The sequence below is a fragment of the Carettochelys insculpta genome, chromosome 2 (genome assembly GCF_033958435.1).
Source record: "Carettochelys insculpta isolate YL-2023 chromosome 2, ASM3395843v1, whole genome shotgun sequence".
NCBI classification, from domain to species: domain Eukaryota; kingdom Metazoa; phylum Chordata; order Testudines; family Carettochelyidae; genus Carettochelys; species Carettochelys insculpta.
In genome coordinates this window covers 118,801,800-118,873,888 of record NC_134138.1, presented here as the reverse complement: position 1 = coordinate 118,873,888, position 72,089 = coordinate 118,801,800, and the positions used below count along the sequence as shown (strand labels likewise).

Sequence of the window (72,089 nt, the reverse complement as noted above, 5' to 3'; positions counted from 1 at the left end):
CGGATTTATTTGCTGCCTGTGTTGAAATCACACTTGGATATTCCTGAGGAAATCTGTGATTTTCTATAGTTTGGTCCAGCAGCTTTCTCAACTAGGAATCATGATCTTTGATTGTAATGGGCTAAGATGGCTAGACTGGCATTTTCAGTGATAATTACTATTTGCTGTCTGGTGTGAATAGCAGATAGATACCATACCTGTGTACCTGCAAGAGCAATTTCCTACCATTACTCTTTGGTGTTAGCATATAGCTATGTTAGATGATGAAGTTATTTTAATCACCCATGTATACAAAAATTGAAATGTGTTAAAATGCTTAAGATTTCACATAAGCTCAAAGTACCTAGAGACTCATATAGAACAAAAATAAATCTTAATTCAAATAAGGTATGTTTCTAATACCAAAACCCTAAAACCACACACAGACACCCCCCCCTCCCATACACACAATAGGGAGACCGAAGAAAATTCAGATGGACAAAGTTCAACTAAAGTAAAAACATCAAGCAACAAAGACTTGCCTACGTTTGCCTTTGCTTTTCGTAAAATAAACCACTCTTGTTTTCACTCTTGCAGTTCCAATGGGGCTAACCATGACGGAAATGCTAGTGGAAACAGGCTGCTGGTGGTCCTCAGTGCTTTAACTATTGTGTCATCTGCTTTCCTCTGAAAAGAGCAGGCAAGCTGTCTATGCTACGACCGTTACCACCATTATGACTGGTGATGCCACCTCACTAGTAGTAGTGCTGGGAAGCTTTAAGAATAGAAGACAGGTTTTTTGCTGTTGCTGCATCCATCCTCCAAGGCAAATTGGCACTGCATTCTGAGTATTTGTATTTGAAGTGAGGTGAGTGAAGTTACCCAAGATCAGGTAGAAAGTGTTCTTTGGGCCAATTTTGAACTAAGTTATATCCCCATCTCACTTGCAATAAATGTATTGATGTAGATCATAATACACTCAGTTTGTGAAAAGGACAATTTACATCAAATGAAAATGTGCTTCTTTGTCTTCCTGTGCCATGACACTGTACAAATAGCAATCGGTTTTCATAAAATACACTCTTTTTTCTTGTTCTTCCTCCAATACTTACATGGTTCCCATCTATAGCATCTAAGCACCCCACAGTCTTCAATATATTTATCCTCACAACATACAATCATGTAAGGTAGGGAGTTCTATTATGCCATTTTACTGGTAAAGAACTGAGGCAAAAGCCACTAAGTAATTTGCCAAAGTTCACACAGGAAGTCTGTGGCAGACTAGGGAATGACCATATGGTCTCCTGAGGCATAAGCTAAGTTCCCTAAGCACTTCATATTCTTCTCTATCATTCTTCCCTTCCATCGAACATTTATGTACACAATGCAGGAAAATAGATATTTTACAGTGAGTGTGCTTGATTCCTTCAGGAAGAAAACCAAATGGTCAAAGAAAATCTATCATGTTTCCCATCCTCACAACATTAGCTGTTCTTAGGATAGAAGAGGAAAGTGTGACTAGCTTGAGGCATGACATTTCCATGTCTTTCAGAACAGCCACTTGCATGGGGATCACTGATGTCTCACTTTTATTCATTTCAGCAGAAAGAAGGTAGTATTTCACCTCATCTTGTTATTCTCTGTGCTTGGACCATGTGGTGATGGGTCATCATCCTGGGTTTGTATTGCTGGTAATTATCTCTTAGATTTTGGGATGCTACAGGTAGTCGAAGAAAGGTTGAATACAGGATTGGGATATCATTGTTGTCACCAGGGTATCTGTTAAGACTGAAACATTATCCAAATATGGTTAGGGACAGTCTGTTTGCCCAGCAGAACGCATGGGATTTGGCACAGACAGAAGTGGGAAGAAACAGAATTTGAGGACTCCATGCACTGTACCTTCATAATACTTATTCCTGTCATGAGTGCAGGAGACTAGATTATTTCAGTGTTTCATAAACTGTGTTCCACAGAACACTGGTGTTCTGTGAACAACTCGCAGGTGTGCCTCAAGCGTTTGGAAAAACAATTCAAATTTTACAATAAATAACCATTTTACAATTATAACAATAATGGAAAATACCAAAACATAATTTATTTCTACATCTTGCGAGAGTGGAAGTAGTCCAGCAACACAGCAAGGTTGACTGTCTTTATGTTGGCCTCCCCTTGCCTCTAATCTTCTTCTCCCATCTATTCGGCAGTGTAGCAGCTAGCAATCACATGCGGCATATGCTGTTTGGGTTTTTTTTTTCCGGTCTGATTTTTTTTTTTTTTAATTTCACAGGTGTTCCACATAAAAATGTTATTGTTTGGTGTTCCATGGTCTCAGAAAGTTTAAGAGATATTGGATGAGATGACCTCTTGAGGTCCCTTTGCCCTGGTCCACAGTAAGGCTACATCTATCCGACAGAGATCTTCCAAAAGAAGTCTTTCAGGAATATCTCCTCCAAAAGAGTGTGTCCACACATAGAAGAGTGGATCAAAGGAGGGATCTGCTCTTTCACTAGAGAACATCCACACAGCCCCTAGTCTCTTGAAAGAACAGGCCAGGGATCAAAGTATAAGGCACCATAAGGACTGACCTTCCAAAAAAAGGGCCCGAGAAGTGTCTACTCATGTTTTCTTTTGAAAGTAGCTCTGAGAAGAAAGCATTCTTTCTGCAGTGGGAGTGGAAGAGTGCTTTTGAAAGGAGCACCACATTCTTTTGATTTAATTTCAAAACAACGCTTTTGCTGTGTCTACACATGCAAAAAACTTCTAAATAAATGGCCCTTTTTCGAAAGAGCAGGAGGAGTGTCCACACATGTAAACCCGTCTTTCGAAAGAAAATCGAAAGAACAGGGCGCAGACTTTGAAATACGAACCCCGATCCCGTATCAGGAAGATTGCTCCCTTTTGAAATAATAAATCAAAAGAGTACACGTGTAGATGCTCCACAGTCCGCTCATTTGAAACACAGCTCTGCCATGGCGCCGATCAGCTGGAGCGTGGGGCCGCTCCAGCCAGCAGCAGCAGGGCTCTATGGTCCCTGCATTTGGCTGTCTTAAAGCTGCATGCACGCAGGAAACCCGTGGCAGGAAGCTGAGAGCATGCTAGGACCAGCCTGCACATGCACTCCAGCCTGACGTTCCAGCAGCCACATGGCAAGCAGCCAGCCCCCCCGCAAGCCCCACACCCCGCCCCCCACCCCGAGCCTCTGCAAGGCTCCCTGGGGGAGAAAAAAGAGGGCTTCCTCCTGGACGGAGTGGGAGCTGCGGGACTCCTCAGCCTCTGGCAGGACGAGGAGGTCCTGCACCACATGGGCGTAAAGCAGTGCAATGCAGCAGCCTTCGGCCGCCTGGCAATGGGCCTCCATGCCAGGGGCCACCCGGAGCGTACAGCGGAGCAGGTACGCTCCAAAGTAAAAGAACTCCGCCAGGGATATGCCTGGGCCAGGGACCAGGCCGGACGCTCTGGGGCAGGACCAGCGACATGCCCCTTCTACAGGGAGCTACAGAGCAATCTGGGGCCCCAGGAGAGTTCACCCACCGTGTCTTTCCTGGACACCTCCGGGGAGGAGCTACAGCTGGAGGAGGAGGAGGAGGAGAAGCCTGGATCGGGGACCCAGGAGGGCGAGGGGACCATGGACTGGTTGAGTGAGGAGGGGGAGCTGACCATTGTGATCCCCTCCCGCTTCTCCAGCCGAGTGACCGAGGGCTGGACGTCTCCGGACGTCGCTGAGGACCCTCAGGTACGTCCAGGGAGGGGTGCACACCTACTCCACAGGGTGGGGGCAACGCAATGGCTAGGTGCCCGCACATGGAACCGGTGGTCCCGGGCCGCACACAGACCAGCCTCCCGAATGCAGTGGCTGTCCTGGTGGGCCTGGCAGAAGGGGGCGGTGCCCGGCTGCTCATAGACAGCACCAGCCGGAGGGCACCCCTGGGGACATAGGCATCCCCCTTTCCCTCCACAATGTTGTGGAGGAAGCAACAGGCACCCACCACCTGGGGCATGTTGGGGACCCTGACCTCCAGCCATGTGAGGAGACACCTCCAGCGCCCCTTTAGACACCTGAAGGCCCACTCCACCACGTTGCGGGCATGGTTGAGGTGCTCATTGAATGCCTCCCAGGTGGGGTCGAGGTGTCCCGTGTAGGGCCTCATGAGCCACGGGTGCAGGGGGTACGCTGCATCTGCCACCATGCAGAGCGGCTTGGTGATGTCCTCTGCCACGGGGCTCTCCCTCTGGGGCACGAAGGTGCTGGCCCCCATGCGGTGGCAGAGGCCGGAGTTCCGGAAGACCTGGGCATCGTGGGTGTGGCTGGCCCAGCCCATGTAGAGGTCGGTGAACCGGCCCCTTGTGTCCACCAGGGCCTACAGCACCACTGAATGGTAGCCCTTCCTATTCACGTACTGGCCAGCACTGTGTGGCGGGGCGTGGATGGGGATGTGCGTGCCATCCAAAGCGCCGATGCAGTTCGGGAAGCCCAGGTCCTGGAAGCCAGTGACCGTGTTGTCCAGATCTCCCAGGTGGATGACCCTATGGAGCAGCATCGCGTTGATGGCCCTGATGACCTGCACAGGGGGAAGGGGGACACGTGCCATAGTGTGGGTGTGGCAGCCGTTGGCCCCTGCCTTCGGCCCATTCTGCCCCCCTCCCATCTGGCCCCTGGCCCGTGCAGCCCCCGCCCCCCTCCTGTCCAGCCCCTGCCCCATCCAGCCCCTTGCAGGGGGAGGGTTCCCCTTGCCCCAGCCTCACTGCCCACCTGGCCCCACCTTACCTCCATAAGTACAGTCCCGATGGTGGCCTTGCCCACCCCGAACTGCTGTCCCACAGAGCGATAGGAGTCCGGCGTGGCCAGCTTCCATATGGCTATCGTGACCTGTTTCTCCAGGATGAGGGCTGGCCGCCTGCAGGTGTCGTGGTGCTGGAATGTGGGGGGGCGAGCCAGTGGCAGATCTCGTTGAAGGTCTGCCTCGACATGCGGAAGTTCTGCAGCCACCTTTCCTCGCCCCATTCCCCTAGCACCAGGCGCTCCTACCAGTCGGTGCTGCTGGGGTGGGTCCAGAGGCATCAGGGCACTCGGGGGGTGGGTGCCCGGCGGTGCCCTGGTGGGGGGAGCCCTGTGACCCCGAGGGGACTGCGCAGCCACCCAATGAGCTCGGGTGCAGCTGTGGCGAGGGTGCACAGCACTGCCAGCAGGGCGTCCATGATGAGGGCGTCCGCCTGCAGAAGCTGTCGCTGGGCCTCCATGTTAGGCACGAGTGGGCTGTGCCAGGCTGGGCAGCACTCAGCTTATGCGGAGGGGAGGGCAGAGTGAGGGGCACTTTAAAGGAGGCGGCTGGCTGCAGCCCCGGAAGGGCTTGTCAGCCATGGGACCCTGTCCACGGCGTTTCCTGCCTCCCTTCTTTCGAAAGAGGGCTTGGAGCCGTCTGGACGCTCTCTTTCGAAAGACCTCGACAGCATTTCGAAAGTGCAGATCGGAACGCCGATCTGAAAAATGGTGGCGGGTGCTCTCTTTCAATGGCTGCTTTCTCGAAAGCTGAACTTCGATTTTCGCCCTTTCGAAGGGGCACTTTCGTGTAGACACAGCTTTTTTGTGTGTGGATGCTCTGCTGAAAATTTTGAAAGAATCTCTTCTTTTGAAAAATATTTTGAATGAACTTGCTAGTGTAGACATGGCCTAAGAGTCTATTTCAAAATAAGGCTCCTTATTTCAAAATAGCAAGCAGAGAGCCCACACTACCATGCCTGTTGTTTCAAAATAATGGGCCTTATTTCAAAACTGGCTCCTAGTTTAGACTAGGGCCATGAGAATTCACACTTATTTTGAGATAGTTATTGCAGTAGTGTAGAGACATTATCTTGATTTGGTTATTTTGGGATTTATTGACTTGATTTCAGTTATTTCAAAATAGTTTGCTAGTGTAGATGTGGCCTTACAGTCCTACGGTTCTAGGATTCATTCTGTGCTGCCTTTCCCTGGACATCTGCACCACGGTGTTCAGTGTGGAGGGGAACAAGGGATCCACAACTACACCAAAACCATAGTCTTTCTCCCTCGTGGAAATGGAGTACAACAGCAGGAGGTCCAGGAATGGATCCTAGAGGCAAAAGCATTTTTGTCCAGAATGTAGGTTTGTCTATTGCGGCTTCTTCTGTTGTTCTTGCTGAATTTCCAACATCATATTTTGAGCCCCTTTAGGATTTCACACTCTAGCTAAGACCTGCGCTTTGCAACATTCTTTTGATCAATAGGAATGTTTAGGTGAAGCATTAAAGCATTGTATTTGCAAAAAGGAGAACAAAAAAGGTCCGACTATTTTTTTTTTCTTGGGTCTGATTGTCTCTGCTTGTTTATGGCTGCAACTAATTTGCTCGTTTGCTTGCTGGAAAATAGCTAATTAAAACCCACTTCAGCTAACAAGCTGACTGGGACCTTGCAAATGTCACTCTCTGCTGTCTGCTATTTCCGTTTATACTTTACATTATTAGTGTTGTTTTTCCTCCCACCATAATAATAAAGGCAGGGATAGATTTAGTGCCCTCTTCACAGGTGTGTGCTTCTATATCAGTGCATCATCCCCAGAAAAGTGCTGCTTTTTTACTGCACTTCAGTACTCTGAGTGTTATTACCCCTGACAGTTAATGGTTTCAGACAACATTGCTTGTTAGCACTAGATTCTGAACTGCTTCATCTATCTTTTTGTTTTTACAGTGACTGGTCACATTAACTATATGTGTCTGAGCTATTAGTCCCGTCTGTTCATTGCATTCATTTCATTTGGTGCATTTTTTTTTACTAAAATTAGTATGTATTGTCATCCATAGACTTCAACACATAGACTTTTGTTATAATTATGCTGTCATCATTGTGCTTCCACACATTTGCTAATTTATTGTAGCTAAATTAGACCTAATATTAGCAATTTTGCAGCTGTTCTCAACGACCATGCGCAGCCATATACTTGTACATTGTTTGGCAATTGGATTTCAAGGCGCAGGAATGGATGACAGCACTCATAGAAATAAGGGAAAGATTTGAGGAAAAGTAGAAGGAATAAAAAAATATGGAGACAAAAAGGGTGTCAGGAGGTTAGCTTCCCGAGCTAGAAGAGATGGGAATGTTTGCTTATTTCCTGGCCAAGTGAAAAAAAGAAAGAGCTAGCCTGTGAGATCTGAGACACCCCCATGAGGCACAGTCTTTCTGGGCAGGGATTTATACTGCCACTTCCCTTGATTAGTCTTGATGGTTGGCACTCAGTAGCTGAACAAGGCAAAAGCTATGTCTACAATAGGCAAAGTAAGTCGACCACAGACACGCAATTCTAGCTATGGCAATTACATAGCTAAAATTGACATATCTGCACTTGGCTAACTTGGCTGTCCATACTGGGAAAGGTTGGTGAGGAGAGTTTCTCCCTTCGACCTATCTTACTTCTTGCACCTCGTGACGAGTACAGGGGTTGACTGTGACTCCTGAGAGGTTGATTTTGCACCCCCATAGTAGCCATGTGAAATCAAAACCCAGACGATCGACCCTGAGCAGGCTGATCTTTTTGGGAAGTGTAGATGCCGCCAAAGTTCCTGGAAGTGATGGAGGTTCCTTCGGAAAATGATTTTTACTGTGATGCATTACAACGTCCCTAGAAAAAGTTCTCAGCATAAAGTGGGGGACAACATTCCAAATGTTTGATTTTTTTTTTCGGGAATGAATTTTGTGTGTGTGTGTGTGTGTGTGTGTGAGAGAGAGGAGAAAGGAAATTTTTGTTGAACTTTGTTTAAGCACTCTCTCTTTTTCTCTCTGCCTCTGTCTCATCATCTCCTCCAGTGATTGCCAGGACTCAAAGCTTACTCATCTCAGGCCAAGAACAAGAGGGCTGGCTTTCAAAATGAGCTGTTGAAATAAGGCAGGCAGAACAAACTAGCATTCTTGAGAAACAACCCTATCCAGTGGCACCCTGTTCCTTGCTTAAGCTAGGCCACATGTATTTTTAGCTCTGGGTTCAGACATTGATGAGAGCATTTCTTCAACGAAAGAAATGTTGAAAGCCCTTCCTTGAATTTCCCATGTCTGTTCTTTGAACAACCTTGTGATACAATGGAAGAAGAGTCAACAGAGTACCATAAATCAGTCATTTTAATTTCTGAAACAATGGAAGAAGAAATAAATAATGTAAAAAGTTTTAAGTAATTGCATATCCTTAATCAAAACAAAGGTGTATATGCCATGCTTACTGTCTATCCACCAGCATCTGATGAAGTGAGTCTTTGCTCCCAAAAGCTCATGCTCAAAACTTTTCTGTTAGTCTATAAGGTGCCACAGGACCCTTCATTCTGTTACAGATCCAGACTAACATGGCTACCCCTCTGACACAGCTTCATAAGGACCTTATAAAAAGATACTAACTTTGTTGACACAGGTATCTGAATTAAAAAATAACAAAAAGAATATTTTTCAGCTACAATATATAACACAGAGTTCCTTCACAACTGATTGCAAACTGTGGCACTAGGACGCGTTCTGTTCCACTTTCCATAGTCCAATCTTTGATGTCTTTTTAAAAAGGCATATGGGTAACTAACCTGTGGAACAGTAATCTTGCATAGGGCCAATTAATGAGAAGAAAAAAACTAATGGCCTGAGAATGGCGTGTGCAGGAAAGTGTAACTAAGCATTTGGCAATTTAAAATGATTGCAATCATGCAAAATAATTTAAATAATAAACCCAGAACAACCCTTCCCCTGACATACCATGATAAATAACTAAACAGCTACCAGACAACAGTCAACTATACTTGAAGATTTCCCTGAAATCCTGTACATACACATAGGTCTATGTGAGAGCTATTTTAATTTCAAGCCAGTTCTCTGCAACCTACTTAATAACCACAGAGGTGAAGATAACTGGTGCAGAGATCATTCCAAGTTGCAAATGATATGCCTGTGGTGGGAGGGGAAGAGCAGTTTTTCATTGTTTAACTCAGTGTTTCCCAAAGTTATTTGGCCACGGAACCCTTTGAAACTTGAAAGAATTTTGTTGAACCTCTAATAACAGTCATAGATGGAACTGAAAAAGTAGAGCAGAAATAAGGAAGGATAATAATAAACAAATATTGAAGAAGGCCATGAGATGAACATTTAGTTTAATTGCACATATTAAAAAACAAAAACCACATTTAATGTAATAGATTTAAAAGAGTAAGTATGGGGATTTACGATGGTATATAACAGGCGATTGCACCAGTGACTGACTGACTGCGCGTGCAGCACTAAGTAGTGACATCATGGTCCCCACTCTCTGGCGAAGCTGGCATTACACAGGGACACACTGTAGCAACACAAATGAAAATGGTCTTTAACAAAGCTCATAAATGCTTAAATATTAATTATTATTTTTTAAAATCATAAAATGTTATTGTAATGGAATTTTCTTGTGGAACTCTTATTTTCACTTTGTGGGACCCCAGGGTTCTGCAGAACACCATTGGGGAAATACTGGTTTAACCTTCAGCTCAGTTTGTTTTTATTTTTATTTACATCCCCGCCAGGATTTCCCACAATTATGGCCTTCCCTTTCCCTTTGACATGCAGGCCCCATCACTTCAGACCCCTTTTTTTAGACACTATTCTATATTCCCTCATCCACTGCATATCTCTTCTTTTGGTCTGATTTCTCACTGCAATATTTTCCTCATACTAGTTGGCTATGGTTACGCTGACCCAACCTGCTGGGAGCAGTATGCAAATGGGCGGTCTTGAAAATGCAAATGGATGCTCATTTGCATATTTGCTCACTGGCAGACGCTGAGGCGCTGGTTCTGCTGGCAAATACCCACTTCCAAAAAAATCAGGCAGAAAAAGCAGCCGACGGGGGAGGGGGAAGGGGTTTGCTAGCAGAACCATGTTTACACAGTTTTTTTTGTGTGGGCAGCAGCATCTACAGGTAAGTGAATATGCAAATGTGTGGCCACCTGCATTTTCGAGACCTCCCATTGCATATTGCTGCCGGGTCAGTGTAACCACAACCACTGAGATTACCTATCATCAGGCAGAAGACAATGGTGTTAAAGGAACTCCCTTTATTTAGCCAGTTTGCATCATGCTCTACATTCCTCATTCACGCACGATCACACAAAGAGCATCAGCTATATAAATGGCCAGCTGTTAAAAATCCTGTATATTTTAGTCTGAACATCAGAAGATAAGGGAGATTATCCTTTACAACTATGAAAGCTAAGATATTTGTGCATTTTAATTTACTTCCATGGTTTAAGACACCGTCCTTCTATTAAGATACTAGTGACCTGATACATGCCTATGAAAGAAGTTCAGTGGCAGGTCCAGAAGTTTGTCTAAGGGCACACCTACCCACATGTATACTCCTCAGGTAGCTGGCTGGCCAGTTGTTGTGATTCTCTTAGGAGTGGGGATGATAAATGTCGTGCCATGGGCCAATTGGCTGTAATCACAGTTAGCAGATTGAACAGACCTGTGAAGATATTTTCTTTATGTGAAGGGAGACACTGCGCACTTTGCCACAGAAGAAGTTGCTAAAGCTAATTAAAAATGACAAGTCCTTTGGCAGCAAAAGTCACTTCTCATAGACACACTGTCTGTGAAATGGGGGAGAAACAAAAGCAGTTTTCAGACAAATGTCCTCTTCTGTCTCCTGTTGCATCTCTTCCCTCCACCCGGTGACGCCAACTTTGTTGCTGCATTAGTTTCTTTCTGGTCCACCTGTCTTCTTCTGTGCTGCCCCCTGTGCATGGAAAAATCTCCTGAATCAGATAGGTGCTTCTCTCTCTCCTGATTCAAATCCTCCCTAAAGAAAGATCCACCATTCTGCCACTTACGTGCTTTATTTGTAGAGAGTCTTTCACCAGGGTGTTTGGGAACTCATTTCTGGAGATGAGTATGGGATCAGGTCAGTAAAAGAAAAAGAAAACAAATACCCCTCATCTCTTACACTCTCCTCTTAGTGTCCCAAAGCACTGTACACTGGCCCCATCACCATAGCACCAGAGCTCTTCACGGTAGCTAATGAATGTAACGTCTCCACTCGCTTGTGAGGTAAAATATTATTCCCCCCTTTTTACAGCTGGAATGGAGAGACAGAGAGAGTCGGGGCAGATGATGACCACTTATTGCATCAATGAGCAGTTTTGCGCATCAGTAATTCCTCTATCTTTGGTGTGACGACTTGTGTATGTACCAGGTTTGTAATTGCACCATGAGTGATTGCCTATGATCACGCAGGGAGTCTGGGCAGATTTTGCAATCAAACTCAAATCTCCCAAGTCCAGTGTCTTTCTCATGCCACCACCCTTCCTTCCTCTTTGTATATGTGCCTGGTACCATGCTGAATGCGTTGTCAATGCTTAAATAAAATGACACTGTGTAGAATATTCACAAACACCTTCTTTGCCCAAGCAGACATCCTGGGGATGGACCCCTGTGAAATCATCTTTAGCTCACAGGCAATAGGTGAATTGTAGCTTTCCATATTCAAACACAATGTGAGATTGCCAGCGCTGTGTGTGCGACTGGATGCCTCGATGCACTCCTTTAAATACATTGGGTCTGCCTCTCTACTGCCTTGTGGTTCGTGAGAAATGGGTATAAATGTTGCCATTCCTCACTTACCCCTGCGGAATAATTAAAACTTGAGACAAGGACAAAGTGCCTGAAGGTGGTTACAGGATGACCGAAAGAGATGCTGTCGCGGCTCCAGGTTTCTTTCTCTTGACTCTTTCACCTGTATGTTAGCATGGAAAGAATGTTGCAGTGGCACTTTCAGAAGCAAATATAGCATCTACAGCACTGCAAATGCCCTATGTCTAACATGATCTTTGTTTGACAGATCTTAGAGTTCATGTAGCAACAAGTGTGTGGATACGCGCTCTATTTCTTTAAACCTGTAGCAGGAACCCCAGCAGGGGTGTAGGCAGAAGCATTAAAAAGAAGGAAAGACATTAGAGGAAATAGCATACTGCTTATTCTAATAATGTTCCCGGTGCAGTTTTTTAAAGCAAATGACGGTCATTCTTTATCGTTACCACACGGCAGTGGACAACAGTCAAAATATTCATATTCCCATCTCAAGTATGATCTGAAATCAGTTTGGTTGTTCACAAAACAGAGTGCAGACCTGACAAGATATGGTTTTCTCACTCCAGATTTCTATTTTCATCTCAGCTGGAGGTACAGCCCTGAGCCTTGTGCATTCACACTTGTCCAAATGGGTGTGAAACACAACTATTTTGATTTGACAGCATTTTACATGGACACCAGGCCATGGGGAATCCAGCGCTTGGAGAAGAGTCTCTTTTGCGGTTTGCGTTACTGTGTCTAGTCCCTGGCTGACGCTGGGAACGGAAAGCTCAGAGGCAGGGGGGAAAAGCAGGTTAGAGATGATCTGATTCTCATTTGATTCAAATCAGTTTGCCCTGGTTTACTTTCACATCTCTGATTTCCTTCTCATCACTCCTTAAAGAGCATCTAAAAATATTTTCATAGCCCACTGCCTCAAATGGGAAATGATATTTTCAGTGAGGCTGCTGATCCCTTTCGCTCTTCACAGAGATTTACAATCTATACTGCAAGTGAAATACTTTTTGCTGAGCTGCTTTTTTCTTAAAACAGGTGAATATGTCACATGTAGCCCTCGTTAACGGTGGCATTACTGTTCTCCCCACAATATTTAGAAGAGTAACAATTGTATCTTTTAAAACATAAAAATGACATGGATGTGCAACAAGGAATTAAATGTATAATATATTGTTCAGTGATACCAGGGCTGTAACAAGCTAGTTTAAGAACAAAACAATGCCGAACAGTGAGTGACTGAAGCAGTGTAGTTAATTGGAATCGATCTTACTTTTTAACACCAGGAAGTGCATAATGGAAGATAAGATTGATTGTAATGCTGGATCGCTTCATTTAAAGACTGCTAATAGACTAAAATGACAGAGCCAATCTAAAATGATAATTTCAGAATCAATATAATTTTTATAACTTTGTCAAATTTGAAATATTAATCTAAATGCATGCTGTGAAGCCAATGAATCCTTTTTAGCTATATAATGAATTGAACTATCATTTTATCATATTACTTCAGTTGTGCTTTTTTTTTTTTTTTTAAAAGGATTCTTTATGGAATGGGTGGTAAAGTCACTTTTCTAACCAGCTTTTTGGCTATGGAGATCTGTATTCATTTTCTGTTTTGGACACAACAGCAAATGGTTGGTGTACTTCCATTATAGATCCAGATTATCTACATTATGAAATCACCACAATAATAGTACACCAGGCTCTATTTAAAAGCAAGTCCTGGGACCTGAAGGGTACTAATATTTCAGTATGGATCTGAAGTGACTTAATTGGTCTACTAGTCCCTCACTGTCCTAACCAACCTAAACTCACCTCCAAAAACTAAAGAAATGTGCAGTAGTGACAGCTAAAAGGAGAACATTTTCCTTTTCTTACTAAAATTCCACAAGGTCTCAGTGTGGGAGTCAGGTCTTGCTGAGAACTGTATTTCCACTTTAGCTATTGTTATTGAAAGAGAAAGTTGTTTCTTTCAAGGATTTATTTACCCTTTGCTTGGGTACAAAGTCACAGAGCATTTCATTAGAAAAGATCCAACAGAAATGATCCATCTCCTTTTGCCAAGCCAAAGACTGTGCACATCATTAAAGCCTTTGGATTATGCTCATTGTAGGCGACTGGGCCAGTACTGGGCTAGCCCATCTGGCACCCTAAACAGGAGCACTTTGCCCTCCCAACAGATAATAAACAGTGAATAGGGTGCCTCTTTTAGGTGCTCAAGGCTCTAAGCACTTGTTTAATATGCTTATGCCTAGTGCTGGCTCTAGTTCCCACTACAAAGAATCATGAAATACCAGCCATGGTTCAGCAGGGTCAGAAAAGTTCTCTCCCCTGCCATGGGATGACTTCTAATAAATTAACCCGCCTCAATTCGGATTACTGTCTGATTGCAACATTCTGTGTGTGCTTTCAGCTAGTCTCAGCATTCTTTGTAGTAACTGAGGTCCTCCTCTCTTTTGCTGTTAGCATTGCGTCACCTAGGGGCAAGGTCACTTTTTTAATGGCAATCAATCTGCAAAGTCTTCCTTGCACTCAGCTAAGAGGTTAGAGACTTGTCTGATGTCAATGTTTCCTTCTCACAGCACAAATAGCAGTGAACTGCGCCTCCCCTTTGGTGAAAAACAAGGGTGTAATCTTGGCCCCACTGAAGTCAAAGGGAATCTTGCCCTGAGAGGTCTTGTTAGAGGGTGGACTAAGAGGTGTACATCAAAGTTATCCTGAATGCCTCAATTATTATGGCACTCCTGCAAAGCAGAGTGAGCCTAAAAGCAGACAAAACACTGCTTCATATGAAGTGGTGAGCAAGGTACAGTTTTGCTAGCAAAAGAGCTGTGGCAGTATAAGAATCTTTGTGAATTTATTGTGTTGTGATATCACTGTGAACATGAGTTAGCTGGGGTTATTTTTTGCTGCATGTGTGTGAGCTGACCCTAGGGCTGGACTAATTACTGTGAGAGAACACGAGAGAACCCATGAACAGCAAGACCAAAGAGCACTTTGGAGTGCTTTGCATTTCCCAGAGATTTCGTGCATTGTAATGTGATTTGACACCGGTTGGTTGGGGAATAAAAGAGAAATGCAGTAAGATGAATGATCTGAGGTGCAAGGGGAAGTGGTAAGCAAATAGAACTTTTAAGTGCAGCATTTTTTTCCCTTTCGCACAAGATCTGACTTGGTCCAGGCAGAGCAAGAGAGAGTCGTCTTTGAGTTAACACAAAAGTAAAGCAAGGACTGTCACTCTCATGTGGGTCTTTATAGTCACAATAGACACTGTAAATGAAGTCCTCAATTGAAACTTTAAAGGGCGCGATCCATAGTCTATGCAGACTGAAGGATGCCTACTACTACTACTACTACTACTACTACTAAAGCAGAACTTTAAAGGGGTTTTGGTTGTTCCTTGGATTCTCTGTTTGTTTTGTAGTATCTCTGAGGCCTGTCAGGCAAAGAACAGACAAAGACATTAGATTCTGAGTCTTTAGTAAAGTTCAGTGACTTGAGACTTAAAAATAATTAAAAAATAACACAAAGAAAAAAGTTAATGGCCTTATCAGGAGTGCTTGTTTCCACAGGCACAACTGAGAAACATTAGTCAAACATCAGCCAGAGAAACAAGCTCCTACCTCCACTGCTACAAGCTCGCAGTCTGTGCAGATGGTCGCGTTATCTGATCCACCAGCCCAACATACCCTAACTTGCCCTTTGAATTGCATTAGTTGGATCTGAAGACAAAGCTAGTAGTGAGGAAACCCCACACCAAAATTTAGCAACAACCATTCTTGCTGCTCACACTGAACAAGAAAGATGTCCATGGTCTTCTATCGGCTGGATGAATTTGACAGTTTGTTTGTTTTTTTAAACAGAACTCTGCTTAATGGCCAGCTAGATTTCCTAGCCTTATGCAGGTCTCCATTACCATGTTCTTGATGTGGCCATTAGAGAAGATGGACCCCCCGGGTGATATGGGCATTACTATATGAAGAAGGCTACACCTGACGTGTGTTAGACAGAAACTACTTTGGCTCCATAAATTGGATTAGGCCCTATAGGTAACTATCCCTAAGGGTGTGCAAACCTCCTTGGGCTCAGCATCACATACGTCTAGGAATACACCTTGAAGCTCACCAAATTCAGCCTCCAACAGAGGCACGACATCCCAGAAGTGCTTAGATACGAATGATGGGTGACTTGAAAATATCAAAAGTAAAGAGACTCCATTACATGGAAGGACACAAACCCTCCATTGAGAATGCTGCCTGGGTTTTGGCACCGGGAAACAATGAGAATATGGAAGCTGTAACAGAACATAAAGAACATGGCAATCCCTCAGAGAATTGGGTCCCAGACTATTTAGGGCTTTGGGGACCTTAGAGAACAAATAGCAGCCAGTACAGAGCTCACAAGTTTATGCTGCTGTGTGCTGCACCATCTGAAGCTATTAAATTCTCTGTGAAGGCAGCCTTGAGGAGAGTGCATTGCAAAATAAAGTCCAGTGATACAAAGGCATTGGTCATTTTGTGGACGTTCACATTACTGAGGAAAAAATTGCAGCCTTTAGACTACCCAGTTGGGAAAAATATATTGCACGCTCAGGCCTGCCAATGGGGGCAAAGGGGGTATTTGCCAAAGGCCCCTTTGAGATTCCACTGCTCCATGGGTGGCTCTGAGGGAGCATGGGGGCAGGGGTGACTGACCTAAGCCCCATCACTTTCCCTCTTGCTCTGTCCCTTCTGAGAGTGGGGAGCCTTCCCCCTCCCACCTTGCCCACAGTGACTGTCGGCTCCACTGACCAGGCTACACCTGTGAAATACAACCACAAGACACCACACAATATAAGAAAAGCACCAATAGAAACTGCGGTCCCATGACTCTAAAACAGGAGATCTCAACCTTTTCCAAACACCAGCCCCATGTTGCGACAAAAGTTTCAGGATGCTGCCTCCATTTCGAGCCATGAAGGAAGGCTGTGGTCAGGACATGTGTGTGATGACCCATGAGAGTATGATTAGACAAACACCTGTCAGGGGTGATTTAGCTGGTGCTTGGTCCTGATATGAGCACAGGGGATTGGACTCGATGACTTCTTGAAGCCCCTTTGGGTATGTCTATACAGCAGCATTATTCCAAAATCAGCTATTCCAGAAGAGATACAGTAGTCCCTGGAGTTATGGGAGAGTTCTGTTCTCAGGCACCCTCACATAACTTGCATTTCATGTAAGTTGGTGGGGGGGACATCTTTTTTCCCCTGGCAGAATGCACATTCTGCAGCTAGGGAAGCAGCAGGAGCCACTGGAGCTCCTTTTGGAAGGTAAGTCCTGGGGTGGGAGGGGGCTGTTGGGGAGGGTGAAGCCTGGCAGTAGGTTGGGGCTGTGGGAGGGAGGCAGAGGTGTTACGCCTGGGGTGGGTTAGTGTGGAGTTGAGCTGGGGCTGTGCAGCCCTGTTGGGGGTTGAGCCAGAGGTGCATGGGGGGGTGAGCTGGAGCTGGGCACGGGGGGGGGGTGGAGAGTCAGGGCCACGCAGGGTAGGGGGGTAAGCCACAGCTGCATGTGTGGGGTGCGGGGGTGAGTCAGAGCTGCGCGGGGGTAGAGGCCGGAGGGGAAGTTGAACCAGGGATGGGGGAAGTGGGATTTTGAGTTGCGCTTAACTTGCAATAATGCGAATTAAGTGCCAGTCAAAAACACACATTTCATGAGATTACTGTATTCTGGAATAGTTTATTTCGAAATAACACAGCTACACACAAAATGCATTTTGAAATAGCACTTAGCTATTTTGAAACACAGTGTCTACACACAACGGAGCCTCTTTTGAAATAAAGCCATCAGACACACTATGGCTTTTTTCAGAATAGGCACTGTTCCTCTTAGACTTAGGTTTACCTATTTTGAAATAAGCCAACTGCTATTTTGAAATTATTTTGAAATAGCATTTGTTTTGTGTAGACGCTAGGAAAGTTATTTCAAAATAATGACTATTATTTCAAAATAAGTTTGCTGTGTAGACCGACCCTTCCAGTTCTATGATTCTATGAAGCCCTAAAATCTGTTTGTTGACCCTCTAGGCTCAAAACCTCTGTTTTAAATGTTTTCTCCCAATGAAAAGAAAATAACAAGAATCAATGCCTGGAAAATAAAGCCAAACAAATTCAAGTCAGAAATAAGATGCTCTTTCATAATGGTAAGTGGAAGTAACTATCAGAACAAATTGCCACAGGAAGTGATGAATTCTCTTTCACATGGGCTATGTCCACACTGCAGAGTTTTGTCGACAAAACTGGAGTTTTGATGACAAAACTTGCACAGTGGCTACACACTTCTCCCAACAGCGTTTTTCCTCTCTGTGATGAGGAATAACACCTTTGTAGACAATTTCTATTAACTAAAAAGTCATGAAGACACTCTGGGGAGCCCTCTGTTGACAGACAGGGCTTCCAGTTCACTGGGCAGCCCTGTTTGCTGAGCTTCTGGTTGGTTGTTCTGTTGAGATACAGGCTGGGCAGTCTGGCCACTTTCTGTTGACAGGCTGGATTGCTCTTTTGACAGATCACTGTTGTGTAGACAAAGCCTTGATGTCCTCAGATCAAGACTAGATGCCTCTCTGGAAGACATGCACTAGCCAAACATGTTCTTGGGCTTAATACAGAGGAAACTGGTGGAATAATTTATCCTGTGATACACAGGAGATCAGACTAGATGGTCCCTTCTGTGTTCAAACACTACAAATCTGTGAGGGTTGCTTGTTTTATCCAGGCTGATCTAAGGGCTATGTATTCCCACTCCTGCCTCTGCCTCCTCTGTGCAAGGTTGCAGAAAACATACTATGCTGTCTGGTGATAGGGAGTTGTAAAAGATTGCCACATATTAGCACAAGTGCAAGGCCAAAATGGCTGTATATCCTTAGAGGCTGTATGTGGAGGAAATATATGATATAGGTTAAAGTGAGTACTAATTGTCAAGCTTTTGAATCTCCCCCTGAGAAAGGTGGATGCCCTGTAGCTCTGCCTTGCAAGATTCCAACCATATGTCACCCACAGCCCATGGCCAATTGCTGTGTGGAAGGTTGCTGAGTCAGAAAAATTGTCACGTGCAGCTGACTGTTGATTGGGGATTGCCAATGAAGAATAAGATGAGTGTGTGTTCTGATCTCATGGGTGAAGGCAGGCTGTAAAGTAGGAGGTCACCTTTGTATTTCATCATCTCCCCCAAAAATCACTCCTGGCAGCTTTCTAAATAAGAGGTAGAATGTGTGCTACCTTCCAGTCTGTCTTTTCATAGCTGTCTTAAGGAAGGGCTGCATATTTTGTTAGCAAATCAGCCACTTAATTTTTAACTTGCTTCAAAACTCTCAGATGTATACCATCTGGTCATGGTCACTTGTTGCTCTTTATTTTGTGAATTTGTTCCAGCACTTCCAGTTTTGACACCTCAGTCTCCTACAGTCCCATCTTTATTACTTGAAAAGAGTAGCTTTGAGGTATCTCTTCCCAGCGTCTTTTTGTGAGATAGATTTAATTAATACTATTTTAATTTAAATGAAAGCAGAACTTAACAGGTTTTCTGAAATATACCATCTCATTGCCTCCCACTCTTCTTGCAAAATATCATTGTACTTCTTCTATAGTCTTACAAAAAGAGAATAAGTTTTGTGGATATGTGAACTAGGCAGATTGTCAACCAGTGCCTTTTGGAAATGGTTTAAAGTGGTACCCACCCTATGATTGTTCACTCAAGCATAACATTCATTCTTAACAAAACTTTGTGGGTGTGGGTTGAACAGCCTGTTTAAATACAGCTATAAATCTCTTTATGGATCATTATTTATCAGTATTCGGATAGTAGCTAGAAGATTTAACTAAATTGGACCCTTCTATTTTCTAGGTGCTGTGCAAGCATAGTTATAGAAGTCCCTGTTTTGAGGAGTGTACAAGTTAAGTAGGGAAGACAGAGAAATAAATAGGCACAGACAAACAGCAAAGGAATTGTCAAAGACATATGTGGCACTAGGGGTACCCTTTATACGTCTTTGTTAGGGACTGTGATGTTGCAATGTAAAGCGAAACAAAATAAACAGGGGAATTTTTCCCATAATCATACATGTAAATAAAGGGAGATAGGGACCTCACATGCAGCTGCCTAGATGACTTACAAAGGGGAATTTTCTACCATAAGAATACATGTAAACACACTGGGATAGGGACTGAGTCCTGTAAGTTGTTGTCTTGTTTCAATGTCTGTTAGCAATGAACCACATACAGTAAAACATTTTTAGCGTAAAATAATCATAGAATTAAACATACATTTTAAAGGATTTAACCTTAAAACCCAGAGGTGCTGTTTGGGTTCATCAGTGAGTGGTTGCTTCATTTTCTTTTTAAAGAAAGAATCCCGGGTTTTCTGCTTTCTTGCTTTTTGTTTTGCTTTTAATATTTCTCAGTAGAAAGCCATAGATTCTCTAATGCTCCTACCCACCATTGCTGAGTTGTCAAAAAGATTGTCACATCTTTGCATTGTCTCTATTGCACGTTCAACATGGTCAACCATTTTCTTTAGAAGCTCAATTGTGAAGACAGCTTTCTGTTCAGAATCTCCTTCATCACTATCAGATGTATTTTTTTCTTCATAATCATGCATGTCCAACTCTACCAGATCTTCATTGCTGAGAGGCAAACCATGCGACTCCAACAACTCATTAACATTATCATCTGTGACTTGATGGAAGCTTGCTTCCTTTGCCAGTTCCACTATTTCATCATGAACACCTGATGTGTCATTGAGGCCAAGGAGGGTATGGATTGCAGCAGAACACATTTTCCCCAAGAACCGTTCATTAGGTGGCTAGATGGAGCTAATTAACAATACAGAGCCATAAGTGCTGAACTTTTCCCAGAATTCTTGAAGTCTGTTTTTTTTGTCACCATCAGTGTCAGCTATGAGTTTGCAGAACATCTTCCTCAAATAGTAGGGCTTGGATGACACCCTGGTCCATAGGCTGTGGCAGAGATGTTGTCCTTGGTGTAATAAAAACAACCTTAACCTCGGGACACAGCTGCTCGAAATCAAGGTTACGGGCACTGGCATTGTCTAATATGAGCAGAATCTTCAATGTTAAATTATTTTTCTTGCAGTATTCTTTCATTGCAGGTAGAAAGTAATCGATGAACCACTCATAGAATATTTGCCTCGTAATCCAAGCCTTGTGGTGGGATTTCCAGATAACAGGGAGGTGAGATTTTATTACGTTTTTCAGTGCTCTTGGAGTTTCGCTACGATAAACTAGCAATGGCTTTAATTTCTTATTGCCATTGGTGTTGCCACCTAAAAGGAGAGAGAGTCTACCTTTTGAAACCAGAGCAATCTTCTCTTTCACAGAAATATATGTCCGAGAAGGGATGCGCTTCTAATACAGCCCAGTTTCATCAACATTAAACGTCTGCTTAAAATTATACCCCCTTACTTCAATTATTTTTAAGAGTTCATTGAGAAACATTTCTGCAGCATCTGTGTTGCCACTGGTTGCCTCTCCCTGAAACTTTACGTTTTTTGGAAGTGGGGTAACTATCCTTGGGCAGCCTTGAAGGGCTTTTCCTTTGAGGTAGATTCCTCTCCCAACTCCTTTTTTTAGATCTTTGTATAAGCTTAAAGTCTTCCCTTGAATGAGGGCTAAGCTGATCGGCATGATCTGGTTATGGAGATCCTCAATGCATAATGCCAACAAACATTCCATTTTCTCCATTATCTCAGTTCTTTGCCTCATTATTTTTACCCCCGAATGCTTTAAATTATGCTTAACCTTGCTTTCTATTTCAGAAGCATTCTTCACTATTATATGAACACACATCGGAGGCAAGGTAAGAGCACAGGCAATGTTGATCGCACGTTTACTGTTTTTACTACAACTCATAGCATCCAATTTAATGTTTAAAGCAATACTGTGACATTGTTTCTTTACCTGGCTCTGGGCTGCCTGCCACGCACAGGAGAGGGGAAAGTGACCAAAGCTGCTGTGCCGGTCAGTTTTCTTGCTCCTGTCAGTGGCAGCAACCAAGAGTCAGGCTGCCGCTCCTGACAGAAGCTGGGAAACCGTTCCTGTGAGGTGTGGCAGCCTGACTTTTGCCAACCTAGACAGGAGCAGGGACACTGGTGCTCCTCTGAGTGGCGGGGAGCTGGTGCCTGGCTCTGGGCTGCCTGCCACGTGCGGGAGTTGTGCAAATGACCAACCCTGCTGCACTGCTCAGTTTCCTGACTCCCTTGAATGGTAGACAGCGTGGAGCCAGGCGCCAGCTACCCACCACTCAGAGGCGAGTTAACCCTGTATGCGTACGAGCGGGGAATTGTTATGATGTTGTCCTCAACATGTTGATGATGTAAGTGCGAAACAATGTATATTGTGGCGACGTATAAAGGGGACCCCCTGTATCGCTTACATTTTAAAAATTGCAATTTAAAGATGCAGCATCCTTAATTCCCCTCTGTTTTTCCAGACATCCCACCCACCCTGCTTCTATGTGCCTTATTTTCACCCTTCCCATCCTGGAGAGAGATGCAACAGCAAAACCTCCTGAAAGTAGGTGAGGGAGCTACTACTTCATTTTGTATGTGCCAGGTGCCTCAGGTGGCACATGAATGGGGTTCATCATCAAATTTGGCCCTCTGTTTGGATCACTATGGGCCCTTCTGAAGGGGTATCGTGGGTCTGAGAAGAGGTGGTGTCTTCTGTCTCCAGGATTTCCTTTGAAGTGGAGACAGGAGTTTGAACCTGCTGTCTTCCTCCACACAGAGCAAGCATGTAAAGCAGCTCCTGTTTGTCTTCTTGCTCCAAAAATTAATACCATGGACCATAATGATAGGATCTCTGCGTTGCTCCAGCCCATTAATATACCCTCAAGTACCAGAAAACTTTTCTATGATGTTGTTTGTAAGCCTCACCCAGCACATGGGAAGGAATGGGCTGGCAGAAAGAGCCAATGGGGGCTGCATTTGGGCGGAAGCAACTTAAAACCAATTCTCACTTCTTTATTGTGGCCGGAAAATGACAGAGGCACACTCCTCTCCTGGCAAAGTTTGATGGTCTCCAGTGACATTTATGTCCCTGGAAAGGCATATAATATGTATTCTGTGATTTAATTTTATCTTAATGAAACAATATACATATAAAACTATCCATTAAATATAAAACAGTGAAGTAATTTGCAAATTTTCCTACGGCATAATAAATTAAGCATGGAGAGCACTAGGAATGCAATTTGCAGTCATTTATAATGCAATGTTTTATGTTAATAATTCAAAATCACATGCTATTTGGAGACACTTCTAATTAATGTATTTATGAAATAGTGAACTGTGACTGTTTTGGTTCCATTTAGCTAAACATTTCAACAGAATGAGCTTGTTGTTGTTTTGTGTTTGCTTGATGGCACCAGCAAACATCCGATGTACAACTTGGGAAAGCTGGGACCAGGGATGCTTCTTGCTGTGTGTTTTTTTTTCCTCCCTGTTTGTGCTTGCTATTACCAAAAGGGGGGAAAAGTCCAGTAATAACTTATTTAGATTTTTTTTAAAAAGGGAGGGGGAGAAGTTTTGTGGATAAATAATTAACTGGAAGAAAAGTTCAGTACCATTTTAAAGAATTTCTTAAACAGTATTTTTTTTCCATAGCGAGTCTAAGTAGGTAGACATTTCTCCCAATAAACAAGCAGTCCTGTAACACCTTAAAGACTGACAATTGTGTTTAATAGGTAATGAGCATAAGACTCTAGTCTTATGCATAAGACTCTATGCATAAGACTCTAGTCTCAGAATGTGAAGAAGTGGGTCATTACCTAATAAATACAATGTTAGTCTTTAAGGTGCTACAGGACTGCTTGTTGGTTTTTTCTTTTTTGTGAAGCTACATATTAACATAGCTAGCCCTCTGAGACTGTTTCTCTATTTCTCCAAGTTAATTATGACTGATATAATTAGTAAGCTTGTGTTCTTATTGTTTTTTGGATATCATTCAGTAAAAGTACTGAACTAAATATTTATCAGGCCATTTGTTTATCAGTTTTAAAATAGTTGGCATCAGTCCAGCAAAAAAGTCGAATTCCTGAGAAGAGACATCTATCTATCTATCTATCTATCTCTTTTTTTTTTACAAAGCACCATACAGTAAACCATCGATTTTACAGACCCTGATTTAGTGGACTTTGGGAACAATGGACATCTGCCAGCTCCCCGTTGTTCCTGAAGTCTGCTTAATTGGGGTCAATAAAATCCCACAGCCCATCCTTCACCTTCCCCTGCCCCCCAAAAAAGGAAGGACTTAACAGGTCTGCTGCAGCTGAATCCTCCACAGTGCCCTGGACTGCCACTGGTACCACCATTCACTCCTCCCACCAGGGCAGTGGCACCTACGCGAGCAGACAGCACTCACATACACCCGCCACCCCTGGTGGGAGGGGCATGTGGTGGCTCCAGCAGTGGCAGCGGCTCTTTCAGCCACACTGCGGGAAAGCTCCAGCTGCATGCGGTGGGGTTCCAGCCACAATGGGAAAGCTCCAGCTGTGAACGATGGGGTCTCCCCAGCCCCATGGTAGCGGGTTTGGCAGCTCCAGCCTCAGTGATGGGGTCTGGGGGCTCTGGCAGCTTCTTCAGTGGTGGCAGCTCCTTTGGTGAATCACGGGCATTTTTTGCAGGGGGCAATGGGGGCTGGGGGAGCCTGGTGGGTGTAGGTGGGCAGTAAACACTCTATTTAAAGGACTTTTAGCTATAACAGACACCCCTTCCCCATTAGTCCATTAAATCGAATGTTTACTGTATTTAGCATAATTTGCAGTTAAATAGTCACAAATGTAGGCTGCCATTGTTACCACTGCACAATGTGAGTGGACCTCAAATCCTGCATAGAAACAGCTGTAGATTAAAGCCTAAATTGCTCTACTGTATCTGCAAGAGTGAAAATGCAAGACAAATACCTGAAGTGATTTTCTCTCTCTGCCTCCTTTACAAAGGAAAAAACAGTGAATAAATACAGGCCAATACTCCTGGTACTCTTCCTCCCTCCTGGCTAAAATACCCCTTAGATGTCTCTGACGAGATTTTTATGTTCTGTAGAAATGAAATAGATATATCTACTAATAATTTCAAAGCAAACTCTGCAACTGATAGCCTGTTGTGAAGATTGAACATCACAAATGTGCTTATTCCATAATATTTTTTTAACTTTTTGAAAAATATGCATAGGACAATATGTGAATATCAGCTGGGAAAATATTATAAAAATTGCTGCAGCCTTTAGCTGTTGCTCTGGAAATCAACCAATGTAATCGTTAGACTGATAATGAAAACTGGATCCTCATTGTGTAGTGTGATTTTTATAAGGAAGTATAGATGGCTAGAACCTTAGGAGTGACAGAGTTTGTGATGTTGTATGTGTGTCTCTACTGAGACAGTTTACTTCCTTTGTAATGTCAAATAACAAACTTTTCTAGCCAGCCAATCAGATTACTGAAAGGATCACCCTTCTGATACTAGTACATTTTTCCTTTTATTAAGAAATATGTATCTCACACACATATATTCAGGATGGTACAATCATATACCAATTTTTCCCCAAATCCAGTATATCTTCCTCAAAGTAGCTTTTCTATTTTGGTAGTTCATCTTCTAGTCCTGGAAAAAAATGTGAGGTTAGAATACTAAAGGTTCAGATTTGGTTCAAGATTTGGGCATAGGCTACTTATTATTTTATTTGACCCTCTTGGCCTGTCCCTCATTTTAACTAGTGATGGACACAGATTAACACCTCTATTCTGAATTTCAGGGTAAAAGTGAAAATATTAAAACCAAACCCAAATTTTTCATCCAAACTAAATCTCATGCTGAATACCCATAAACCCATAGTGTGTGTCTGAACTCTGGGGCTGCAGTCTGTGCCTCGGGTCACTCTAATATTAACTTACTTGAAAAGGAAACTTTTTGCTGCTTGTTTTTCTTTTCTTTACTTCAGCTCCATATATTTTCACTCTATCTGAAGACTCCACTGCTGTTTACAACATCTGTCTTCAGCACTTGTGGGCTACGTCTACACGTGCACCCAACTTCGAAATAGCTTATTTCGATGTTGCGACATCGAAATAGGCTATTTCGATGAATAACGTCTACACGTCCTCCAGGGCTGGCAACGTCGATGTTCAACTTCGACGTTGCTCAGCCCAACATCGAAATAGGCACAGCGAGGGAACGTCTACACGCCAAAGTAGCACACATCGAAATAAGGGAGCCAGGCACAGCTGCAGACAGGGTCACGGGGCAGACTCAACAGCAAGTCGCTCCCTTAAAGGGCCCCTCCAAGACACACTTTCATTAAACAGTGCAAGATACACAGAGCCAACAACTAGTTGCAGACCCTGTATATGCAGCACGGACCCCCAGCTGCAGCAGCAGCAGCCAGAAGCCCTGGGCTAAGGGCTGCTGCCCACGGTGACCACAGAGCCCCGCAAGGGCTGGAGAGAGAGTATCTCTCAACCCCCCAGCTGATGGCCGCCATGGAGGACCCCGCTATTTCGATGTTGCGGGACACGGATCGTCTACACGTCCCTACTTCGATGTTGAACGTCGAAGTAGGGCGCTATTCCCATCCCCTCATGGGGTTAGCGACTTCGACGTCTCGCCGCCTAACGTCGATTTCAACTTCGAAATAGAGCCCAACACGTGTAGACGTGACGGGCGCTATTTCGAAGTTACTGCCGCTACTTCGAAGTAGCGTGCACGTGTAGACGCAGCTGTGGTGTTTCTGAATTCAAAAGATAATGGAAACCTTGTTTTAAATATCCCTGTTTTCACTGTTAGAAAAAAGGTGAGATTTGTGAACAGGTGCACTTTTATTTTAGTTTTTTTTCTCTTTCTGACGTCTTTGGCTTGATCTCACATGATTCACAAACCTAAACCTCCATGTGTTTGTAGATAGATGCTATGGACATAGCTGCTGTATAATAACCTCTTAGATATTTCTGGAAACAAAAAAGCAGTCCAGTAGCACTTTAAAGACTAACAGAATAATTTATTAGGTGATAAACTTTCGTGGGACAGACTGGTATGGCTGTGATCTGAAGAAGTGGGTCTGTCCCATGAAAGCTCATCACCTAATAAATAATTTTGTTAGTCTTTAAAGTGCTACTGGACTGCTTTTTTGTTTTCATCGTATTTAGACTAGCACGGCTTTCTCTCTGTTACTAGATATTTTGGGGGGCACTATTAACAATGTTATTGCCCTTGATGGTCTTTACTCATTTGTTTAAATAAGTCTCTTTTCTAATAGGCAGGCATAAATCAGGAGTAACTCCACTGAAATTTAAATGTGCCATGAGTAGACAAATGGACCCTATAAATTCCTTATATGCAACAACACCAGATGAAATGCTGTATTGTTTCAAATCATTCTTTTGCTGTTACCAAACAGTGTTTGTGTACCTGAATATGTGCACTTCATTGTGTATAGCTGGTTCCACTGAGCAGACAAAAAGCAACAAATGGTGACTGAAAAGGCTCTAGTAAACAGCAAATGGATGTAACCATGTAAAACATCCTGGCTACGTCTACACTAGCACACTACGTTGAAGTAGCCTATTTCGACGTAAGAACATCAAAATAGGCTACTTCGACGCGTATCATCTACACGTCCTCCAGGGCTGGTGCCGTCGATGTTCAACATCAAAGTAGCGATGGAGAACGTCAAAAGGAGCCTCCCTGGAAGGACATGTGGAGCGTCCACACACACAAGTGCTCCCCGTTGAAATAACTGGCCAGCAAAGCCCCAAGTCACTCCCTTAAAAGGCCCCTCCCAGACACACTCGGCCTGCACACAGACACACTCGGCCTGCACAGCATGAGAGCCACAGAACTGACAACTGGTTGCAGACCCTGTGAACACAGCATGGACCCCCAGCTGCAGCAGCAGCAGCAGCCAGAAGTCCTGGGCTAAGGGCTGCTGTGCGTGGTGACCATAGAGCCCCACAGGGGCTGGACAGAGCATCTCTCAACCCCTCAGCTGATGGCTGCCATGGAAGACCCCGCTATTTCAAAGTAGTGGGATGCGGATCATATACACATGCCCTACTTCGATGTTCAGTGTCGAAGTAGGGCGCTATTCCCATCTTCGGATGGGAATAACGATTTCAATGTCTAGCCACCTAAAGTTGATTTCAACGTTGAAATAGCACGTGCTATTTCGACGTTGTGCCGGCTACTTCGAAGTAGCTGGCTAGTGTAGGTGCACCCCTGGTGGCACTTATTAGATAAATATAACCTTTATAAAGCAGTTTCAAACCAACTTAAAGAATCCTACAAAAGGAATTACATTCCATAGATTAATTTGAAAATCTTGTAGAAAATAACATTCCTTTCCATGCTAACTGTTTTAAATTTCTTCGAAGTAAATTCTAACAATTTGCTAATAAAAGTGTTCGAAGCATTTTCTGCAGAGCTCTCTTAATTTCGTAAGGAACCCATTTGGCTTCATTTTGTTCCTTATTGCTTAATGAGGACTGTTTTCTACATCTGATGTTGTGTTGAATTAATGCAAATGTACGTGTTGGAACATATAAAAGAATGATGGGAAACAGAAAAGGTTTATGAACCTACATATAAAGGAAAATGTATCTAACCCTTTATGCAATGTAATCATATGTACTGGTCCCAGGACATTAGAGAAACAAGATGGGTGAAGCAATAGCTGTTATTGGACCAGCTTCTATTGGTGAGAGAGACAAGCTTGAAAAGAAGAGCTGGAAATCTGAAGAAGAGCTTATCTCTTTCGCTGACAGACTTAGTCTATCTTACGTCTCGGCCGCTTTATAACAGTTACCTGTATTTATACTTCTGTTTATAGATGTCTATTGACCTGTGTATCTAATTAGAAATGTTCCCAGGTACCTAACTGTAAATAGCTTTTAAAAGTACAAGTAAGTTCTTTTAAATACTTTGCATTATTTGAGTTTCAAAGAACCACTCTATTCCTAAAGCAGGCTCCTTTATGTGCATCCAGTTTTTAAACCTGTGCATGCGATGCAGTTTCGGCCCAGAGCTGTGGCACTAATAGCAATGCATATTGGGAAAGGGACAACGATATTGAAGATATGGTCCCTGGGTCTTCCTGGTAAGAAAGCCTGGTGAGTAATAGGTTATGGTAGAAATGGCAGAAGGCCTAGGAAAGAGTAGGTGAAGGGTTTCTGTACTGATAAAAGAGAGAAATAGGAATGCTGGCCCTCTCCACTAAGAGGCCCCAGGTCAGGGAATAAGCTGGTGAATGGACCTGCTATGAGGAGACGTATGAGGCACACAAGTAGAATGGTAAGGGCACTGATGAGAGGGAAGTACACTTTATTTCAGGACAAACAGAGATGGGTCCTGGCAAGAAGGGGCTTTCCGAGAATACTCCAAGGAAGACGTTGTGAGGCTAGAGAACAGGGTAGGTTCTAAGCAGGAAATTTGTAACCTGGAGGGGAGAGGGGGCACTCATTCCGGGGCAGGGGTGGTGGGCTGTGAGCCCTGTTGGCCCCTGGAGCTCCTGCTTCCCCGGGTGTGGGGTCCCAGGTGGCGGGGGGGAAGGTGCTGGTAGCACCGGCAAGTAGCAGTGGCGGGTGAGCCTGGTGGCGATGGCGGGGGCAGGCTCGGGGGGGCGGCGGGGGCAGGGCCAGCAGGGGGAGTCGCCTGGGGGGCCAGGAGGCGGGCCACAGTGGCTGTGTGCTCCCAGATGGCCTGGCCAATGCCCTGGAGAGTGTCCAGCATCCTGTCCCAGGCCACGCTCCGCCACTCCATGTTGGCCTGGGCTAGCTGGAGGTGCTCCTCAGCCACCTCAGCCTGATGCTGGGTGGCTGCATCTTCCCCGGCCCTCCAGGGGGCCCTCTGGCCATGGCCCCGACAGCACCCTGCCAGAGGCCGAGGAGGTCCCGGAGCGCCCGCTTGCAGGGGTCTGGCTGCTGGCCATGGCTGGAGCGTGTGGCTGGCGCTCGTGCGCATGCTGCTCCTAGCACGCTCTCAGCCTCCTGCCACGGGTTTCCTGTGTGTGTGTGTGGCTTTAAAGCAGCCGAACGCAGGGACCATAGAGTCCCGCTGCTGCTGGCTGGTGCAGCCCCGCGCTCCAGCTGATTGGCGCCATGGCGGATCTGTATTTTGAAAGTGTGGGCTGTGGAGCATCTACACGTGTATTCTTTCGATTTATTATTTCGAAAGAGAAAGGTCTTCCTGATACGGGATCAGGGTTCCGATTTCAATTTCCGAGCCCCGTACTTTCTATTTTCCTTCGAAAGCCGGGTTTATGTGTGTAGACTCTCCTCCCTCTCTTTCGAAAAAGGGCCTCTTTTTTCAAAGTTTTTTGCACATGTAGATGCACCTTTGTTGTTTATTGACGTTCTGTGGGATCTTTGGAAAGAGCCCCTTTCTTTCAAAAAATCTTTTGAAAGAACTTGCTAGCGTAGACGCAGCCTGTGTATGCCATTTTTGTTTTCAAATTAGGTTAAAAACTCAGTAATTCAAGAACTGCAGTGCACGTGAAAAAGAGATGGTGCTTAATAAAGAACATCAGACCATACTTTTTGTATCCCTATTTTAAGACCAGTGCATGCAGTGATTTGTAATGTCAATCTCTGTAATGATTTAAGCTAAAACTTTTAAACCTGCATGACAAAAGTGATGCTTCTAGTTCCACAAAGTCTAATTTTCCCAGGTACCTATAATGCTTATTGACTTCAGTAGAGTTTATGAGGGCTTGGGACATCTGAAAAGCTAGCCCTTTTTCTCTATAGAGATATATAGGATTGTGGTACCTAGCTCTAGGTACCCCATATTTGAAAATATTGTCCTCAATTTAAGCAATTGTTTGAACTTCTGACTTTAGATGCCTGTTTCCTTTTCCTGCCTATAAGTAGTACTATAGACATTGCTGGAGAGTCATCTTTTCCCCTCCTCCCTGCTTTAATAATGTCCTATCCAGTGCTTTTAAAAGGAAATTGTCTTTAGAGCACTGGACTGCAGGTTTATGACATCTGCAGGGCAATTGATGACGTTTAAAAACTTTCATTCCTTGCCCCCTTCTCCCTGTTACACACCTGTAATGCAATTCTCAATGGTTTCTTCATCACGGTCTGCATAAGCAGAAATAAAACAACTAGGCTCCTTATATGCATTGCAGGCTGGCCATGCAGAAACACAACATTGTAGCTGTTGATTGCTGTGCTGGTGTAACTGTGCTGTGCCACACAATGCACAATGGCCGCTGCCAACAATGCTGCAAGGCTGATGTGCAGTGGAACATTGTTGTTTTGTTTTATTTTAAATGAGGTCTGATAGTCTTGACTCACTTGGATTAAACTATTGATTTACCAACACTCTTTGTATGTTGACCCAAGAGGGCACAGTTGATGCTATTTAGAATATTACAAACCCTCTGCCATATGCATGTTGTCTAGCCTATACTTCAACCCCTTCACCTTTCAGCAGATTGCTTTAGACAAGAGATCTCATGGGCAGGGAATCTGCAATGCATATAAGCTTACTTGCTCATTTAATACAGGAGAGTCCTAGACATTGACCTTGTTTTCAGCTTCCAGCTTGGCAGAGCTGTAACATTGCAAAGACCTGCAAATCCCTTTTTAACAAGACTACTGAACCCACTTGCCCCAGTCCAAATAAGTGAAAACTTAAAGATGTCCAATAGATCAGTGGCTTACACCGTTAAATAAAAGAGAGGCTGACATTGCTCTTGCTTTGTGTGTGCTGGCTCTCTGGCTAATATCTTGTCTGTTATCAGCTCCTAAAACACTGGACATATTGTTAGTTCATTAGTGAACCATGGAAAGGTATTTTATATAAAGAGAGCAAAGCTTTTTCAGTATAACCTGCCCCTCAAATTGCGTGACGTTGTCAAGTGATGTCATGACATGTGACATGATGCTCTCTGACTATGCAACGTGATAACCTCTTCAGTTTTTAAATAGCAAAAGACAAGTACTCCTGAGTAGTAGCTCTTTTGCTCCATTGTTAAAGAATTTGAGAGTGCCTGTTGACATAACCATTAGTCATGTACTCAGACTACGCATTTAAAAACAATAAATCACACAAAACCACCTCTCAGGGTGGATGCGGTTAAAACCACTATCCTTTTGTTAGCAGTAAATTCAGATAAAGTATAAAAATAAATAAAATCCCTACAGAATCAGACAAGTGCTGAATCAAATAAACTCTTTAAAATCATGCTCCAAAACTCATTAAGCTGGGGTCTGGTAGACAGGGAGTGAATGAAGATAGAAGGTCAAGCATTAGGAAGTATTGCCCTGGGCCTAGGATGTTAAGCCCAGGAACTAACAACATGAGCCAGATAGCTGTCCCGTCAGGTCTTACCTGTGAAGTGGGGGATAGGCCTTCATAATGCCCACACATCCAGTGGATTTAAATGGGAGAGGTTTGTGCCTTGGCCTATTACCCCAATCAGACAGATGCTCATCAGGGACAGAAAAGTTCAACAAGCAGGAGGACTGGCAGAAACGCAGCTATTTAACCCACTGCTGGGCGCTAATTTGCCACTTTGAGTTTCCCATTGCTGGTAGATGAGCAGCACGGCATTGGTGTGAGTCAGTGGGCCTGCAAACCACACCTCCTCCTCTCAGGGTCCCTTGCCCATGTAGCCTAAAATGGCAAGATTAAGGCAATTTCTGCTGGTGCCACCGGGAGGCTCTGTGCGAATCTTGGCCAAAGAGACACTGCCTATGTACCAGCCAGAAGGACTTACATATTCTGCCTTCCTTTCAGGAAACCTCGCCGTCAGCTTGATATGGAGCAAGAAGTAGAAAGCAATGTCACTAAGCAACCCACAGCCTAGGATGCACCTCACAGTCTGTGCCTAAGCACCACTGGCAGAACATCATGCAGCAGGGTCCCAAATCTTTCATAATTTTATTTGGGGAAGTGCACCCAGAATGGACAGAAAGCACATGCAACTGCAAAGACCTGAGTATGTACCGTCTGCGTACACAGTGACCCAATTGCAGAGGTGAGTGGTGGGTTCAACATTGCCAACACACTCATGATACAGAAGTGCTACACTTACGCAACCCAGATAGGCAAACTGAAAAGAATAGAAAGCACTGCTTTGTTTGTGAATCCCATTCCACAGTCAGTTATTTTATAATGTAATATATGCTTGGTCTTGTGGCACCTTACATAGAAACAAAATACAGTTTGAACCTCTCTCTAATCGGGCACTCTGTCATCTGACAATGTCTGTAATCCAGCATGATTTTACTTAGATGGACAGCCACTTATCATGGGTGTGGCCAAGATTCCCATGGTCCCATAAAGTTTATTTACAGCCACCAGTCCTGGCTGTCAGTGTTCTGTGCTGTTATTTAGCTGTAATTTACCCCTAAATGTCTTCTAATAGCCCAGTAAGCAGTGGAAGTGTTGGTAATGTGATAGACAATACTGATCTCCTGTGATCTGGCAATTGTCTTGTTCAGCAGTGGTCAGGTCCCAAGGTCTGAATGAAAGAGGTTCAAGCTGTACCAAACTGAATGTAGTAGGTTAGGATTAAAAGCGACCGTCACCCACTACTTAAACCAAACTCTAATTAAAAAATGGAATAAAAAATCCAGTCACTTGAACTGTTGCCATGTAGATATTCTGAGACCATTGGCACAAGAGGACAGATGGGCGGGCTGCTGGGGTGGTCTTCCTCTGAGTAATATATTGAAACAAAGGTTTTGAAAACTAATGCAGTAGATGTGCAAAAGGCAAAGACAAGTGTTCTTTGTGGACACAACAATGGAAACAAAGTCTCACTGAAGGACCTGTCTGTGAGACGAGCAGTTTTGAGCATCAACCCTGCTCCCCTCATGTGGGTGATGAAGTTAAATATTTTTCACTTTAAGGTGTTCCCCGTATACTTCATGGCTAAGACTGCTCCGTTTGGATTGAGTTTTCCTCTTTCATAGGTGCAGAGTTGCTACTGGAATGCACAAAGCCAGGGTCTTCTCTGGTTGGGCTACAGATTTAATCAATGAAATTCTAGAGGTGTTTATATACCTTCAGACCATTGTGTGCAAAATGGAGGCAGCCCCACTATGGTAGGTAAAAAATGGAAAGAGACAACTGATTCATTATTGTAACAGGATATTGGAGCCTTCCTTTGAGAACTCAGGGTGCCAGCTTCTCTTAAGAGGAAGATGTTAGACCTGTATTTGAACTGCCACTGAAAATCTTTGTAGATTTCTAATGCAGTTAGGTGCACAGGTTCTTTGGAAAATCCCACTTGGCATATCTCAGCATGTTTAGGGAATGCCTATGCTGCTGATTAGAGTGTGTCCTTCCAACCCAGGGAGACAGATTTAGGTTACCAGGGCTCACGCCAGCATGCCAAATATAGCAGTGTATCTGTTGTAGCACCAGCCATGGTTCAGCTAGCCACCTGAGCTCAGGCCCAGGAGGTAGGGTGGGCTTGAGCTCAGCTGGGCCTAGCCAAAGACTCACCACTGCGGCAGTGTCCACACCACTCTTTTCAGTGTGCTAGCACTAGCCCAGCCAACACAAAGGAATCTTTCTAGCCTGGGAATCCTGCTTCCAGCTGCAGCATAGATCTGCTTTCAGGCAGCTACAGACCTTTGAAAAGATGAGCCTTCCTCTCCAATCCTCCCTTTTGCATGGGAAGGTGCTGTCAGGGCAACCCTAGCAGTAGCCAGATTCCTGTTCCAGATGAGAGGACAGGCCAGAGTGTGAAGCCTGCTAAATCTACCATGCCCCACCCTACAAGTGCTCTCTCTGTTGGGATGCCAGAGGATTCTGTTTTGTGCCCCCACCCTTTCCTCTGTATCTTATAGTGTATGTCAGTCCTTTACATGTAATCATGAGACAATATGGGCAGCAATGTATCCAGTGTCTTGCCAGGGTCTACTTGGCTGCGTTTTCATTGCATCCTTGCCAGAGAATGCGCAAGCGAGGAATTGGAAACATCCTCCAGAGCAGATAGGATTATAACAGGGGAAAAGTATGGGACATTTATTGCATTGCAGCTACCCAAGCAGTAGTGTAAATGTGTTTGAGTGAGACTTCATAGTCATAATTTTTAAAATAAATTTGGCTGGGGCAACATTTGTTTAGTTACTTTTCATCACTCATTAATTGAATTAGTCTCAAAATGTCTTCCTATCTGGGGATATATTATATGTTTATTATACAGAATTCTCCCATGTTAATGTTTCTCTGATCTTTTGTGAGCATGACTGAAATGGGAGGGGATTTAATGCTCTTTGAGGAGTCTAGAGTCAGAAGGTTTTTAGTTAAAGGTGGCATGAAAACAAAGGGGAAAATAGACTTATGCCCTTTTTTGTTTCTTTCGTATGTCTGAAGATGCACTGGAAAGATTTTTAAAGTATGCTTCTTTGCACAGATATATTTTGAGGTCTGTCTAGGCAGAAGGACTGATTAGTTTTTAGACAATTAGGATTCATTGCATGGAGACTTGAATACAGGTGTTCCCCCTTCCAGGTAAATGCCTCACCTAGCAGGCTTTAGAGTCACTCTCTCTAACCCAATAATTGTTTCTGTGCATTATACAAAGGGGAAAAGCTGTCTCGAGAGATTTTGAGAGCACAACCCTGGTTAGGGCACTCACTGAGACAGGGATAGATGTGGGTCAAGTCCCTGCCCCAGAGAAGCAATTCAAATCTATGTCTTTTGTATATCAGGCAGGTGCCCTAACCACTGGTACAATTAGCAATATGGGGTGGGGGAACTTTTGTGAATCTATCCCTTCATTTCCTTTGTTTTTATTTAAAGTGCCAGAAGAAAAACACTGTCTGACTCCAAACTATACTTTTCTGATAGATCAAAAAATTTTGGGTCCAAATTTTGGGTTGGACTGGTGGCAAATCAAAAAATCAGTTATTTTCCCAACTCTACTTTACACATGCTGTTTGCATTTTATTATTAACCAAATTATAGTTTAATATGTGATTCTTGTATATCACTTGGATTTTTATAGCTGACGTTCTATCCTTTGTTCTTTTCTATCCTTGTTTTACAACCCTCGTCTGTGAACTTGAATGTAATATCTTCCCTAGGTTTGTCTCCTTCTGTTCCTCTAGTTACTGGTTTCTGGAGTGACCCGCAGTGTCATGTAACTGCTGTTTTAAAAAGTTGTATATGCTCCATCCCTTGTGTAATCAGGAAAGAAGCCATAGAATGGAGGGTCTATTACAGCTATCCTTTTCTGTGTGAGAAAAATTACAAGCACTACTGTCTTCACTCTTGCCCATGTTGGGGACAAGGAAAGGTCACATATGAAACCCCATTTTAGGAGGGTTTTTCCAGTGATGTTGACCTGTGGAATCTTTGCTGCTCACTGTCACTTGCCACCTAAGACAGGATTTTGATGGAAGTCTAAAACGGTCAAAGAAACTAACATTATTTGACTTTAACAAAGGAACGTGAAAAGAGTCTTATTCGTTCAGGACCATTGGGATAGGTCTTGTGAGGAATTTCATGCTGAAAGTTAGATGCAGGCAGTTACAAATGGTCCCGATAAGGAAGACACACATCCTATGGTCGGTATCTCTGGCAGTTGCCCTTTATTCAATCACCCACAGCTGGAATAATTGGATTTTTAGGAACAGGTTAATGGGATAATTAGGCAAACTAGCTCTAACTGGGATATTATGTGGGAATGGATGATTGCTGTCTCACAGGCACTTGTACACTGCTCGTGCTACCCGTTCTTCTATAGGAAATAAAGGAGGAAATGAGTTGTCTGTAAGTGATTGAAACTGTAGGTGTGATTTTATCGGAATGATATTTTAAGAAGCAAATACTATTAAAGATGTAAATGGTTTAGAAGTTGTATCCATCCCTTGTTGGGCTCCCTGGGCACCAAAGAATTTTAGGCCAAGAAAGCTAAATAATCCCTGTTTGATGCATTTTGGGAGGGGTCTCATGGTAAAAGCAAATAAGTTGCCCTTCCAAAGTAGCACTACGCACACACTTAATTTTACATCAATGTATAACAAGAGTAAACTAAAAAGTGATGGGCCACAAAGTTTGGGTCTGGATTCAAATTTCTCTATAGCTCACAGCAAGGACATTACAGGGAAGGGGCAGCCATAGATTCAGATGTGAATTTCCAGAAAGTCTGAGGAACGAGATACTGGGTTTTGATTTGGGTCTTTAACAGCAACAATCCTTTCCACCTCAAGGTTGCTTTTTATGTGTGGACTTTAAAATGCCGTAGGAATGTGAATGAATCTAATCTTACAAACCTCCTGTTAGGGGTATTTTTATCCCAAGCTGACCAGACAGGAAAAGTGAGGATGAGTGATCTTACCCAAGAGCATACAGAAAACTTGTGATGGTGTTGAGATTAGAATCTAGATCTTTAGACCTTTAATCCTTCATCAAACAACCATCCTCAATAATCTGAATAACTCATATATAGTAACTCAAAAGGAAAATGTTTTCAGTAAAGCTGCAGAGACATCACAGTCTTTTAACTAACAACATAAATGTGTGGCTGTTTATAATAAAATCGTTGGCTTTGTTTAGATTAAGGGGACTGAACCCAGTGGAGCTAGAGGGGCTAGACTCCCCTAGGCAGAGCCACCCGGGGCTCTAATAGTGATTTAAAGGGCCCAGGGATCCAGCTGTTGCTGTGATAGCAGCAGCCAAGAGCCCAGAGCCCTTTAAAATCACTGGGGACTAGGGTCGCATCCCCTTTTGTCCTCCCCCAATCAGTAGCCTTATTCAAATAGTTAATTTGTACAAAAAAACATTAAATGCATATTCCAGAATAGTGGGTATTTTGTTTTTAGACAACGAATTTTTGCCCTTTAAAAATAAATTTGCAACTGATTTTTTTGCCATCATTGTCGAGTTTTCCCCCTTTTTTGCCATTACTAAAACTAGCCCTACTTATGGGTAGTCAAGAGTGAACCAGAAATAATATGGAGTCCTTGCACATATGCACCTTTAAGCTTAGCTCATCAATTTGAGACTACAAAACAGAGACAGGACAGACTTTCTTGCTAAAATCTTGGTACTTCCTGTCCCAATCACAACAAGAATCTGGAAGTGCAAAGATATATGGAAATAAGGGTGGAAGAGAACTTCAGAATCTCCTAAAAGCTTCTGACTGAGTTTGAGTCTGGAACTAGACAAAGGAATTATTAGGTAGGAGGGGTGTAGTCGAGTTAGAACTGAGACATTTCTTTCAGAAGTGGGTCATCCTTTACTTGCAAGGTGCTGAGAAATCTATGGAAAGTGAAGTTAGTCTGCATCTGATAGGAGGTGCTGAGTGTCCAGCAGGATAAAATCCAAGATAAGTTTGTACAGGAATTCCAAATGGGTGGAAATGTTAATTACATTACATAGTGGCAACCTCAGTGTCTTGGCAGACAAATATCAGAAACCTTGGTTAATCAGAGGTTCGGTTAAATGAATTCCAATTGCTATATGTATTTTGGATTCGGGGTGAAATATTGCTTTGAGCAACCCAGTGAAACTGGGGTGGGGAGAATTGAGGTTCACTGCTTTTAGTGCAGTGTTACAGAACAGGAATGCATGAATTTTCCCCAGCTAAACAGGATTCACAACACAGCTGATGCAACGTGTTTTGCTTAATCAACCATTTATAGAAGCAGTACAGAGGAAAACAAATATACATTTAGCCAATTTTAATTGAACAAGAAATTGAAAAAATAGAATCAATCTTGATAAGAGCTGGGAAAACTCCTTGTCAACAAAAATAAACTTGTTACTCAATAAGGTTAATAATAGATAAATTGCCCTAAAGTTGTGTTATCACATTTGACGCTCATTTTATTAAAATGTTAATGGCCTAAGGCGAAAGCAAACCATTCTGTTAATCTACCATAAGAACTGCTTTCTCAGGAATTATGTACACCAGAGCACTTGGGAAACAGAGCAAACTCTTACGCGTGTGTTTGAAGTCTGGACCATCCACTCTTTGTGAGAGCTCAGTTTGACTAAATGGGATGAACTTCATATTTCTTTAAATGGCTAGGTGTCCTTTTATTACAAATAAAACTCTCCCAGATATTTTAATATGACTATTTTAATGAATGTTTGGCTTGGGCTGCTGCATTCGAAACAGCTAATGTGTCAGTGGCTGAAAGAAAATTGTAATAAAGGAAATATTTTCCCTTCTTCCCATGATAAGCGACTGAAGGGTATAGTCTAGTTAATACATTTGCTGTAGTTACACAATGCTCTATTGCAGTAACAGATGGAATGAAAATAAGTATTCATCAGCATCTTTAAGAATGGCAATTGTTTGAGGCAACATAGAGGAGGCTTAAGCATTCACTGAATTGTGGTGGATTGCATTATGATTTGTTTGGGATTAGGACAAAAAACATAAGGTTGGGAAAAAGACCAGCTGTATAAAGAGACTTATTTCTATAGATGTGATATCAGCTCAAAACACAAATGGGCCAGTTGCAGGGAGCTCATATTCTATCTCTCCTAAAACCACGTGGGAATCCATTTCTCTCAGAAACTTTCAGACAGATAGAAAATCTGAAGGAAAGTGTAATGCAAAAAGGAACTGAGGTGTTGCACATTTTTCTGGATTTGTGTGAGTGGCAAAGCTACAAATGCTATAGTACAAAATATAGGGATAAAATCAAATATTCTCCACCAAAAATCAAATGAGACAACAATGTGAAAGACAAGAAGCAATTCAATACAGGAAAGATTGATTCCATATTTGTGGCTGAACAGGTGTCTCATTTTTCAAGACATGTCAAGAGCAGATGTGTCAGGAAACCTAATGAGAAAATGTTTTGGTGATTTTAGTCTACAATGTAATTTTGTGATGATTTTTCTTCACCTTGGTTTTGCAATCCATGGACCAATGTTGGCTAATCCTTGCAGGAGTGTGTGCATTCATTTAACTTAATTCAGCTAAATTACTAGTGGCATTATTTAAAATGAAGCTTTCTCCCCACTTTCTTCTCTGTATAGCAACAAGATGCAAAGGTACCACAAATACAGATGTTTAATATTTTTGTGACACTTTTATAGTGTCCTTCACTGAAATACCTGTATGTCAGTAACAGCAGAAGGAGACGTTTGGGATTTTGTAATGTACAAACACAACAGAAGATTAGAAATTGCTGCTATGCCTGTGACACAGAGATAGCACTATATATATATATATAAATATATATATATTCCTTTAATGTAGATATTTCCAGCCCATCTTTATCTGGTCTTATATAATTGTTGGGGAACACTGACATAACTGCTTTACTACATCTGCATTTCCCGTAGTCATTTTCTTCCACACCAGGATCAATTTTCCACATAGTGGGCTATCATTAGGCCTATTGAAAAATTATGGTTGTTGTCAAATGCTAAATCATTGATAGCATTTCCAGACTTCCTTTCCCAACTCTGCTATAACAAAAAGCAGTTGTATGTGTGTCTTTTGTATAAGGTGGTCCTTATCATTAACACAACTTTATTGCAGATGCTTTAATGAGGAAACGTTATCCAAATAATTGATTTTTACTAGGGAAACATCAAAGGCAGAAAGGAGGCTCTCTGTGTGTGTGCTTTCTAGCACTGTTGCCATACTTTTATGGTCAGCATGAACATGGAAGCCCTTGTCTCTGACCAAGAGGTGAAGACTGAGGCCAGGTTTAGACTATGGGGAAAAATTGATTTAAGATTCATAACTCCAGCTACATGAATTGCATAGCTGGAGTCGACCTATTCTAAATCAATTTTTCCTGCCATCCACACAGTGGGAGGGCAATGAGAGACACTCTTCTGTCGATTTCCCTTACTCCTCCTGAGCACAAGGAATGCCAGGGTGTGGGCACAGACATTTGTGGAGTGACCATGACAGTGTTGCAAGCCACGGCCTGCATGTGTCGTACTCATGATCAAGGCTTCACTACCCAGTCAGAACCCCACATGCCAGTGTGCATTGACAGACCCATCCGAGGCACTAAGGGCTTAGTCACATACGCACAAGTGGGGCCAGCTTAGGGCTTAGTCACCTACATGGAAGTGAGACCACCACCTCGTCAAGCATTAACTCCTTAAAAAGGATGACTCCTAAAAAGGACAACTCCTAAAGGGGACACAACACATTGGCCCAGTGGGTTGCTTCCATATCCAAACCCTGATAAAAGGTCAACTCCCCACCTCCCAAATTGGAGGCTTGTGTATCTTGACAAGTTTGTTGGCCGGCCCGAGTCACTTGTCCCTTCTGCTGAAAATCTGGACCCTTTTGGCTAGATGTTGGTGTGGGCTCTGTTCTCCATCTGCAATTTCGTAACCGCCCTGTAAGTACAGGCTTTCCCCTGTCCGTCACCCAACATTGCATTGGGTAGATGGCTAGAGTGCGCTAGGTATCCCCTCTTAATTCCCCTCATAACACTGATTAAGCCATCGTTAATAAAGCTTTTTTATGCTCACTGCTTGTCTCGTCTCTATCCACCACTCATCCAGAGAACACCTTTTACTCACGGAACACAGGGTAGATGGTGAAGTTCTGATATTCGATTTAGCATGGCCTCACTAGGCATGGTAAATCGAACCCCAGAAGATTGACTGCCACCATGCCAATCTTCTGTAAGTGTAGATGTACCCTAAGACTGCAAAATAAGGATCCCTATGGAAAAACCGATAAAATAATGGTGCTTATAAACATCAAACTAGTTTGGTGGTTACTATAGATAATCTTTCTAATCTATTATTAATTTTGGGTGGGGTGAGAACAAAATGATGATATCCACTTTTTTAACCATCATCTCTTCTTCAGCTGGCTACTGACTTCACCTGCTGAGCCGGATTCAGAAATGCATTTGTTTGATGTTAGCTGATGTGGTGAGATGAAGTGAGTGCTACTGGAGGATGTTTTGTTACAGCAAAGCACTTGAAAGCTGAATCTACAAGGAACAGAGCCAGCAACCCTACACAGCTGGTTGTTTCTCCTATTGAAGAGAGAAAAAGTTGGCTTCACACAAGTAACACTGTATACAGGAGTGGGCCACTTTGCTCTTGTAATGACAAAAGGTTATCAATGCAATTTTGCAATAGTTCTGAATCATTCAGAAGAAATAACACAATGGATGCTGTCTGTTAGACCTCCTCCACTTAATGGGATAGATTCTCAGAAACCTTTCCAGTGATGCTAAAGTGAATCAGGTGTTCAGATACTGTACAAACCTGAGTGTGTGCCAGAGTTAGACTTCTCTAGTGAAGGTACTACCTCAATAAATACAGAAAATCTTTATGAGGAGCAATAACAGAGCATATAAAATAACAGTAGGACTGAGGGATGGCGATTATATCGCTCTCCCTTCCAAATTGAATTGTGCCCTTCTTTGCAATAAGGAATAATTGTCACGTTTATTGTGTTTGTCTGAATTAGATGGTAATCTTCTTTTTACATGTCTGTAAAGTGCTGTGTACACTTCTGGTCCTGTGTAAGTAATAATAATTGTTTTGCTAGTGTGTAGCTGCTATAACCATCCTTATTAAAGTAGAAGATGCATATTAGGACTAATCCCCAGACTTCCTTTTAGGGGTATTACACAGCTAAAACTTGCTAGTAAACTGAAGGAAAGAAAGGAAAGAGATTATCATGCTGCTACAGAGGGCTGTTTTGAGTACACTTGGAAATTAAAAAGACATACTTAGCCCATGGAACTCATTGCCACAAAATATTCTTGAGGCCAAGATCTGAAACGTTTTTTTAAAATGTATCCTTGTGGCCAAGTAGCATGTTTATGCTTCCATTTGGAAGCAGCTCAGGGAACTCTAGGCTATGTACAGTATCTTGAGGTCAGAATAGTTGGAATAGGAGAATGAGAGAGACAGAGACCGACCATTTGTTCAGACACAGTAGAACAGACATATCTCAAAATCATATCTCTTGATCCTTTAATTGAAGAAGCCACTCTTATGGTGGGAGGGGACCAAGGAGCAGTGGAAGCAGAAAGTGAGACAGTTTCCAACAGAGGTAAAGGACTGTGACCATTCCCCATGCACCCCAGAAGTCACTCCAACAATTAATTACATTTGGGCAATTTAGGATGATCGCAGTGATAGGTCATTTTTGATCATCGGACATAATAGCTGAGTAGGTTGTGGCAACAGAATGATTCAGTGACTTTCCTGTTAGATCTCATCATATTTGTAAGGAATTGTGTGAAGAAGCTGGTGTTATGCTATGCCTGTTCACTAATAATTGAAGGAGGTGGAGGCAAAAGGTCCTGGAAGCTAGACATAGATTATTAGGGGGAAAGAAAAAAGTCCAGTTCCTTTATTTCTTCGACTTGCTGCCATTTGCATAGGCAAGAACTGCTAGGCACAGGGAGCCTCAAAATCTCAGCATGTGAATGAAACAATGAAATAAAGAGAAGGGCATATATATTTAATTAGATGCTGGGAAACTTTCTGGGGAAGAGGTGAGCTCCACTTGGACAACATGAACCCAAGTGTTGGCATAGAAATTACCAAGAAATACATACAAATTAACAAAATACAGGTTGAACCTCTCTAATCTAGCAACCTCAAGACCAGTGCTGGAAGAGAGAATTTGCTGGACCGTAACAGGTCAATATTGTCGAGCACAGTGGTTCACAAACTTTTCAGCATCACGCCCTGCTTTTGATTTTTGAGAAACCCTCATGCCCCTGCCCCCTTCTTTACCATCATCCAACCCCCTTTGAGCAAAAAAATTAAATTTTTAATTAAAATAAACACAAAAACTCGATATAAAATTTTTATTTAATATTAAAAATAAGCACAAATAGCATTTCTTGGCTCCTTGTGGGTGCCTGGTTCAGCCCCAGCTGGCCAGCTGCCTGAGCCCCATGCCAGCCACAAGAGTTGAGCATGCCAGCTGCCCACCTGCCCAAGCCCTGCGCTGCCAGAGCCACCTGCCTGAGCCAACCAAGCCCTGCACTGGAGGGGCCATCCACCAGCCCGCCCGCCAGCTGCTGGGTCCAGCCGCCCACCCACCTGCCAGCCACCTGAGCCCTGTACTGCTAGAGCCAGTTGCCTACACACCAGCCCCAGCCCCAGCCCCAGCCCCAGCCCCATGCTTCTGGGGTCAGCCAGCCACCCCAATTGCCCAACTGAGCCACGAGCCAGCTGGTTGAGCTGCCTGCCTTAGCCCCGCACTGCCAGGGCCAGCCAGCCGACTGCCAGCCTGAGTCACCCGAGCCCCACGCTTCTGGGGCCAGCCGCCCACCCACCAGCCTGAGCTGCCCGAGCCCTGCGCTGCTGGGGCCAGCCATCTGAGCCCCACAAACTACCTGCCTGAGGCCTTCCTCTTCTGCAAAGCCAGGCACCACTGGCCCCCTGCTCTTACCTCATCCCCTTCCCCTTCCTGAAAGCCAGGCACCCCCAGCCCTGCATCTAACTCCATCCACCTCCTCCTCCCCGCCCATCCACACCCACTCACCTTTGCAGAAGGCCGCTAGCTTCACATGGGTCTTTGCTGGCTGCCTGCTTTTTATGGCAGCTGCGCCAGGTTGCCCAAGTGAAATGGCAGGGGCTGAGAGCCAGAAGCAGCTCTTTCTTGGGGTGAGTGGAATGATGGGGGGGGTCTGGGTCACCTCGTGCCCCCCCCTTGGAAACTCTTCATGCCCCCCACCCAGGATGCTGCACCCCCCCCCCCAGTTTTGGAAATCATGGTCCAGCAGCATTACCAACACTTCCATTGCTTACTAGGTTCTTAGAAGACATTTGGGGTAAATTACAGCTAAATAACAGCACAGAACATTGAGAAACAAACTTTAGGGGACATGGGAAACTTGGCCACATCCATGATAAGTGATCATCTATCTAACTAAAATCAGACTGGATTATGGATGTTGCCAGACTACAGAGTTCCAGTTTAGAGAGGTTCAACTTGTATTAAGCATACGCTGATAGGTGGTGCAGAGCCCCCTGATCAGGCAAAGACAAATGAGAGACATTTCTGGATCCAGTAAAGAATAGGGCAAAAATTACAACAACTGCAGAGGCATGAGGGTGAGATCAAAGAGAGACATTCTGCAAAAGAGAACAGTCTCCTATACTGCAGTATCAGACAAGAAATGACATATGGACAAAAGAAAGCCTGGTGTCATTGAAGTCAATGGCAAAACTCTGACTTCAGTGGAGCCAAGATTTCACCCACCGTCTTGTATATACCCTTCTTGAGCGTTGCATTTAAGCTTCCTTTTAAAAATAAAATAAATTGCCAACACTTTACTGTTTATAATTGTGAAGTATAGAGTTTAGAACTACAAATGCAGTGTAAGCAAGTTCTGGAATATACACCATGGGTGCTGGAACTAGGGGTGCTACTACACCCTCTAGCTTGAAGTGGATTCCATTATATGAAGAGCTCACAATATGCTTCAGTGGCTGTCAGCATCCCCAGTATAAAAATTGTTCCAGAACCTGTGATGATCATTCAAAAATACAGTCACATACAAGCCACATGAGAGTGGCCACTTTTAATTCTTTTCTGGCTGCTCTGACCATAATAAAGTTTCCAATTCCTTTCTGAAAAATATTTGTGCAATAATTTCTGCAGCTGTGAAACTTTTTGGTTACAAGAAAAAATGTATATTGTACATTTGAAGCAATTATGAGTTAGTGGTAGGCTTTTCTGCTGACTTCAATGGAGCTGGATCGGACCTCAAGATTAGGAGCTGATGAAGTTTAAAGGCACAGCAATTTGGTTATGTGCTTAGTGCAGGCATATAGGGAGTTTTTGGCAACATTAGTACATCTTAAATTCTTCTCCAGCTTGGGGTTTTGATTATTCTTCCGTGCTCTGTTGGAAACATTACTTTTGAGAATTGTGTCATTTTAATTTGGCTGTGCTACTGCTTTATTAATATTTGAACATCCCACTGATCTCTGGTCTGGCACAATGGGAACCACAAAAAAAAAAAGAGGCTAAAAGATCAAATGTTCCCCTCTCTGACATGAGATGCCCCTTTTCCCTTCCTTTTCATATTTAATCGTTTCTGAAACTTTTTTCAAAAACTTTTATTTTACTGATTCAAGATATCTTAGTCTTTGTGCCTGGAAGAAAAGATACAGTTGAAGGCAGACAAATGTGACCTTATCCAGAAACTGCATCAGAGACATACAAGGGATTAAAGACTTGCCAATTTATCCATTACAGCCTGGCATAAGAATTATCCATTATCACGTGCAAGGCCTGTGTGAATTGTGAACACATCTGGCTAGCTCCAGTTCGCTTGTTTAGCATGTGATATGCTCTGGATTAAAGCATGTGCTCATTAGAGAATAACAGTTTTCTGGATGCTGATTTTCATCATTTGAAAGAAGTGAGTGAAGCTTTTTTTAAAAGCCTTTGATATTTAGGGATGAGAGATCTCTTATTCTGGAGACTCTATGTCTTTACTTCACAGATTCTTTAGATGGAAGGGTAGTTTTATGGCTAAAGAATAGGACTGGCTTGGCAGACATAAGATCTAGGATTTTAAGTCATAAGATCTGGCTTTGCCTCAGGCGTAGTATTTTATATAGGAACATATCACTTAATTGCTTTGGGCCTCTATTTTCCCACATGTGAAATGGGATAATACCTTCAGACCCTTGGCAGGCTGAACCCTTAAAGTTTAGCTCACTAATATTCTAAACACTTTGAGCTCCTTGAATAAGACAGTTATCTACAGTCTTACTTTTTTCCCTACAACAAAATTAGATATTTTTAGTGTGGGTTTCGTGTTGATTCAGTAACGAACTATTTTTTTCATATTATCTGAATATTCTGAAATAAGAGTGCAAGGGGCCTAATTCCAATTGACACTAAAGTGTCTTCACATTTCTCTGAAACGTAAAGGGATGTTAAAGTGAGTGTGAACTATGCTTTCATGACTTACTTGATTAGAGCAATGTGAAGGCCTTACTGTAAATGAGAATTAGCCTGTAACACCTTTTTCTCTAAAGATTTGGAAAGGAAATCGAACAATTCTTTTCAAGCGTCAGTCAAGAGAATTATTGTTACTTATTATTTTAACACTACTCAAAATTGCAACAATATTCTGGTGTAGAGAGACAACCTGGGGCGGAGGGGGCATCCTGCCCCCATTGAAGTGAAGGGGAGTTTGACTTTAATGGGGCCAGGATTTGGCCTGTGACTCTTGCCCTGAGGAGCTCAGTCATCGTGAAGCATGTCACTGTCAACTCAAGTGGTAACAGGGACTTTAATGCTACATGGTCAAATTTTTCCCATTGCTCTTACTGGAGTTACCTGAAGTGAGTAGAGCCCACTACATACAAATGTCATATGTGTATACAAAGCATCACATGATCAGCACAGATGATATTCACTGAATTGGAGCAATTTTTAGCTTCCTCTCTACTTTACACCAAGATTCAGTAATTTGGTGGGATTTGGTTTAAACATTACGGATATCTAATTTTGGAGATAGATGATCTGTGGACAGCGACGTAGAAAAATTCCTAAAAGGGGCTACATTTTAATTTACACCACCTGGCCACCGGACATCCACTGACTTCAATCTGGGGCATTACAGCTTGGAATACAGACACCATCTCATGAACATACTTTAGGGTGAAAAGGGTTAGGGTGAGGGAAGATTACTTCCTTCAGTATCAGAGTTCGGTTATACATACACAATTTTTTAAAGTACAGTACTGCTTTCCTTTCAGGTGCGTGTGTTATTAGCAATGCTTCCTGATAGTAAAGAAAACACCAGGTGCAGTCTGTACCTAGAACTCAGGGGAAATTATTAGGCAAGAGGGTTTGAGACAGTGGAGGCAGCAGGGTCAAGTCAAGGTCTAAGTGAAAGAAAGCTATATTTGATGAGCAAACAGACTGCTTAAAACCCATTGGGTCACGGGTGTCAGAGTGTGTGTTATCAGGGAAAAGGAAAGATTGTAGGCATCTAATTTAATTAATATTTAATTTTGACATGTTAAAGTGCTTACCTAATGCCATGGGCTCATATACCATCTTTGTTAAAATAAAAAAAAACAGTTAAAACCAAACTAACAGCTAAAACTCATCCACAACTATTACAGAATTAAAAAAAAAACACACTCTTTTCTCTTTCCCTCAGCTCTTCCCTACACTATTAGGCTATCTCTACACTGCAGCAATCTGCTGACAGGAGTTACTCTTGGAAGATATCTCCCAACAAAACTTCTGTCGACAGATTGCGGCCACACCGCAAAGTGGATCAAAAGAGCAATCCGCTCTGTCAACAGAGTGCAGCCATACTGCCCAGCTGCTCTCCACAGAATGGCCAACCGGAAGTACAGCAGACAGGGATACCCGGTGACCCAGAAGCCCTGTCTGTTGACACAGCCCTCCTACCCCCCGCAGGAGTGTCCACATGGCTCTTTTGTCAACAGAATCTGTCGAGAAAGGTGTTCTGCCTCATGGGGGAGAGGCAGAAGGCTGTCAACAAGAATGCTGTGTTCTGGCAATCTAATGTCGGCAGAGTACATTTTTAGTGTGGATGCTCTGTTAGTTTTGTTGACAAAAAGGGTGTTTTGTCAAAAAATCCCTCTAATGTAGATGTAGCCTTAGGGAATGTTCTAGTCTTGACATGGTAATCTGGCAGTCAAGAGAGCTGGCTCTGGGAGGAAGATAATTTCATAGTCAAGGACCCCTCCACCAGCAGTGATGTCTTGGATATCTAAGTAGGCGGTTATCTTGATCACCTCAGCTGATCTCAATTGCTGCTGTATCACAAGAAGAGAGATTTTCTGAGTTAGCCTGGATCGAGCCCTTATGAAATTTGATAGTCTTAAACCCTACCCCCAATAAATTGTGCTTGGAACAAAAGAAAGCCCTTACAGATTATGAAAAACTGGCATATCATGTTCCCTGTAATAAATGTCTTTTAATATGTTTTGTACTAGCTGAAGTATCTGTGTGCTCCCTGTGTGAAGCTCTGTGAAGAGTGCATAGTGTCAGTGGAGTTGTCAATGAATAAAACTGGGACTGTCTATGGTGAGCACCATATCTGAAATACATAGCATCACTCCCAGTTTCGCCAGGCACCGCCTGGAATGGGGTTCAATCTCCATCAATTCCTGAAGCCAAACCAGGAGACTGGCCATTAAAAAGCTGGCAGCACAGCAGGCTCTCTGCCTGCCCTGCTTCTCACCACTCCTGGAAGTGGCCAGCATATCCCTGTAGCCATGGGGATGGAGTGGAGTACCACTGACTCCACAACTCCCACTGGACGACAGCAGGGAACTGTGGGGCAATGGGAGCTGCAGAGGTGGTGCCAGTGGAGGGGGCAGTGCTCAGAGCCACCTGGTCCTCCCCACCTAGGAGCTGCTGCCAGATGTGCCAGCCACTCCTGAGAAGGTGTGAACTGCAACACCAGCCAGCACCCGCATTTTAAACCTACCAACCCAGCTTAGTTCAAAATATTGTAGCCCATTGGTGACTAGACTGTTATGTGCCGCCGTCAGGACATATGAGGTTCTCTCAATGACAGAGATATGATTAAGTGCATAGTGAAATCTTCGCAAGTGACCTAAAGGAAATCCCCATCCCATTCCCAAGGGCATTGTTTATCTAACCTGGGGAAAAATTCCCTTCTTAACTGATGGAGCTGATACCACCATTGCTATGTCTTCCCATTGTTACTACTGATCTACTAGCATTACCTCAACCTGAGCGACGAACCAGCCCTCCTAGACCCAAGCCATGAAATCAGCAATATATTAATCTACTGCAACAACTGGCTCTACATAAGGAAGAAAGTTAGATACAGTAGCTCATACTGTGTCACTCTCTCTCCTGTTGGCCTTGTACATTGAACTGTGAGGACCAAGGAACCCTGCATAAGCCAGTGTGAGAGTTCATTCGGATAGACATGCTGTTGGCACTATCAGGCCAGAGAGTAGGGCTGCTGAACAGCAGTGCCATCTACCCCTGCCAGGACAGCAACACTTCATAGTGTCAAACGCAGCTGACAATCTGAAAGGACAGTAGTAACTTTACTAGCCACTGGAGTCATTGAACGGCTAACTGAAAAAATCACATGGGTTTATTTGACATGGTTTGTTTTGCAAGAGGAAATAAAATTATGAATTTCATGCACAGATGAGCTGACAGGTTTACTCAACATCTCAAACATTGCTGGTGCAGCAGAAACATTCGGATAACGTTTCTACTGAATATTGCTTGGGCTGCTGGAAAAACACTCTTGGACTTAAAGACAATGCTCAAACTGCTCTGTGTGTGTGTGGGGGGGTGGATGTCTGTGTTACTTGGTGATATCAGTGATTCTAGAGCTGGTCCCCAGGAGAGCATGAGTTTGTCAGGAATTATGATCTAGATACTGAATAATGACAGGTCTCATTAATTACTGTATTTAATTATCTTGTTCTGAGGTGGAAATAGTTTACTTAATGTACTCAGTGGTCTTAATCTCACCTGTAGGCTCTACTCTAAAGTCAGTGGGAGGCTTCTCCATTGAGTTCAGCGAGAGTCTTTTGGATCAGGAGCACAATCAGAAGCAGAATCCTACAGCAATGTGTCCGCTTACCTTGGAGATGTGGCGCTTTTCTCTTCCTGCCACACAATACTGAATACAGAAAGACAGGCATCTCACATGATTGGCTTAAAAGGCCCTAGCCCACAATGGCGCTATAATTACAAGCCTGCAGGGAAAATCTCTGGGCTTTTGTGTAGAGGGGAGCCAAGATGAACACAAAAAGACTTCACTCACTTCCCATGCCAGGTTTCAGTTTCCAGTTCTATAGGAAAGCCAATAAGAGGACTTAACTGCAAATGTATCACAGCACCAGGGAAGCATATAAAATAGGCTGAGGAAGAGTGACAGGATCACAGGCAATAGGCAGAACAGGAAAGAGACGGATGCTGTAAAACATTAACAACTTTGCTTGAGTTCAGAATCCCCATGGAGGACTGTCTCCAGGCGGGTAAGCAATAGGGGGAACTTTTTGTACAGATAAAGGCGGTATGTGGATTCCCAGATTAAAACAAATTATAATGATGATGCTGCCAGGTGGAGCTGGGGCCAGGGAAAGCAACAAAACCCTGTTTTTAATTGTATTTTATTTTATTGCCAGTGAAAATCAAATGATAGAATGGGTTGGAGAAATGAAGCAGTTGGGAATGGCTGAAGAGGATTCCCAGCTGTGTCTGTAATCAGTGCAATTCATGGCTCACAACGTGCTGGCCATATTGTTTTCATGATCCATGTATTCCAGGATGATAGGGCAAACATTTGAATGGGAGAGAATCGTTAAGGTTTTATTTATTATTCTTGTTTTGACAGTGCCTCTGAAACAGCACATTGCTTTGGCGGTCAGGCCTGCAGCCCCATTGTTGCTGTAGGCTTGATCGCAGGGTTACGAGGCATCATTCCCTCTTTTCATCCATGTGCAGAATAAATTTTGTTACACACACTGAGGCATATGTGGATGCACACGACCAGTAGAAACACCTGCTGCCGCCTGTGGATGCTGTGGACATTCTGTTAACCACTTGGGGGCATTTGAATCTCTCCTGGGTGGCCGCCTAAGTGCTCAGCCTAGAGGGAACCTGTTGCCAGGTGTCAAATTCTTGACTGGACCACCCAGTTGAAAAGGGACCGTGGCAGCTCCAGTCAGCTCCACTGACTGGGTTGTGAAAAGTCCATTTTATGTGGGGCTGGCAGGCTTCCTGCCTACCTCCACATGGCTCCCTGAAAGTGGTGATGTGTCCCATCAGTTTCAAGGAGAAGGAATAGCGTAGGGATTTCTGTGCACTGCCATTGCCTCGAGCGACAGCTGCTCAGCTCCCATTGGCCAAGGACTGGGGGCAGTGCCTGCAGGGGGAGGCAGAGCCACCTGGCTAACCCTGTGTGTAGGAACTGAGGGACATGTCACCACTCCAAGGAAGCCACTTGAAATAAGCGCTGACCAGATCCTGCACCGCCTCCCGTACCCCAAACCCCTGCTCCAAGCCCCTCCCAGGCTTAAAGTCTTTCCCAGAGTCCACATTCTGTACTCCCTTCTGTACCCCAGTTCTCTGCTACAACCCTGAGCCCCCTTCCATGCTCCACAACCTACAGCCCAGAGCCCCCGTTTGTACCCCAGCTCGCTTATCCTCAGTCCTGTCCTGCAGCCCACAGCCCCAGCTGAAGCTCTCATCCCCTCCCACACCCCAAGCCCCTGCCCAAGTTCAGTGAATGGGGGCAAGTGAGGGTAGAAGAGATGGAGTGAGTCTGAGGTGGGGCCTTGGAGAAGTGTTGGGTCAAGGGCATGGCACGAGGGGAGAAGTGAGACGATGGTGTTTGTGCTTGTGTGATTAGAAAGTTGCCAACCCTACTTGATCACAATGCTCTCTCTGATTTGGCAGCCTTTGTGGGGGGGGAGTCTCTCCCTCTCACAAGACCCCTTTTAAGAGCTGTTGCAAGGCCTGGGAGAGGAAGAAAGGTGCTTTTCCTCATCTGGTCAAACTCACGAGTTTAAGTTAACTGACTCGTAAAGCATCTGTTTCAAAATTGTTCTTTTTTCATACAAATCCCAATGAGGCGTGCTGCTGTGGTGGAGAAATGAACAAGAGTCTACGAATTTAAACACGCACACATACATCATAATCGACTACCATGGGCTCAGCGCCTCTTGGTGTCTGATGCCTCCCTCACTATGTCCTTCCATCTTTCCCTGTCCAGTGTGGAGTGGCTTAGTTTTTGCAGACTAGCTCTACACCAATCCACTATGTCGTCTACAGACACATACCTGGGCCAGGGTATTTCTCACTTTGCTGGTCTGCAGATGGGTGGAGTCCATTATAAACCTGTAGTCTCAGGCCGCTTCTTAGCGAAGATTCAACAGCAAGGCCCTATGAGAGGCTTATATTGCTAACTATGTTGGCTATTGTCTTCACAACTACAGTGAACCCTCAATTTAACAGACTAATGCGGGGGAGGGGGTGTCCGGTGAATGCCAAAAGTCTGTTAAATTTGAATCTGCAGCACTGGAGGCACCTGGCAAGGTGCACTAGGGAGCGCTCCATCCGACATCTGGGAGGAACACAGTGGGCTTGGGAGAGAGCTTGGCAGTGGGCTCTTTGCACTCTTTGCTCCTCTGTCCCCGGCAGCCCCAGCCACTCCGGCATCTCCTCCAGCCTCAGGGGCTCCAGAGGCTCTAGTGAGTATCTGGCATTTGTTTGGGAGGAGAGGGGGCTGGCAGACAGTGTCCATTATTTCCAAAGTCTGTTAAATTCGTCATCGACAACTGTGGGTTTAGTGTCCATTGGTGTCTGATGCCTCCCTTACTATTTCCTTCCATCTTTCCCTGTCCAGTGTGGAGCAGCTTAGTTTCTGTAGACTAGTGCTGCACCAATCTACTGTATTATCGACCCCTTCTCTGTGGAGTCTGCCTCTCCTATTCGAACCGACCATTATGCTGAATACCAGGGTCTTGATTTTTCGTTTGTTCTTCATCCTGCAGATATGCCCGAATAGCTGTAACTTGCATTATATAACCTTCTGCAGTAGGTTCTTTTTTTTTTCCTATGTAATTCCTATATCTTCCTATATAATTCCTCACTGGTGACCTTCTACATCCATCCAATTCTCAGGATCTTTCCATAACAAGTCCCCCTTGAATGCCAATATTCTTCTCTTTCAATCTTTTATTATCACACCATGGCTACGTCTACACGTGCACGCTACATCAAAATAGTCTATTTCGATGAATAACGTCTACACGTCCTCCAGGGCTGGCAACGTTGACGTTCAACTTCGACGTTGGGCAGCACCACATCGAAATAGGTGCTACGAGGGAACGTCTACACGCCAAAGTAGCACACATTGAAATAAGGGTGCCAGGAACAGCTGCAGACAGGGTCACAGGGCGGACTCAACAGCAAGCCACTCCCTTAAAGGGCCCCTCCCAGACACACTTGCACTAAACAACACAAGATCCACAGAGCCGACAACTGGTTGCAGACCCTGTGAATTTAGCATGGATCCCCAGCTGCGGCAGCAGCAGCCAGAAGCCCTGGGCTAAGGGCTGCTGCACACGCTGACCATAGAGCCCCGCAGGGGCTGGAGAGAGAGTGTCTCTCAACCCCTCAGCTGATGGCCGCCATGGCGGACCCCGCTATTTCGATGTTGCGGGACGCAGATCGTCTACACGTTCCCTACTTCGACGTTGAACGTCGAAGTAGGGCGCTATTCCCATCCCCTCATGGGGTTAGCGACTTCGACGTCTCACCACCTAACGTCGATTTCAACTTTGAAATAGCGCCCAACATGTGTAGCCATGACGGGAGCTATTTCAAAGTTGGCACCGCTACTTCGAAGTAGCGTGCACGTGTAGACGCGGACCATGTCTCACATCTGTACAGCATATTGCTGAATACACACATTTTCAGGATGCTCAGCTTCGTTCCTATGCTAATTGCTCTGCTCTCTTAAGTTGGAGTCTGTTAAATCAAGAGTTAACTGTATAACACAGTGCATATAGCACCATGTTAGAACATGCTCCATCTTGATACATGAGTCCTATGATGTGACACTTTTAAAAGAAACAAGTTACATATTGTGCAGAGTGTCCTTGATTTGGTCATTTTTTATTCATTAATTTGCTAATTACCCAAATTCAGTATTTGGCAAAAGGCTTCCGAGGGCTTGATCCTGTCCCTTGTCAAATAAATGGCAAAACCTCTCATTCGTTCTAACAGTACAGGATTGGGCACCTAGTTGTCAGAACCACACAGTCAGAGGCCGTCCTAAATTCCAAACTTCTCAATGACCCTTTCTCTCCAACATTCCTAATGTAACAGAGCATCAGTTAGAACCTCAGGAGGCCAGGGGGGCAAGGGGGTGTTATTACAAGAATTAGCCAGAAGAAGCAATGTTTTGAAGTTTTGATTTTGTTCTGAACTGGCAGGTGACACAACACCCTGTGAAGTGAGGCACAGAGGCTCAAGGCTTCCCCAAGGCTTTGGGAAGGGGCCAAAAATGAGGGGTTCAGGGAGTGTCAGGGGGGCTGGGCAGGGTGGGAATGAGGGCTGTGGCTGGAGGTGGTGACACTGGGCTAGGGATTAAGGATTTGGGAGGCATGAGCAAGTTCAGGACTGGAGCAGCAATAGGGATGCAGGACGATGTTCAGGGTGCAAGCTTTGGAAGGGTGCTAGGGTGAAGGAGGCAGCTCAGGACTGTGACAGGGGCCTGGGGTGTGGGGGCAGCATCCAGGCAGGAGTTATGTTATGGGAAAGAGTTCTGAGCTAGGGCAGGGGATTTGGAGCATAAGATGTGCAGGCTCTGATTGCGGAGCACTTACCTCTCGGATGGCTCCCGGTAGGTGGCGTAATGGGGCTAAGGCAGGCTCTCTTGTCTGCCTACTCTAGATCTGCATTGCTCCCTGAAGTAGACAGAACATCTGTCCTCTAGATGGCAGGGCCAGGAAGCTGTGTGGAGCAGGCTGCCTGTGCCTGCAGGTGATACCTCTGCAGTTTCCATTGGCTGTGGTTCCTCACCAAAGAGAACTGTGGAGCTAGTGCAAGGGTGGGGATGCTGAGACACCATCCTTGACTGACCCCGCAAGGACAGGCTCGAGTCTTCTGGCCTACGGCATACAGACTTGCTGCAGACTAGATGAAATGAAGCAGCGGACTAGATCTAGCCTCTGGGCTCCACACACCGATATACAAGGTTTGCAGGTTGTTTTAATGGCTCTCAGCACCCCCAATATACTAAATGTCCAAGAACCATTGACTGTAACTGAGCCATAGAGTAAAACCAATGAGTTCATTGATAGTACATCAGGGATGAATTAGACTAAAAGTACTTGGGCAGATTGCAAAGCTATTTATTGTCACCAGAGCATGAGTATTAATAAAATCCCAACTGAACAATGCAATAAAGATACTATTGTTTACACTGGACTGTTCATGGTTCAGCAGATAATGGCTCTTCATCAGAAATCAAGCGGCCATCAAGGGATCCCTGGAAAAGCTTGCCCCTTTGCAAGGGAGCCATTTCTCAGAAGTCCTTTTCACAGAGTCTTAGGGTTAAATTAAAAGCTAGTGTAAGTGGGTGAAACTCCAGCCAGTTTTTTCTCAAGGGTCTTGTTTTAGCGGTGTTAAACACTCCAGATGAAGTGGCTGGGCGCTGCTGGACTTGTCAGCATTTCTGCAGAGCCCTACGCAAAGAAAAAAATTGTATCTGCAGCTGTGGCTGAAAACATGAGCTCTGGCGATCTGCGCTGACGTCCGTGGAGGAGAGACCCGCTGGTAGAAAGCGGGTATCCACAGATTTGCAGGGCTGTACACTTCTGAGCACTGGGCCCTTCAGGGTTAGCTTTTGATTTCAGACTACACTTGAGAAGAATGGGCATCACAAGAATCTGAGAAGTGAACATGATGCTGGCAAGCAAGGGTGATGCATGGGGATGCACAAGAGGCCACATGCACCTGCCAGCTTCCACCCCTGCCCCCTGCGTTCATCATCTTCATCTCCCAATCAGCATGTGGCTTGTCCCACTCCCCCCCGGTGTAGTACAGTCTGATACAAGCCTGAGCTAGAGCAGGTTGTTCTCTCAGGCCATGCTGCTCTGGGGGGGCTGTGAAAGGACGGCTTCTGGAAGAAGAGGTAGGTGGGGTGAAGCAGGGGTGGGGAGGTGGCAGGGAAGGGGCAGAGCCAGGGCAGGCAGGGAAGGGGCTTACGGTGGAGGGAAACTGTGGGGGTGGGGGAGAGAGCATGTGGCTTGTCCCCCTGCCACCCTGAAGTTCTCTCACCAGTCTCCACTGCTTGCAAGAGTCAGTACCAGTGACAAGTTCTCCAGGTTTCAAGCGACCAAGTCCCCTCCAGCTCAACCAAAGAAAAGCCAATCCAACCCACCCACAGTAACAAATTCCAGTTTTCCTGGTCGAAGAATTTTCATTAAAAAATCCACAAAATACCTACAAGTCTGTTATTTTTGCCTCTGAATTCCTCGCAATACACAGGCCAATTGGCAAATTTAGTTCACCTGGCAGACAGCAAAACGTATCAGCTATTCTGGGTACCTGCAATAACCCTCACAGCAGCATTTGGATAGGATTTAACTGATGTAACAGTACTGCACACTTTGGAAGTTTCACAAACAGAGAATTATAGTATTAAATGCTGAGCTGCCACAGAAGCAAGGAACTAATGTTGCAGTATCAGCGGGTGCCGGGGGGAGGTCACAGTCTAGCAATATTTATGAGATGGTAAAAAGCTGTTTATGTCACAGTGCTTGAACGTTCCTTGAATGTTAAGTCAGAATCAATAATCTCAATGAAATCTGACCCTGGTGGGCAGAGTATGAGAGAATTGGACATTCTCCAAGCTAACCTCTTAAAGGCAAGAACCAGCAAGCAATTGATGAGGAGCTATCAATAAAAGCTCTGTTTTGTGTGAGTTCAATTCCCAGTAATTGCTAGACATCTGAGATTGAATCTTTGACAGATATGATGAGACAGGGCTAGTGTTGGCTGTTGGTAGAGAAAAGCAGATTTGTCTCTTGTTTACTAGAACACAATGGGATTTCATATTGGAAGGGGCAGGAAAAAACCTGCCTAACAGAAAAGATTTTGCTGCTAGTGATGTTAGCAGTTCTCAAAGAGAAGGGTGGTAGCAAATGGAGCTAATGTGCCCTGGAATTTATAACCCAGAAGTGCATTTTAAGGCATAAGTTGCGGGAAAGCTACAAAACATCTGTCTTAAGTTTAAAGCTTGAATACTACAATTTAATATCTAAGGCAGTGGGTCTTACCCACAAGAACGCATTCCCTGATAAATGTGCTAGACGTTAAGGTGTTACAGGACTGCTTGTTATTTGCAAAGCTACACACTAACCGTCTGAGACTTTCAAGCTTGTGAGTAATGGCAGCACGTGTTCCAGTGTTTTGCAGAATCAGGCATTTATGCTGTCTGCTTCAGTAGAGGAGTTATGGGGTCCTTCCTGTACTAGACCAGAGAAGCGACCCACTGGGCCCTTCACCTGAAGAAGAGAAAGAAGAAGTGGAGGAAGGGAGCACGTTGCCACATGGAAAGGACTTTCTCCTGTGAGTAATATGGAGGTGATGGTGGCTTTTGCTGGCATAGGTGGCTTTAACCAAGCCTCCAGTTAGGTTGGAGTTAAGCAAAGTAAGAATTCAGGGGTATGGATTGGAAATTAAGATTGTGGTTTTTAATTCAGCTTATATTGAATAGATCAGAACAAAAGAAAAAAAATACTCCTCTCTTTAAAGTAGAGAAGGCTGTTCCTGACCCTGCTCTCACTGAAGGCCATAGCAAAACTTCAACTGTCTTCAGTGCAAGATCATGCTCCTGTTTCTGAGTTTATTTCTGGCAGATTAAAACCTTGGAGCTAAGCACAAAAATGCTCTTAGGTTAGTAGGTACTGCTTTAAATACTGTGCCAGGATGGGAGGGGGAAAAAAAAAACCCTGAAAATCGTATATTCTTGATTGAGAAGGGAACTCAGAATTGTCCTGGACTGCTGCACGCTTGCTGTTTTGTTTATTGCCTGGATAGGTGCAGAAGAGTTACTTGCAAATAAGAATTGTTATAATTTGCATTGTTCAGGTTTCTATTTACGTAGTTGTATAAAGGTAAAAAATTAAACAGTTCTTGAAATTAATGAAAACTTGTTGCTGGGATCTGAGAAAATGTTTCACAACATCAAAAACATCCAAACGATTTCTAGGGTTCAAATGGTGCATTAACATACACTCTCCTGCAGCTACTTTAAAAATACAGGAGGTGTAAGTAAGCACAGAGTTTTGCAAAACCCAGCCACCACCAAGTTTACTCATCACTAATAACATGTTACAAAGAACAAATGTTCAGAATACTGCAAGCCTGAAATACAGAAAGAAGAAACATTTTAGCAGACCTTGTTTGAGTTACTCAATTGGAATACATTTTTCTGTGAAATTGCACATTTTTCTGTTCCAAACAGCATGTAAAATTGATTCTGATCATTGCAAAATGTACTTGTGATCCCTAGCAAACCAGCACTGACATTGCGTTCTTCTTCTCTTTGGTAGATCTTAAAGTGCTTTATAAAAGCAGTTCACTATCATTAACCTCATTTTACAGATGGAGCAACTGAGGCTGCCCAAGGTCACCCAGCCAGCCAGTAGCAGAACCAAGAAAAGAGCCCAAGCAGTGCTCAGTCCACACGATTGCCTCAGCGTTCATAAACTATGGGTGGCAGAGGGAGCCCTGCTTTGGAGAGGCTGGCCTTGACTTTGCTCCTTCCACTGCCCCCCTGTCCCTGCCGACAGGACCCCAAGATCCCCTCCCCCTGTGGTCAGAGGAGCCCTGATCCAACCTGATCCAACCTGAGCCCCAAGTTTAACTGTTCTGATGTAGCAGCTTGCTACACATAGCAGTTTCTGGAACTGTATGGGCTGTGTGTGTGGGGCAGAGGCTTGGAGGGAAGAGGCTACATCAGAAAGCAGTTTCTATATATGAGTACCACTACAGAATCGAAGCCCTACAGGTAGCCGTTTCTCACACGGCATACCCAAAGAACTTTTGGTATGTTCCATGTGGGCTGTGGAAAGGCTGAGGAGGTGTTTGCCACTCAAAGTTCATCAACAATCTCCCTGGAACATGCCAGAACATGCACAGGGCTTAATAAATCCCTCCCCTCCCCCTCAACCCTGCAACTGGGAACCATGAGCCATGCCAATGCCAAGGGAGGCTGAGCCTCCCCAGCCCTATTATATCCACTGGTTATGATGGAAACGGTATGTTAGCCATATTTGTGATGGATGATTGGTTTCTTAAGTCAGGTGGTGTGTCTGATCCCTTATTGGATGACTGAATCAGGGTTGTTCCAAATGTCTTGTCTAAATTGTTTTTTGACAGAAAACTAGGCTAGGGACTAAATGAAATCATAACAAGTAACTCCTTTGTTTGACTAAATTGGAAAAAAAAATGAACTCCCCACACATGAAAGCTTTTAGCTGAAACTTCAATTTGCTAATGACATCATTCTGTAGTTCAGGCGCTTCACATCCCCATTTCCCAGTATGGGCTGGACTCCACAGCCATAGCATGTCTTTCATGTTGCTTTAGGACTGTTCAGTGGGAGGGGAGCAATGGGCATCCTGATAGAGGTGTCCTAACCGGGAAACCTAACCTATAGAGAATGGAGGCATGAGAGAACCAAATCTACAGCTTTTCTGAGGTCCTGTCATAGAAATTCCAAATAGAACTGTTTGATTTTCCATGGAAAATTTTTGCTTTTCAGTATCTGGCTGAACAAGTCACTTTTCTTAGACAAGGGGGAGGTTGGAAACATGACCTGATTAGGGGTATAAAAAATGTCTAAAACGGGTAACTGTGTAATCAATCAAAATTCTATCAGTTAAACTGTTCCATAGAGACCTAGAGTTAAGGAGGGAAGGGTATTGGACAGGTGCCCCAGCACCCTACGTCCTGGCTGCTACCCCCCACGCCTGGGGCTCTGCTACCACCAGCATTCTGGCACATGCAAGATCCCAGAGCTCCTGCCAGGGTCTCAGCAGTGGCCCTAGGCCTCAAGCTCTGCTGCTGTGTGTCAGTCAGGTGACAGCCCAGAGGGACCCTAGCTATGGGGCTGGCACCCACGGTGGACTCCAGCTGGCAGCCAGGCAGCAGCCAGGAGGAACCCCAGCCATGGTGTCAGGTCAAAGCCCAGCCATGGGGCTAGCAGCCCAGAGGAACCCAGCCACAGGGTGGGCAGGCAGGACCCTAGGCAGAATTTAATTCTTCACAGAAACCAGTAAGAATTGGCATATTGATTAACCAGTTAATTGGTTAAATTCTTGCATCCCATAGTTTTGACCAGCTTTAACTGAAATCTTTTCAATGAGCTTTAAAAAATGATGAATATTATTTAACAGCAAAAAATGGACAATGGCCTTCCAACATGCATTTGCAGAGGAATGATCATTCCTGTGAGCTTGTGCAACTCCCAGGAATCACAAATATTATCACAAATACCTAAGTAGCCATCCTAATACAATCAAACAACAAATGCAGTGTTCATTGACACTTACAGTTCTGACCATTTTTAAGCGGGAAAATGTTATTGCTTTTTTGTATTATTTAACCTGCTCTACAAAACTGTTTGCCATGATAGTCATTGGAGTGCTTAATGAGGGAAATGAATCATAAAAAGAAATGCCTTCCACTTTTCTCAGATGGCCTCAGGCGCATCCTTCAAATATCATGGAAGGACAGAGTGACCAACACCACCGTCCTCAAGCAAGCTGGAATCCCAACCATGCACACCCTCCTCAGGCAGCGTCGGCTCCGCTGACTTCGCCACGTCCACAGGATGAATGATGGAAGGATTCCAAAAGACATCCTGTGTGGTGAGCTAGCCTCTGGCAAAAGACCTCCTGGACGCCCCCAGTTGCGCTACAAAGATGTCTGCAAGAGAGACCTCAGAGAGGTAGACATCGAGCTGGACAACTGGGAAGAACTAGCAGACGACCGCAGCAGATGGAGGCAGGGGTTACACAAGGGCCTTCAGAAGGGCGAGATGAAGATCAGACAGCTAGCAGAGGAGAAGCGAGCACACAGAAAGCACACTAAGGACTTGCCAGACACCCACCACATCTGCAAGAGATGCAGCAAGGACTGTCACTCTCGTGTGGGTCTTCATAGTCACAGTAGATGCTGTAAATGAAGTCCTCAATTGAAACTATCGAGGGCGCGATCCATAGTCTGTGCAGACTGAAGGATGCCTACTACTGCTAGCTATAAAGCTCTGCAAAATATGGACCTTGCAGACAGGAATATTTTTTGTAGAAATTATATTGAACACATAATAGCACTGAAACCAGTGGAGGAAATTATACTTTTCAAGAGTCTGTCATTTCCCATGGACAGCTCCAGGTTAATTTTTCAGTGGAGTTCTATCACACCATGGCCGTGTCTACACATGCCCCAAACTTCGAAATGGCCACGCAAACGGCCATTTCGAAGTTTACTAATGAAGCTCTGAAATGCATATTCAGCGCTTCATTAGCATGCGGGTGGCAGCGGCGCTTCGAAATTGCCGCGGATTGCCGCCGCGCGGCGCGTCCAGATGGGGCTCCTTTTCGAAAGGACCCCGCCTACTTTGAAGTCCCCTTATTCCCATGAGCTGATGGGAAAACTTTTGTGTGGCCAATCTCTACTCCATAGTACACAATTCTCTCCAAAGCAGAGTTCTGCTTACTTGCTAGAAGGTAAAGCCACACCAGGACTCTCCAGATTCCGGGAACAAAATTTCTCTGGTTATGTTAAATGTTAAAGTCTCTCCTTCCATATGAAGCTATCTAATTCTCTGGTGATGGTGCCCAAACTAAGGGATCTCTTTAGCTTTTTCCACACCTTGAACTTTGTGTCCCTGCTTGCACTTTACGGCAGGGTTCCCCGGGATTGGTCTCTTTGCTAACTGGGGCATGGGATTGTGACATGTACAGAAAGGGACAGTTCCCCAGCTCAGATGTAGTCACTGTGAGGTGAGTTGAGCTTTCTGCCTGAACCATTCACCCAGCACGGCTTGAAACCTCTTACAAAGTCTGAGTTCACATTCCTTGTTGAGGATGGACAAAAACTGACGGGTTCTTATTTCACTCTGTACTTGCCCTGATACTGAGATACATTGTCAATAACAAGGCTGATACAATGGCTCTCAGACACCTGCTTATACAAGACTTGTTTCCCAAACACACCTCTCTATATGCTTCCTCTGCTTGTGTGTGTAATACACAAAAGCTGCTGAGAAGTGAAGTGAGTTGGTTCTTTGGATTCCCACACTCTTTCTCTCACCTCATCAATTCCTGTATTTGTTTTCCCTGTTCCACACAAGCCCTAATTCCCAGGGCTTTGGAAACAGTTCCTCACATGCCCTTTTCAGCTATACTTGTGAGAGTGTGTGGTTATGTTTGCCCTTTGTTTTTATTTAGAGCCAAGGTAGACTGATGTGTTTTAAAGGGACAGTTCAAGAATCATCAGTTTTCTTGTCTGTAATCCAGCCAGGCTTTTCTACTGTCATAACAGAGCACCTTTACACCTCCTTCTTTTCCGCTTTGAAGAAACTTTCATGCTCATGGGCTGAAGTCTGCAAACACTTAAACACAAACCCAAGGCTAATTTGGGAGTGCTTCAATCAAATGCGGCTGCAAATGTTCCACACAGAGAAGGTGCGGGGGGGTAATGTTTTTATTGGACCTTCAGCTGGTAAGAGAGACAATCTTTTGTGCTTACACAGATATGCTCTTCAGGTCTCTGCATAAGTTTAGAAGCGTGTCTCATTCACCAACAGAAGCAGAGGGTCCAGTAAAAGGTATTACCTCACTTATCATATCTCTCTAAAATCCTGGGACCAGCATTGATACAATACTGCTGTGTTGGGATTTCAGTCCCTTTTAAGAGTTAGATATTCATTAAATACGAATCCTTCATGGTGTGCACCAGCCATATATTCAGGACATTCTATTTCCCTTGTACATATTTGTGACTGAGGCTGAATAGCTGATTCATTTATGTTGTCAGCATTGCCAGTTTCCATTCACCTCTTCAGCTCAGGGGCAGTAGAGGGGCATTCTGTTGTTGCTATGGATGCTTTCTTCAACCTTGCTCTCATGCTTCTGGCATTTTGGAGCTCCTGGCTCCCTGTCGTCCTTCTGGAATAGACTTGAATGGATGTGCACATTTTTTTGGTAAGAATCACTGCAGTAAAATCCTTGGTTAGTTTTAGGACCAACTGACCTATTCTAAATTAACACCTGCTTCCAGTTGTTCATTTCATGAATGCAGCTGTGCTAAAAATATATTTAAAAATGGCAAATGCTGGAGCCTTTGAAAGATTTTTAAAAAGCAAAAAAAAAAAGAAAAGAAGAGAGAGTTTGATGCAGTGAAGATGTATGCTGTGAAAATAATGCTGTGAGTGACAGAAAAATGGATTTCCTTTGTGAAAGATGCTGAACGTTTGTAATTTAAAGGGAGGAGAAATGGAGCTTTTAGTGCTTTTGTCATAATGGCTCAATTAGTAGTACTCTTGCCTCTGGATTGAAGTCACCCTCTAGGACTTGGACACATGCTGACAGTGCAATGCAGTAGTAGGTGGAGGGGCTACATTACTAAAGGAATGTCCTTCAGAGGAGAAATTTGACTGTATCTGGTAGCCATTCAGATAGGAAGTTTAGGTCCTACAATGGCATCTCTCTAAAGTATTCCATGTAACCAGGGTTTGGCAACAAAAATAGCAAGAAGAACCATTTTTATTTCAAATTTGGTAAAAAACTCAATCATTCAAGAGCTGCAATGCATGTGAGTACAAGACAGTCCTTAATCAATAACCTCAAACCAGACTTTTTGTAACCCCTATTTTAAGAACAGTGCACACAAAATTATTTGTAATGTGATACATGTTTACTGCAGAATGGTCACAACTTTTTACATAGTCTATTTCCCCACACCTTACACGTGTGTGTTTGTACCATCTTCCTGACTTTCAGTCCCAAACCCACTTTAATTATGCCAAATTTACTTCACGTTTAATTTCAGTTTTCTTTCTTAAAATGTGTGTTGCCATTCATGGCTGGAATGCTGCGAGCTTCCTTTTCCTTTGCAAAATCAAGAGTTTATTAGCAACAAAATCAAAACACAGATACAGCATCAAATCCCACAATGCACTGCACTCATTAAAGGGGGAGTTATCCAACGTTTTGAGATCCCATATCATTTGCTGTTTAGATATGAGTTGTTCATTGGGCATTTAGACATTCACCAAAATATTGAAAATAATCAGGAGGACTTTTTACTTTGCAGTTATAGCTTTGGGACCCACAAAGAAGTCCTTAAGGAGCCACATGGGGTTCCGGAGCCACAGGTTGCAGACTGCTGCAAATAACTGTCATGCCATGACCACTATAACCTCTGTCAATAACAAAAGTATTAATGCTTAAAACAGTGTTTCTTAAACTTTTTGAGACATGGAACACCAAACAATAATATTTTAATGTGGTACACCTATGAAAATTTTCTTAAAATAATTGTGAGCCAAAACAAAAAACAAACAACTCCCCCCCCCCCAAAAAAAAAAGATAGCAAAATATTCAGTAAAACCAAAATGAAGTAATTTAATCAGGTCCCATAGTGATGAAGAAGTAACATTGTATCTAGTTTTGACAACAGAAAACATAGACCATCTGTGTATGATATCAACAAAGATGTTTGCAGCATAGGTGAGTTGTTTATGGAACACCGGTATTCCACAGAACATAGTTTAAGAAACACTGGTTTAAAGTATTGGCTATTTGTCAGTTCCTCATGGCTATTATGATTTGTCTGCTTTATCACTGTGCCACTGGTGTCAGACATTACTCCGTAAAGTACTTTCAGATATTGGGCCCATGTCTCCACTACAAACTTTGGTTGATACAAGTCACATCGGCATATTGTTAAGTATCCTCAGTGATGCTGGTCTAATGATACCTTGTTCCTGAGAGTAGCTGAGGCAGAGAGAAAGCAGCCACTGCTAGCAGTCCAAAGACACCCAGCCCTTGTGCTTCTAGCTTGTGATCTGCAATGGTGCCTGCTGAAGACATCACGAATTGGGAAAGTGGCCTACCTTGTCAGATGGAATAAGGCTGCCATGCTTAGAAACCCTTTGGAGAGGATTGAAGGGCATCACCAGGAAATTATCACTGAGATCTCTCAAGGATTCAAGGGCATCCCTGTGCATAGAAGCAAACTGCTCCACCCCCACAGTCTTCCAGGTTACCTCTGGGGCAGTAGGAAGTGAAAAGCAGATAACTCTGCTTTTGTTTGTACTGCTACCCCTTAGAGCTCGTGTAAACAACTGGGAAAGCAATAGCTGTGTCCTGCTCAGTTGGAGCTGGATATCGTTTGTACATGTAAACATTGTAATGGGAAATGCATTCACACACTTATCCAAGGCTCCTTACGCTGCTTAGGACCCAGCTATGCTTGACTGGCTGGACTGCAGTGGGGTCCAACAGAGCCTGGCTCACAGCATCATTGGGCCCGAGTCACACGTTGTCCAGTCTGGTGTTCAGCTTGCTGTAAAAGTGTCAGGTCTTCTGCTCAGCATCAGATCAACCATTGGCTCCCTGGTCTTCTGATATGCATGCGGCAGTCCCTTTCTTTTCACATAGCACTGCTGCTGATCCCTGTCTTACTCTTTGCAAGCATTCCCGTGCACCCTGCTCATAGCTCGCCACATTTCTACAGCTGCTCTGTAGCTGTGTCTGCACAGCCTCTTCTTCCCACAGGGCCAAGAGACCCAATACCTCCTGTCTACTCTATGAAGATGTGCATCTGAAGCATGGAGCTGGCATGGCTGTTGCATGGGCAGTTGCACATGACCAGGGAGAGATACAAGGTATAGTCACCAAGCTGGGAAATTAGGAAGAGGCATTTTAAAGTGCTGTTTTGTTCTTATAGTCCCTGCCCATTGTCTTTCTAGTCATATTTTTGTATGTGTGTTTCAAGAATCAGTTGGAAACCAAAAGAGCAAAGACATACGTGATGAGTTGGATCGCAGAGGTCCCCTTGAGACTTTAAACTGGTTGATGATTATGCCACTGAGTCCACTGATCTGCCTCTCTGGTGCCCCATCACCTTGTCCTGATGCACCAGAAGCTCTGGTCTCCCCAGCAAAAGCACAAAATTGGGATAATTCCCCCCAGCATGGTAACACAGACACTAATAACAGCTCTGAGAGGGCTTGGTTACAGGGACTTGACAGCACCTAGGAGCTCAGCCCTCAGAAAGGACCAAAACCCCACATAAATGCATCTTATTCGTTATAAAAGTTTTACACAGAGAAAGCTCATAGAGTTCATTCTCGTTATCAATGAAAGATATGTACAACTGTTGATCCCTCCCTCCCCTGTAATAATTGTTTACCCTGGGTTTGATACTAAAAGTGTTTCTATTAAATTTAAAAAGTGGAATATAAGTTATTATAAGTAAACTTAGATGGTCAAAGTAAGTTATTAAGCAAAAATAAATAGCACATGTGAGCTAACACTAACATTAAGAGAAGAAGAGGTCTGAAGAAGTGGGTCTGTCCCATGAAAGCTCACCTAATAAATCATTTTGTTAGTCTTTAAAGTGCTACTTGACTGCTTTTTTATTTTGATAGTATATAGACTAGCACGGCTCCCTCTCTGTTGTTATTAAGAGACGTTACTAGTCATACTTACCATGCTAGTTCTTACCGCAGACACAATTCTTCATAAGCCAAAACTGGTGTTTTTCTCTGTATGTTCTCAGGGTGGGAAGGGAGTTTCAAAAGCCAGCTGAAGACAATCATTGATTGCTTCCCATCCCTTAAATAGAATTTCCCCAGGGTGGAAAGACATCGTTCCATTCTTCCCAATTCCAACTGAAAGATACCAGATTCAAGATGGACTCCAGCACAAGGTGGCATGGTCACATGTCCTTGTAGGACCAACCACAGTTTGGGCTTACAGAAAAAACAACACCATTTATAGATTGGTGCCTTGTTTACTGGGCCATTAAGTTCTTCCATGCATTTCACTAGAAATTCCAGAATGATAAGCAGGTTCTAACTTCATATTTCTAACTTAAGGTACAAGAAATATACATGCACAGAAATAGAAGATATACATTCAGGGGATCACAGGCTTTTGAATGATAGGTTACATGACATGTTATGCATTAATCATACTTGAGATATGCACATTCATATCCAAAAGCATATTTCCATAAACATATGAGGTGTAGCATCATAGTATACATGGAAAAATAGTGGGGACGATAAATGTCAGGTAAACTATTTTGAATATCAGAAACTGTTTAATTTGTCTTCCAGGGAAGTTTTGTTCAATGATTCAGTAAGAAGAATTCTTACTGAATCAAATTAGTTGAGCACTGGCAAAGCTTCACCTTGTCAGGTACATGGCTGTGGTAGATGAATCACCAGTGATGTACAGGGCTAACAAATGCATCCTAAAAGTCTGTCTTCCTTTATTCTGTGTGAGCTGCACAGAAGTATCTCACCAAAAATGCTTGGTACTTGTTTGGGGCAGTAGACTGTAGAACTTTAATATAAAGGCTTATGTTTAACCTGAAGACTATCTGTAGGACTCTTCGGTGGAAAGACATGTGCCATGGAACCAGTGATCCACTCTACTCTCAGCATTTTTTCTTACTGCACAGTTGTGAAAGTTTATGATCAGGTTATAAACGAGAAAAGGGATGTAATGTTAATGAGGTCAAAACCTTTTAGTATGGCACCATCAACTTATTTAACATCCTGCAGAATGGAATATGTTTCCAAACAGGGACTAAAAGAGAGCAGCATAAGCTTTATGGGTTCAGTGCTTGAACTTCAACTGAGGTCACATTGTGTTTGTGGGGGAAGGAAATGGTAGAAATGAACAATCTTTAAATTAGGCTCTGTGCTCCTTCCCTCCTGATTGTAAGTTTAAAAGCATGACCTTCCAGTAGCACCAGTGAATTACCACTAACAATGGCCGGGGTGTTAGCTTCATGTCTCCTATAAACATAAAGGGGCATGTGGATTGAGTACAGTTGCTGTTTCTGTGCGCTGTTAAACAACTTCCCCGTTCAACATTAAAAATGACCACACTTCAGTGGTGGGCCAAGTGATTCCTTTGCACAATATATCTAGAGCTCTCCCTCTCTTTTTAGAGATCTATATATGTATCTATAGATAGACATAATGTATCTATCCATATCTATCTCTCTGTGTGAGTCAGTATGTGTAAGTTTCCAAGTGCTTTGGAATCCTACCAAATGAAATAATAGCATTGTTACACCATTATTATGGGAGTCACTTTGTAAAATCCAATGCACCACTTCAAAAATGTAATAGTGACTATTAAAAGGATCTGTCTTTTTACATCAACGCATTGATCCCACTCATTCCCTTAGTTTTAACTGGGCATCACTAGGATTACCCAGGATAGAATTTGGGATGCTGTTTCTTGAAATCACTTTAGATGTCTTTTCTTTTAGATTTGCTGGGATATGTGCTACAAACCCATTGGAACCTCAACTATATCATTTCAGCTTTACCTGACTAGTAGGTTGCTGTGATACTTATTTCTGCTGCAGATATTAGTAACTTCAAAGTGTAGCTTGAAGGAAAAGCTTAAATTAGATTCAGTCAGAGCTGCAAATTATTGCTAACATTGCAAAAGTTTTATTTTTGTTGTTGAAATTTCAGTAAAACTCTGATGAATTTTGGGCTAAAGGAGATTATTCCCCCTCTTCACAAGAACACAAATGTAATGCCATTTTTTCATATTTGGGCAGCTAAAGGAAAACTGTCTTTATGCAATGGGAGTAAAATTACTCCTATAGGAGAGGATGGTTGGTATTTATTTCCTCTTGCCTACATCTTACTGATCCTGGTGCATTATATGTGGCAAACCAAATTCAGAGGTGACATAAATGATGGGCTATATTACTCCTAGATAAATGTATGGAATTTGGTGTAACTCAGCATAAAAGTGTTAAATAGTTTAATAAGATATAAGAGAGGATGGACAAGCAGCATTAGAGCCAAAACAGCTCTTACAGAAATGCATCTTTTGTCATATTCTTTTTTTGTTTTCTATTGGCTGCTATGTTTCCTATACCAGATCTCACAACCCATCAGCATATAAATTACCCCTGATTGTGCTCGCTTATGCCAATTTACAGAAATGTACCTTACACCACTATTTATGTCACATGTGATGGGGCACGGAATGCTTATGACCCATCATTTCTAGGGAACATAAAATATGACAAGTAACTGATTGCTTGAGCCAAATAGGGATGATCACTCTGATTTCCATTTCACTAGTTACTTCTGTAGGTGAAATGGAATATGTTTGGGCTGTTACTTTTAAGTCTAGGTGAGGGGGATGGGATCGATTCTTGCTCATGATCCATGTGGTGGGGTGTATGTGAAAAAATAAACATAACTAGAAAAAATTAGCATAAGGGTGCTGGGGTAATTGATAGAATTGATTTATACTGCAAAATATAATTTAATTTAATTTAGAAGTGGATTTGAATGGTGTGCTAATATTTGTTTTACTGTTTCACTTTTATTGTTTGACTTAGGTTAATGGATGCTGTCTTTTTAAGGAGAAGGTAAGAATATGTTTGAGAGAAAGAGGAGGGAAGTGTGGGATTTCACCTACGTGTTCAGGGAGTGGAAGAATCTACCTGTGTAAGTTCCAAAAAGGTCAGAACTTGATTTTATGAGCTTATCTTTATCAGTATGTGAGCCAGATTCTCCAAGGTGTAACAGTAGCAGTTGTTGGAGCGTTACAAGTTAACTTTTCACTAATAGGCCATCAGTCTGACTTTTGTGCATCCAAGCTAATGGATTGAAGATGGGTTTGAAGAGTCATCGTTCCAATTCTCATGTTACAAATTCACCACCATTCTTTGCACTAGATTATAACCTCTTCATAGCAGGGAGTGTCTTGTGGCTAGGCCTACACTAGCCTGGAAGATTGACCACTCAGGGTTAATTTTCTGGGGTTCAGTTTTGTGTGTCTGGTAGGGACATGAAAAATTGACCTCTGAGAGGTCTCAGACAACCTCTGTACTCGTCATGAGAAGCAAGGAGTAGAGTAGGTCATGGGAAAAAATCTCCTGTCAACTTTTTCAGTAAGTATGGCCAAGTAAGCTGAGCACAGATACATGGATACTAAATATGCAATTGCCATAGCTGAAATTGCTTACCTGCATTGACTTACTTTGCCTAGTGTGGATATAGCCTTATTGTATATTTGTACAGTAGTGAGCACAGTGAACCTGCAATCTCTGGGGTGCGGGTTAGGAGAGAGATGTAATAGCCACGATTGTTCTACTCACAATAAACTTGCAAGAAGTAATCATCTCTGGGTACCAGTGATCTTAAAAATCAGAAGACTTACAAATGTGCAGTATGTTTTTTTTTTTAAAAAAAACTTCATCATTTTGGGTTCAATCTCCTTATATTTGGTGTCTGAATAATGATTTTGGGGCTGGTAATATTAGGTTCATTTGAACAGAGGTTGATGGGTAGGGTTAAAGTCTCCTGTGTTTCCATTCATGGTAAACTACTAAGCATTTCCACTGAAGTTTTGTGAGTAATCACAGAATTGGAGATGTTACAAAAGAAAAAAAAGTAGATCAAATTGGTATTCTCCCTGTCCAAAGAAGGGCAATATATTAGGTTCTTCAATTGCAGGTCATTGTAGGTGACTATGTCAATTAAGCTGATCCTGGGCAAAGGGTACCTATCTCTGCGATGCACTGAAGAAGTATCTAAGCATCTGCCAAATTCTTTAAAACAGAGATAATAATCTTTTTGCTCTTCATTACTTCCTCTGTTTTCTACAGAAGAATTGTCAGATCTCATTTTCCTGTTGATAAAATATGTGAGGTAATTAACAGCCATAACTATCTACACATCCAGTCAACTAGGGTTAATTGACATTTATAGTTCTATGGCACCGAAGACTTCCTTGCTGTTCAGTTACAACTTTCAGCCATGGTTCAAATTCTAAAACCTTGTGTTGCTGCTGATGTTTCAATCAAGATTTACTAATCAGTTGAAACAACAGTAAAATGATGGTACTTACCACACCATTGATTCACTTAGCCTAACTGAGTCTTGCACAGTGGCTTTAATGCTCCTTGTCTGATTTACCTTTACCACTGCTTGCTCAAATGTTTTCAGGAGAAATTGGAAGTAGCTCATCACCATACAGTGGAGCTGGAATAATTTTTAAGGTGGGAATGATGAATCTTGTCCCTACCCCTCCCACACAACAAGTAGGAGGGGCCTGGGGGCAGCTCACTTGAGGGACAGAGCTGGGTGGGACAGGGTGGGAGGAAGTTGAACACAGTACCAGCTGTAAATAAGCATGCTCTGCTAATCAGATTGTCAGGCCATCTAGAAATGTTGGGTGGGCAGGATCTGGCCTGTGGATTGTATTTAGCCCATGCCTAATATACATATTCAAGGTGAATGCAAACAAATGATATACATTAAACATCTGTAAAGCTGCGTTTGAATTTGGATAACATTAAGGTTGTGTCTACACTTAAGAAAAACTTTGAAATGGCCATGCTAATGGCCAAATCGAAGAATACTAATGAGGCACAGAAATGAATATTCAGTACCTCATTAGCATGTCACCAGCTGCGACACTTCAAAAGTGGCACAGTTTGCTCGCCCGCAGCTCGTCAGCATGGGGGTCCTTTCAGCTGATAGGAATAAGGGGATTTCGATGTTGGCAGGGTCCTTTCTAAAAGGATCCCCATGTGGACGAGCCATGGGCGAGTGAATGCCGCAGCTGGCAGCATGCTAATGAGGCACTGAATATTCATTTCAGGGCCTCATTAGTATTCTTCATTTCAAAGTTTTTAGTACGTGTAGACACAGCCTAAGAGGTATTTCCTGTTACTCTTAAGCTATATCTAACTACAGTGATCAGTAGACAGAAGT

General features: G+C 43.6%; 1 long non-coding RNA gene across 1 annotated transcript; it reads left to right on the top strand.

The window, feature by feature from the left end:
- The first annotated feature begins 32,466 nt into the window (after positions 1 to 32,466).
- LOC142008980 (uncharacterized) lies at positions 32,467 to 57,607 on the top strand. Its single transcript, XR_012644288.1, has 3 exons — positions 32,467 to 32,602; positions 33,543 to 33,674; positions 57,484 to 57,607. It is a non-coding gene; the product is annotated as an uncharacterized LOC142008980 (long non-coding RNA).
- The last annotated feature ends 14,482 nt before the right edge of the window (positions 57,608 to 72,089 follow it).